This window comes from Lygodium microphyllum, chromosome 1 (genome assembly GCF_053477565.2).
Source record: "Lygodium microphyllum isolate KBCC chromosome 1, Lygodium_microphyllum_v1.1.10, whole genome shotgun sequence".
NCBI classification, from domain to species: Eukaryota; Viridiplantae; Streptophyta; class Polypodiopsida; order Schizaeales; family Lygodiaceae; genus Lygodium; species Lygodium microphyllum.
This window is the reverse complement of record NC_141135.1, coordinates 74,354,219-74,426,307: the sequence shown is the minus strand read 5'-3', so window position 1 is coordinate 74,426,307 and position 72,089 is coordinate 74,354,219. Positions and strand designations below refer to the sequence as shown.

General features: G+C 41.5%; 1 protein-coding gene across 4 annotated transcripts; it reads left to right on the top strand.

Moving 5' to 3' along the window:
• The first annotated feature begins 21,128 nt into the window (after positions 1 to 21,128).
• LOC148041267 (uncharacterized) lies at positions 21,129 to 48,177 on the top strand. 4 transcript variants are annotated; one of them, XR_015692376.1, is made up of 5 exons: positions 21,129 to 21,391; positions 21,489 to 21,866; positions 46,276 to 46,324; positions 46,418 to 46,521; positions 46,643 to 47,251. XR_015692376.1 is itself a non-coding variant. In XM_087687852.1 (5 exons), exons 2-5 carry the CDS (start codon positions 21,549 to 21,551, stop codon positions 47,793 to 47,795), a joined length of 570 nt encoding a protein of 189 aa, XP_087543978.1. In that variant the 5' UTR covers positions 21,129 to 21,391; positions 21,489 to 21,548; the 3' UTR covers positions 47,796 to 48,177. The 4 variants fall into 4 exon arrangements, 2 of the variants coding, with proteins under 2 accessions (XP_087543978.1, XP_087543970.1); XM_087687852.1 differs by lacking the exon at positions 46,276 to 46,324 and adding an exon at positions 47,748 to 48,177 and having other exon boundaries at positions 46,643 to 46,742; XR_015692377.1 differs by lacking the exon at positions 46,276 to 46,324 and having other exon boundaries at positions 46,470 to 46,521.
• The last annotated feature ends 23,912 nt before the right edge of the window (positions 48,178 to 72,089 follow it).

The window sequence follows — 72,089 nt, the reverse complement described above, 5'->3', positions numbered from 1 at the left end:
AATTCACTAAGTGTATGCACCTTTGGCATGGTGAGCAAAAGATCCTTAACATCATCTTTCAATCCCTAATATAATTGGCTACTAAAATAATCCTCGTGCCATGTTAAATCAACGCATGAGTTGCCAAAATTTTGATGCATAAACCGAGGTAGGTCCTGACCCTTGGCATAGATTTCTAATCTTTGTTTCAACTACTCTTGCCCTAGTTACTTCTCCAAATGTGAAAGAGAACTCTTGTGTATGAAGGCCTCAAAATTATATAGCAATGGAGATTCCTTTTCAAGCAAGGAAGTAAACCAAGAGAGAGCTATACCTGAGAGAAGAGTTCCTATGAGGCCGACCTAAGAGGCATCATTTGGACAATGATCTAGTTGCATACATAGAAACAATTGTACTTGTTGCAGGAAACCTCTAAATTTTGACCTTGTTCCATCAAAATTTCTCTAAAAGACTGACCTTTGGTTCTTTCCTATGTTGACCATGAAGGTTGCCAATAGCTACTTGACATTTGCCTTGATGTAGGCTTGTCTCTAAAATTTCTTGAAGTTGTTGTTGTAGCTCTTGCACAATTGAGCCCGAAGCTTTTGGTTGCTCTACTTGTAGCTTTGCATTGCTTTCTTAAAGCTCTCTGATTTGCTGTCAGATGCTTTGTAAAGAAGCAACAATACTTTCCATCATGGACTTCATCATGACTAGGCAAGATCATGGTAGTAGAGTCTTGCCAAACTGTTATGAGCATGGCAAGTGCTATTGGAGAGCAAGGATATTGCTCTTACAACTTATAAGAGAAGAACTTGAAAGAGAAATTGAACTAGAACTTGATTGCAAGATAACTCAATTAGAAGAGAACTTGATTACAAGAGAATTCTCACAAGAGTGTAGCTTGATTACAAGACTAGAACAAGACAAGAACTTAACCAAGACTTACCTCATAGGAGCCTTACAAAATGTTGTTGGCAAGAAAAAAGGACTTATAGCCCAAGATCCCTATTTATACTAGAATTGAGGAGGTTAAGAGGAAGCTTTTAGATGACGATATAATTGATGACATAAGCATCATTGACATATGTGCTGGCATAAGCAATGTTGATATAAGCATTGATGTAAGCATCTTCTAGAACTTTCCAAAGAATTATCTAGAATCTTCTTAGAATCATCTAGTACTTTTTTGAGTTTTCTAAAACGTTCCAGAATCTTTTAGAAACTTCATGAAACCAAGGGTTGTACTAACTTGCATATGGATCTTCATATGAAAAAAGGGATGTCTATGTCTTCTCACTTAAATGAGTTTCATTCTGTTTTTAGTCACCTTACTTTGCAGGGTCTTAAGTTTGAGAAGAATGTGAAGTCTCTTTTCTTGCTTGTTACACTACTTGAGTCTTGGGATATATTTTGCATTGCTATGGGTGTGCAAATACTCCTAAAGGTGGCTTGGTAGATCAAAGATGTTGAGAGTGCTTGCCTTACAAAAGAAATAAACGAGAAGAATGTTGATGCAACTTGTACTTCTCATGCACTTACAGTGCGCACAAATGGATTTGAACTTGTATCAAATGGACATGAAAACAACTTTTCTTCATGGGGACTTGCATGAGGATATCTATATGCAGTAGGCTAAGGGCTTTGCGAAAAAGGGTAGGAAACACTGAGTGCACAAGTTGAGAAATAGTCTTTATGGACTTAAGTAAGCCTAGGGAATGGTATAATAATTTTGATGCCTTTATGTATTCATAAGATTACTCTTGTAGTGATATGGATCTATGCCTTTACACGAAGAAGGCCCATGATAACAACCTTATCATTTTGATGCTATATGTTGATGACAGGCCAATTTGCTAGTAGTGCTCATGGTGAGCTAGATGCATTGAAGACACTGCTCAATAGAAGCTTTGAGATGAATGATGTAGAGTATGCCTCTCACATACTTGATATGCATATTATGCACAATTTCTCTAAAGGACTCATGTACCTGCCACAAAAGGAGTACATTCATAAAGTCCTTGGGTGGTTCCATATGTAGGGTGGTAAGCCTGTTGACTACCCATTACCTTCTCATGTGAAGGTCAATCAAGTAGATCGTTCCCAACCAAATGAGGAGAGGGCCGAGATGTCCAAGGTCCAGTGTGCATCTAATAGGTAGCTTCATGTATGCATGATAGCCAATAGACCTAGCATAGCATTTGCAATGGGAGTTGTCGCTCGTTATATGGTAACACCTAGCAAGTGACATTGGGATGCCATGAAGGGTATTATGAGATACCTTAAGGACATTGTAGATACGTATATTTTTTATGATGGCCCATATACCCAAGTCATGGGCTATATAGACTGTGATTATGCAACACATGTAGATAGTGGGAAGTCCATCTCTAGCTATGTCTTCACTTTTGCTAGAGATGTTATTTCTTTTATGTTAGTTTAATTGTGAATTGAAAAGAGGATGTCAAAATCCATTGAAAGACATTCAATAATTAAATTAGCTCCAAGATATTATGGACTATTCTATGTTATTCATAAAAAAATTAATGAGAATGCATTTAGATTGGGTATTCCTCCTCATTGGTAAATTCATAATTCTTTTCATATTAGCTTATTGAAACCTTTTAAGGGAATCCCAACCATAACTCTAGTTGACAATCCTCCATTATTAGAGGAAGATACTGAAATTTTAATACTTAAAGTAATTCTTGACCATGACATGTCCACAATTAGAACCAAAAATCAATATCATTAGTGAAATACAAAAATCATTCCATGGAAGAATCTCAGTTGATTAAAAGGTCAGCTAACTCTGAATTATGACCATCTAATAAATGCCTACCACTCACAATCATATTAAAATGTCCCACAAGCTCAAATTCAATACTGCTAGCATGTGGATCATCATTAGTGTGGTTTTGATTGTTTTATCAAATTGATGACAGTTTTTCTAAAACCCCCAAAAATATTATGGACTTATGGTATTTACAAAATTCAATATGAAAACATGATTACTTTTTACTTTATTTGTATTTGTGGATTTTGTATATTAGCTGCATGATCTGTTACTTGTTACACGATGTTGTGTGTGACACTAGTTACATTATGCCGAGTAGATAGATAGATCAAGAATACTAATGTGCTTATGTTATGGTGAGCAAATTATTAGATAGAGTTATGCAGAATAAATGTTTTGAGAGAGTATTTTTTAATTTTTAGGAACTAATTATGGTTGAGCAATTCAATATGAAATTACTATATTTTTGTGTGTCTCTTAATGTAAGGAAATTGTAAGCGCTCATGTACAATTTATTTATTTGGATAAAAATATTTTGTAAAGCCTAGAAGGCTTGGTTATTATTTCTGTAAACCTTAGTCTAGGAGCAAAAGCATGGTGTTCATGCAAGAAAATCAAAGGCCCAAAAAGGAAATGCTTTTCAATGTTATTTTTTTAGCAAAAAAGCTTAAATGAATCATAAATAAAAGCATGGGGGAGGTGCTCACCAATGCATAGCGGAGATTGTATCCAATCTTGTGTCATGCGTGCTTAGTGCGGTTCATTGGGGGGTCGCTAAGGGGGGGAAGGGGGGGAGGGATGGAGGAGATCGTAGCAATAATATAAGGGATGTGGATAGTAGGATAATCCATGAGAACCACCGCGCTCCAAAATAATCTTGGTAGAAGATGTTGGGGCAGCAAATTCCCTTTGAAGGTGGGCATAAACATGTTGGAATCCATGTATTGATATGGGTTGGCACATGGATATGACAATTGAGGAGATGGGATCAACCTTGAAGGTTGTGGAATATATATGTTTTCTAAAGTACGAGGCCATAAATGAGTAACTCTTGTGGGCCATTGGAGACATCATGAGTCAAAGGCCCCTTTTGGAGGCACTTGATTTGCAGGAAATCGAAAAGGGAATGACATGTTCGACACTATTAACTTGCATAGGTCAAGGACAATGGTTCCAAACATGTTAACCATGCTTTTCCATCAAACAATTTCTACCTTGTAATGCATGTGAATAGGCGTGCATATTACATCTAGAGTTGTAAATCATGTAATGGAACAGGAAATCAAACACTCAATGCAGAGAACACGATATTGATACTGAAAGTCTTCTATAGTTACTTTGTAGAATATGGCAACTGTGCAAACATGTGCATAAGATTGGCACAATAAAGATTAGAGAACACATAAAAATTAAAGTCAGTGCACATTGGGTGCATGAATTGAGGTATATTCAAGCTAAAATAGGTAGTTGTTTAAAGGAAACGTGATGGAACATTGAAAGAAACCGAAAAGATTAAATAACCCCCATTAGCAATTTAGAAAACCTAGTATCATTGAAATCTAGATGTGCAAAAATGAAGTGACAAGTGCACCAAAATAATGGCAATAACTTGAGAACGATTTTGCACTTTGATTGCAATCCATCACTAGTAGGATGTCTGAGGATTGTTGTCTATCTGATCCAAGGCCCAAAGAAAAAGGAAGTCAAAGACAAATGAAGAGTTTAGCTTGCACAAGAAACAATAGCAAATTAAGGCACATCATTGCAAGTATTACCATTAACAACATACAAAAATAGACATTGTACAACAAGCATATAGAAAAGTTTAGATGGAGCTTTGGTAGTAGTAGAAAGATCTATTGCTCTATGTGACCCATTCTATATGGACCAACAAGGACACATACAAAAAGCTCAAAATTAGGGAGAAAACTAATTTGACATCTTGGTTTTCATACTCCACATTGGAAAATAGGGTTATAGAAGCAAATGGCAATGACAAAAATATGATGTAAAGCATCACTCTTCAAAGTAAATGAACTCATGCATACATTGATGACCAGTGTGAGATGAAGCATAAAAGGATTTGCCAGCATGCACATGAGGACCATTATGATTGTCAATGTGGATGACTGAGGTAGAGCCATGTATGTAGGGAACCACTTGTCAAAAGGTATCATGTTTTGTTGGCAAAAAAACCCATTTTGAAGTTTGTTCTATAATCACAATAGAAAAGTGTAGCACATGAGCTGTCCATCATATTAACCATACATTTATCTTAACTTTAAATATTTCCTTTCATTCAAGCAGCTAGTCGAGCACAATCAAGATCGTATAGTACATGTCACCTCTCAAGTTGTCAAATCCAATCCGTTGTCTATATTTGAAAATTGTGGCAATTCTTTAGCCTCAAAAGCCAAAGTACAAAAATGAACTTTGACTAATCAAGCTACTGAAGTGAACAAGGAAAGGTGGAGCATGAGTGAGAGATAATAGTATCCCTAGAAATGAAGATCTTGTGGGCCTATCTCATCCATGTGCATTCCTTGAATAGGTAGAGGTAAATCATTTTGCAAATGGACATATCTAAAATCAATATTCATTGGGATATGGATATCAAGGTATGTGACATCAAGATACATAGAACTTTGTTTCCAATAAACAAATTGCTACCACACTAAAACATGCCATTAGTGTCATCTAACTTGTGACCTATTTGTGAGAGCAGTGCATTCAACCTACCCCCAACCACTTTCAAATATGTAACCTACCCATGCATGGAGGTCACTCCACTCTTAAATTGTGAGAAGGGCAAAGAACAACCTATGCAAAAATTAGTAGGACCTCACTCATAGTTCTCCCCCCAACAAAGAACCATCCACATATTATCAAAAATCATATCTGCAAAGCCATTTATCTCCATTATTATTAAAGCACCCAAAGATTGTTGCAATTTCAATAACAATCTAGTGCGAGAAACCTCCACATCCCAACATTGGTCCTTATTTTATACAGTCAAAGCATCTAGTTGCTTTCAAATAGCTTTTAACTCTTGGAGGCCTGAGAGGTTCCCCTTGCAATTATTATGTAACGGTTTAGTAAAATATGCAAAGCACAAATGCTTCTTTCTCCTAGAAATGGCTTTAATCCTATGCACATTGTTACATAGATGGGAAAAGGAAGCCAACACCTCAGCAACATCACTATGATAATTTGTGTTGGACACTTGTCATTTTGCCATTTTATCAACTTTCTACATAGCAATTTAACGGAGCAACACACAAATTAATCACTTTAAGTTTTTAAATAAACTATGTTTTCACTACATTGAAAATGTTGAAGAGAACATTAACATGTACTTTTAATTAAACAAAGGTCCACTTATTTCAAAGAGGCAAGTTGAATTAAATCCTACTCAAGGTGAATATTTCAAGTGTAAATTAGACACATATATTCTCAGCAAGGAAGTATGCAAGAATGCCCACACATTCTCCCTTGTAATAAGAAGTACTACTATAAGACTTTGAGTTAAGAACACAACATGCATCTTGCAAGTTCATGTGTAAGAATTTTCACATACTTGAATTCTCACTTGAATTTACAACAAAAAATGAGATAATGAAACAATCACTTCTTATGTGAGAGATTAAGGAAACATTTTGACTTCAACAAGAATGTGATCATGACTTCTTGACATAACTATTATTAACATGTTGACTTTAAGAGTGAAATGCTTATTGGCACATATATAAAGCATGGCTACCACTTTTTGAGTAATGGTTAATAAACCTTAGACTTATGCTATCCAGATCGTGACAAAATAACCACTTATAAAATCAATATTTGCATAATAGTCCAAAATAAATATGCATTGTGACATTTAGCATTTTTTACCACATTAAATAGAAAGCTTATGTGTGGTGCCAATAAGGGGCCTTTGTCACATGGCGGAGAATGTTTGCCATGCTGTGCCATGTGGTAGAAAGAAAGAGAGTTGAGAGAGGCATTTTGCCTCCTTCCCTTTAGGTTGTGTGTGTGTGTGTGTGTGTGTGTGTGTGTGTGTGTGTGTGTGTGTGTGTGTGTGTGTGTGTGTGTGTGTGTGTGTGTGTGTGTGTGTGTGTGTGTGTGTGTGTGTGTGTGTGTGTGTGTGTGTGTGTGTGTGTGTGTGTGTGTGTGTGTGTGTGTGTGTGTGTGTGTGTGTGTGTGTGTGTGTGTGTGTGTGTGTGTGTGTGTGTGTGTGTGTGTGTGTGTGTGTGTGTGTGTGTGTGTGTGTGTGTGTGTGTGTGTGTGATTAATTGTGTGTGGTGTAGCATGTCTCCTTGACTCTATTTCTCTGGTGCAAGATATTGGCTCAATTGCCCCTTTATGTGTGCATGGACTCATGAAGTAGGTTTGCATGACTTAGCACTCTATCTTCTCTCTCCCTCTCTCCTAGCAGATAGGAATGTCCACACTATCTCTTATGCAACAAAAACCTCTCTCTCTCTTCCTCAACCTCTACTAGGCATGTGACATGGCAAGGTGAGCAAGGCATCTACCATATTATCTTTGCTCTCCAGGAAATTCAAAGCAAGTTTTGTTGCCCTTCCTCTCTCTATCCTATGAAGCAGGTCTTTTATCACTCTCTTCATGGTGTCTCTCTATCGAATCAAGAGCAATATGGCGACGTGCTATTGATTTGTGACACAACAACATGTGGTGTCTCTTCATGAAACAGAGAATAGTATAGTAGAGTGCTACCGATTTGTTACATAGCAATGTGACAATGACATGGTGGGTGTTTCTGTAGATGCCAAGTCTCTCTTTGTTGAAGAGATAGCATTGTGGCTAAAGTGGTGAGCCTATCTCTTTATTTTTGGCATCTTGTTATGCATTGCCGTGACATGGTGGGTGTCTCTGTGGATGTCGAGTCTCTCTTTATTGAAGAGCTTTATTGAAAAGATAGTAGTGTGGCTAATGTGGTGGCTCTCTCTCTCTCTCTCTCTCTCTCTCTCTCTCTCTCTCTCTCTCTCTCTCTCTCTCTCTCTCTCTCTCTCTCTCTCTCTCTCTCTCTCTCTCTCTCTCTCTATGGTGTTTTTTCAATAGAGAGCAATATGTGAGTGGACCATCATACAGCAGTGTGGCCATGGTATGGTGCATGCTCTCTACATGTTGAGTTTAAGGTTTGGGGAAGATGGGGAGGAGAGGACGTTAAACATAACTGGCAATTGTGATGATTTCTTATTTAGAAGGTGAAGGGTAGGGGATATACATAGTGCCATAGGCAACGATTCAGATGGGCACTTCCCTTTTGATAGTCTCCCCTAGGCTAATACTAAAGGCATCATTGTACATAGCACATGTCTTCCTTTGTGTTAGAATTACAATGTGAGAAAGAGCTCTTTCCAAGTCCTCCACATTTGTGCTCAATTTTGCAATGAAGTGGTCCATACTTTCAACAAGAGTAGCTTGATCTCTACTAAACATATGCATGCTTTTTTTGAGTTAATGCAAGTGAATCATCATGAGGAAGTGGATCTTATTATGAGATTGAAAGCCTAAGCATGCAAGGCATGTATCATGGAGCATTTCGTATGAAACAACACTCAAAACTCTACAAACATCCATTTGGAATTTTGCGATGCAAAGGACAATATGGGATTACACACTCCGTTCCTTCGTAAAACATCTTTGATCAATAGCCATTTTTCAAGTAGCTTTGTATTGTAACATCGTTTTTAGTTAAACCATAATATAATATCATGTTGCATCAAAGTATAATAAAGTCATAGTAAAGAAATTGAGAACATTTATTTATATTGCAAATAAAATTTCATAAAAGGTAGGCATACATTGATAAGTTTTTAACAATTCAATGGTGTAACATGACTCCTTCATAATCACGATAAAACACATAACCAATCGAACTAAATAAAGATACATATAGAGAAAATAGAGAAAAAGAGAAATCGATATAATATCTGATCAAGTTTATAGAGTAGAAACAATGGAACATCACAACATGCACTCCAATATGGAGCTCGAACCTCCCGACCACCCCAAGCTTATATCATGTACATAATAAGGGATTTCAATCTCTGTCTCATTCACAATCACAATCATAATCTTGAATTGTTGGATAAAGATGAAGAATAATAATTACCTTAATCAGTTATCTTCTATATGAATCCATGAATTTCTTGAGAACCATAGAATCAATTGTACAAGTATTGTTTAACAATGTATTCCTCAAGAAAAGCCCATTTCAGCCTGTGTGATATACCAAGTTAGATATGTATGCATGTCTCTTAATCCTACTTTCAATCTCAATTTTCGTAATCAAACTCAACAACATAAGAAAAAATAATCATATCGAACTCAAAAAGAAAACAAGTAAGGAACAAGAACTCCCTATATCTATGTAATCTGAACTGTCCTAAAGTAGTCTGCAACTTGTTTTCATTGTAACTTTCCCTCGTAAACTCAAAATATAGACACACGGATACTCAAATCAATTGGAAGTCACTTGGTCCACAAGGTATCATGGGGAGAATTGCAACATTAGGCTTTTTATAAGAGAAAATGACAATTTTAGGTCAAGCATCATAAAAAACGTCTTTTTAATTTTTCACAACTCATGCATACTATTTAAGACTATCTTATATAGTTTATTTAAAAACTATATAATAATATCTATAAAATATCATTATAATCAATATGATTATATTTAATATCTATAGATTATAGAGTTTGAACAATACTACCTATTAACAAGTTCATTGATATGTATTTTAATTACATTACTATTTATTTATTATATTAAAATTGATTGGATAATATAATATACATAAATTTTCACATAAGAAAAACATAAAATTAATATGCTTGATAGTTTTATGAAGAATATAGTTACATTTAATCCCTTTTCAAAAACTTTGTCCTTAAAGCTTAGTTACCTAACATGTATTAGGAAAGACAAACGGTATTGATCCTTATTCAAAAGCTTTATTTCTAAATCTCAATTATTATTACCTTAAAATCTAGACTCGTCAAACTAAAATATTTAAAAAACTTAAAAAAACTTATATTTTGCATTGCCTCCATGTTTATTGTCGTATTTTGAATGTGATTACATCTTGAGCATCACTTGCATGGATATATATATATATACATATATATATATATATATATTATTTATAAGAGTAAAGTCTTCAAATCAAGAGATTTTGTTATAAAATATCTACAAAGAGTCCTTCTAATAGCTCGCATCATCTTCAGAAAGTCTTTATAATGAGTGTTCTAGGTAGTTAGACATAATCTTCATGTTCATTCACATTTAGTCTTCATAAAGTAATCATTAAAAAAATTAATGAATATTTTTAAAAAATATTATTCACCCTAACCATAATTGGTTTAAATTAATCCCTCTTACTTAGAGATTATATCTAAATATGTCTAGTTAGAAATAACCATGGCCATATTTTTTCTTATTCAGAATTCGCATTTCCATTCTCATTTAGAGTTGTGTCTTTTGCAAGACACTTATAAATGGAGAGAGAGAGAGAGAGAGAGATCATTTTGCCATTTTATTAGGGTTATATATAATAATTTAATGGAGCAACACACTAATTAATCACTTCGAGTTTTTTTAATAAACTATGTTTGTATAAAATCATTGATTTGAAAATGTTGAAGAAAACATTAACATGGATTTTTTAATTAAACAAGGGTCCACTTATTTCAAAGAGACAAGGCAAATAAAATCATACAATGTGAATGTTAAGAATGTTCCAAGTATAAATTAGACACATATATTCTTGGCCAGGCAATGTGCAAGCATACCCACACATTCTCCCTTGTAATAAGAAGTACTACTATAAATCTTTGAGTTAAGAACACAACATTCATCATGAAAGTTAATGTGTAAGCATTTTCACACACACTTGAATTCTCATTTGAATTTACACTATGAAATGAAGTAGTGAAACAATCATTTCTTGTGTGAGAGATTAAAGAGACATTTTGACTTCAAGAGTAATGTGATCATGATTTCGTGACATAGGTAGTATTGAGATTTTGACTTCAAGAGTAAAACATGGCTACCACATTTTAAGTAATGGTTAATAGACCATAGGGTTATGCTATCCAAGATTATTTGATCATTTTTGGTCAATCACAAAACTTATACATCCAAACCTTATTAGACCCCATGGCCTCATATGGAAAGTCTTTTGCAAGAGCTATCTTAAACACGTGAGCTTGATCTTTCACCACTCTCAACATGGCTAAGGAATCACTCCTCATCTACTTAAAAAATGTCAACAAACTAGGATCTTCTTCTCTTTCTTCATCAAAATGTTATTCTTATTGCCTCAAATGTGTTTTATTGCTAGGGCTCAGACTACATTCCACAACCTTAATGATTCCTCATCAAGTCTGACTTGATATCCAAACAAGGTAGTCCTCATTTGGACTAGCTCATTGAGTCCTACAGCCTCGAACCATTCCTTCAATCTTCTCCAAATATTTGATGTCGCCTTGCACATCTAGAAGATGTGCTTGACTGTCTCTTGCTAAGTTGGGCAAAAAACATAATTGGTGCACACCCTAGTGAAAGGTGAGAAGGATCGAAGCTTGCACGCGAGCTATGGCGGGAGAGCAAGAGCAAGAAAGAGAGAGACAAGAAATGGGAACTCCAACAGTCACAATGTGTGACCGGGCCTTCCTTTATTCAAACTGTCACTAAAAGAATAAAGAATAAAGTGACGTGACGGGCGCCCGCCACCTGCAGTGTGCAGTGGCGGGTACTGTCAGTGTAGTAATACACGGGGCGGCACGGCGGAGGCGCCTTTACCCCCAACAACCTCCCACTTAAAGGCGAATCTGCCCTAGTGAGAGAGAAAAGAAAAAGAAAAGACAGTACAAATGTACATAGGTGAGGAAAGGTGACATCTCATCCAACGCCCATCAACCTCCTGAGGAAGGCAAAGCGCTCAGTAGTGAGGCTCTTCGTGAGCAAATCTGCAGGATTCTCGTCAGTGGAGATCTTGACAAGGTCAACAGACCTGTCCTCCACGACACCACGTATGAAGTGATACCTCACCTCAATGTGTTTCGTCTTCGCATGGAAGACCGGATTCTTAGCCAACTGAATGGCACTCATAGAATCCGAATGCAGTGTAGGTGTAGCATCAATCCCAAGGTCAGCAACTAGACGGCCTAACCATATGGCCTCCTTGCAAGCCTCAGTGGCTGCAACATACTCGGCCTCAGTGGTAGACAAAGCCGTACACTTCTGAACCCTGGACATCCAAGAGATAGCCCCTCCAGCATAGATGAATACATAGCCAGAAGTGGACTTCCTACTATCTGCATGTCCTGCATAATCGGAGTCAGTGTACCCCACGACCCCTGTATCCTGGCTGCCATAGCAAATACACATATCTGCTGTGCCCTTCAGGTACCTCATGATACCCTTCACAGCATCCCAATGTCTGCTGCCAGGTGTAGCCATATAGCGTGCCACAACACCAACTGCATGTGCAATATCTAGACGAGTGGCTATCATGGCATACATCAAACTGCCCACGGCTGATGCATAAGGGATCTTGGCCATCTCGGCCCTCTGCTCATCTGTCTGCGGACAATCGGCCTGTGATACCTTCACATAAGAAGGTAATGGACAGCCAATAGGCTTTACGTCCTGCATGCGGAAGCGCTCAAGGACTTTATGAATGTACTCCCGCTGTGAGAGATACAAAAGTCCCTGATGCCTATCGCGCTTAATGCGCATCCCAAGTATATGTGAGGCCTGTCCCAAATCCTTCATCTCAAAGCTCTTCTTTAGCTGAGATTTAAGAGCATCTAGCTCATCATGAGCTTTCCCTACTATCAGCATATCATCAACATAGAGTACCAAGATAAGCAAACTGCCATCACGGGCTTTCTTCGTGTAAAGACACGGATCCATAGCACTCCTGCTGTAGCCCTGTGACTGCATAAAGGCATCAAACTTATGATACCATTCCCTAGGTGCCTGCTTCAAGCCATACAAGCTCTTCTTCAACTTGCACACTAGGTGCTCCCTGCCAGGTTCTGCAAAGCCCTTAGGCTGATCCATATAGATCTCATCATGCAAGTCCCCATGTAGAAAAGCCGTCTTGACATCCATCTGATATAGATCTAAGTCAAGCTGTGCAACCAAAGCCAAGACTAAGCGCAAGGTGGTCATCTTAACCACAGGAGAGAAGACCTCATCAAAGTCCACACCATGTTCCTGCTTAAAACCCTTTGCTACCAATCTAGCCTTGTATGCCGGCTTGGGGTGTCCAGGGGTACTTTTTAGCTTGTACACCCACTTGCATGGCAAAGCCTTCTTGCCCTTAGGCAAGGCAACCAAATCCCAAGTCTCATTCTTATGCAGGGAGTCTATCTCAGACTGCATAGCCCTCTCCCAGGAGTGACTGTCACCCCTGCGCATAGCCTCATCATAAGTGAAAGGCTCTCCTGCATCTGTAACCAAAACATAATGCATAGAGGGCTGAAATCTGTCAGGTGGACGTCTGTCTCTAGCAGACCGTCTCACTGCAGGCTTTGCTGCCTGTTTAACTGCCTGTCCAACATCCTGGCCCTGTGGAGGAACTGCTGCAGGCTGTACTACTGGCTGTGCTGGAGCTTTAGGCTCCTCCTGAAAGATCACTCTGCGGATCTCAACCACCTTCTCAGGCTGCCTGTACATCTTGTCTTCATGGAAGACGACATCATGGCTGCGTACTATTTTCCGCGCCTGCGGATCCCATAGGCGATAGCCCATCTCTCCTGACTCACCATAGCCAAGGAATATGCATTTAATGCTCTTTGGATCCAATTTACTCCTCTTGTCCTTGGGCACATGGCAGAATGCCTCACATCCAAAGACACGGAGATGCGCATAAGAGGGTGGCTTACCAGCCCAAACTTCCTCTGCAACCTGGAAATCCAATCCACTGGAAGGCGATCGGTTTATGACATGCACTGCCGTACTAACTGCCTCAGCCCAAAAACTCTGTGGTAGGCCTGCATGGCTAAGCATAGAGCGGACACGCTCCTGAATAGTTCTGTTCATGCGCTCAGCCAAACCATTCTGGGCGGGGGTGTAAGGGGTGGTCAACTGACGCTTAATACCCCTGTCATCACAAAACTGCTCAAAAGCACGTGAGACATATTCTCCCCCATTGTCAGTCCTAAGGCATTTCAGCCTATACCCAGTCTGGTTCTCAACAAGAGCAAGCCAACGCTGAAAGACTGCCAAGACATCGGACTTTTGCTTTATGGGATAAGCCCACACTTTCCTAGAAAAATCATCAATGAAGGTAACAAAGTACTTCGCGCCACCCATAGACATGCAAGGCATAGGCCCACAAACATCGGAATGCACCAATGCTAAGGGCTCACTCATGCGTGGCCTACCCGATTTCTTATGCGTAGACCTATTCTGCTTACCATAAAGACAATGATCACACGAGTCAAAACGTGCATAGTCCAAAGGCGGAAGATACTGCAAACCAGATAACATTTTCATTCCCTTCAAAGACATATGCCCCAAATGGGCATGCCAAAGTGATACATGTGGGATAGAACCCACTGCCAAAACATGGTCAACTGAGGACCCAGATACAACAAGAGGATAGAGGCTGCCAGACTTGGCGCCTCTAGCAAGCACAAGTCTGCCACGAGTAATTTTCCAGGCAGAATCCCCAAAACATACATGAAATCCTGCATCATCCAGCTGTCCTGCAGACATAAGACTGCGCATAAGCGCAGGTACATGACGTACATCCCTAAGCAAAAATGAACTGCCAGTGGAAAACTGCAACTGAATATCACCCATGCCCACAATGTCAAGAGACCTGTCGTCTCCAAGTCTGACTGAACCAGATATAGTGCGGTAAGAGTGGAACCACTCACGATAAGGCGTCACATGGAAGGATGCTCTGGAATCCAATAACCAGCACTGTGCATACATACTAGATGTCTCAGTCAAGTGTGAAGCATCAGAAGAACTAGCTGCAAGTATAAACTCATCACCACCATCGGACTCCTCAGTCTGCGTGACATTAATTTCCTCAATCTTGACGCTGGACTTCGCAGGTATTATGCTGCGATCAGAGGACTTCTCCTGCACTTTATCTTTCCCCTTATCCTTGCGCTTCTCATTGCGCAACTCATGACACTGTGGTCTAATATGGCCCTTTTTCCCACAATGATGACAAGTGACATTTGCATTGCGCCCACGCGACTTACTACGCGACTTGCCACGAGATTTAGACCGACCCTTCTGCGAGTCACGGCCTCGGCCATTACCACGGTCATACCTGTCATTCCTGCCTCTAACTGTCAAAGCATGACTACCACGAGAGGCATCCAAGTTTTTGCGATTCACCTCTTCCTGAAGAAGAGCACTCTCAACATCTGCCAATTTTAGAGTAGCACTAGAGGCACAAAGAGCAGTACGGAAAACATCCCATGACTCATTCAAAGTCCCAAGCAAGAAAAGAGGAGTTACTTCCTCTCCAAAGGTGATATCCTGTGAAGTCGGGTTCTTCAGTATAGCATGGAACTGGCTCAAGTGAGCAGACATAGTCGCATTATCCTTCATGCGCAGATCCATAAGCTGCTTCAACCAGTACATCTGGCTCGCCGGACTTTTCTTATCATAAAGATTCTTGATCTTATTCCATAGATCCCATGCACTCTGTGCTTCCTCAAATACATTATAATGTACCTGTTCAGTGAGAGACAATACAATCGTGGACTTGCATAGCTCATCAAGTTCAAGCCAGTCGTCAATGTCCATAGTTTCAGGCTGCTCCCCACTCAACCGAAGTGGCTTAATCTGAGATTTCTGCACCAAAACCTGCCATATTTGACTCTTCCAGTAAGAGTAGTTGGTACCATCCAACTTTGTAATGTTAAAGATGGCACTATCATGCGAAGATGACGCCATTATGCAGGCTGGAAATGCCCAAACAGTCCAAAACTGCTTGCTGTTTTACTGCAGAAACTGCCCAAAAATGACCAAAACGGGGTCCAAAGGGTGAGCAAAGTGTGCCAAAAGTTGCTGCCCACTTAGTACTAGGTGCGGTACACCAAATCAGGATATTTCAGCATGAAAAGTACACCTCAGTCCACCAATAACTGCTTGCTGTAATAAATTGCAGGTATGCAGTCTAGAGAGCAAACTGTCCCAAAATAGGATCCAATGTCAAGCAAACAATGCTAGGTCCAAAGCCGGCATGAAACGGACATAAGCAAGGCCAATGACAGTGAAAAGAACATGAGCTCAACACCAAGCATGTCAAAATAACATCTGCCAGTGAAAGGCACACCCCCAGACACTCTAGGCAAAGTGTTCCTGTAACTGCCAAAACCTGACACAAATAGGTATCTGCTCAAAGAGAAAGATCCAAATATGAGACTCAGCTCATAAGCATCCTGTGAACCAAGAGTACATCAATGCATATCCATAAACATCGGAGTATGATCCCAAAGTCTCAATGTGTATGTAGCTGCTCAAGACATAAACTGCTTCAAATACATGTAAGTGCTCTAATAGCATGCAACTGTCAAAGGTCAAGAAAGCATGTAAAATGCTCCCACTGGCACAAAAGGCGTACAAAGCGAGCTCAGAAGCTCAAACAACCCAAGAGAAAGCACCAGTGATAAGTGACCCTGTGAATGCATCAAGCGCATCCGAGAGAGCATGACATACATGAAGCACCGGTCGTATTAACCATGAAGCAATACATAAGCCCAAATAAGCTCTCGGTCAACTCAATGACATCCAAATAGCAACCAAGATCAGTGATCAAGTAAGCCGGGAATGCTCAAATACATCCAAATCCAAGCTCCAAATGTCGGTATGGCATACACGAACCAAATAGCATATGTCACGAACCAAAGCATGTAATGCAAAAGCCTAACTGTCAAGCAGAGACATGAGGCATAGGCGGTCCACGAGCATGCCGAGTCGGTCCAAATGCCAGTGAAGACGGAGCTAATGCGAAGCTCAAAAGCATCCCATAATCTCATACATATGCTCCAAGTCGTCCCCAAATGTCAGAGATATCATGCCAAAGCTCAAAGCATACATCCGGTATCGGTAGGTAAGTGCCAAAGCATGTAAAGTACCTTCAGCCCACTGTTATTCCAGCATGTATTTACTGTTCTAAACAGTAGATTTCAGCCCCAAATTCAAGCCAAAATCATGGTCAAACCAAATGCATACATCCCCAATACATCCGGGTAGGAAGTAGACCGCATACGGGCATCAAACAAGGTAACCGGAGTAGAGTATAAGCATTAAATGCCAATGCCAAGTGTGGCTGCCCTGTTTCCAGCACTGTATAACAGTAAATAACAGTCCCAAATCAGCCAATATTTCAAGCCAAAATCATGGCATAATCATGTGCATACATTCCCAAGGCACTAGGCATCATGTAGACCGCATACGGGCATCAAATAGCACAACCGGAATGGAGTATAAGCAACAAATGCTAATGCCAATGGTGCTGCCCTGTTTTCAGCCTGTTATGACAGTTTATAACAGTCCCAAATCTGAAGAAATCAGCCCCGAATGATCAAGACCAATGCCCAAAGCTTGAATGACATCAAACATGAAGTCTATAGCCCTCTTGATCAAGGTAGAGAGCAAGAAGCAATGGCCAAGTGTGGAGCTGAAGTAGATGAGTGCTCACAGACTGGAAAAAAATGATGCAATCTGCCCTGTTGGTGCTGAACTTGCTGCTGCTCCACATGGGCTGAAAAGGGGGTAATGGGGGGCTCAATGATGGCCCAAGGTAGGCACATACCAAGCCATGAAGGCCCAATGCAAAGGGGAGGGAAGATATGAGCTATGGAGCTCAAGAAGAGTGGCTGCCCTTTGTTCCTGCCCTGTTTCAATCTGAGAATACACTCAAATGCCTGCAAATGCTGAAGCAATACCTCAAGGGCAAGGGCCTGATGAAGCTCAAGAAGGCCAGGATGGAGCTCGGGAAGCCGGGGAGAGTCGGGAGCTCAAGAGGTCGGCTATGGCTGCCGGGATGGAGACCCAATGCGTGAAGCGAGTCGATGCGAAGGTCGGGAAGCACCGAGTCGAGCTCGAGCAAGAGAATGCCAAGCTCTGATACCAGTTGAAAGGTGAGAAGGATCGAAGCTTGCACGCGAGCTATGGCGGGAGAGCAAGAGCAAGAAAGAGAGAGACAAGAAATGGGAACTCCAACAGTCACAATGTGTGACCGGGCCTTCCTTTATTCAAACTGTCACTAAAAGAATAAAGAATAAAGTGACGTGACGGGCGCCCGCCACCTGCAGTGTGTAGTGGCGGGTACTGTCAGTGTAGTAATACACGGGGCGGCACGGCGGAGGCGCCTTTACCCCCAACACCTAGCTCACTCTACCAACCTATCTTTGGTGGGGAGCTTCCTTGCAACCACCTTCCAAAGTAATAAATTTAGCTACTTACTAGGAGAGCCTTTCCAAACTCATGTTAGCTTGCATTTTCATGTTTGGACAATCGAGTTTGAGTAGTCCCTCATCTTAGTTAGAATCTTAACAGGAAGACTAGGCTTGTAGTTCTAAAAGTTGCTTTGCTTCTTTGTCTTTATTACAAGTTTACCCTTGTGATTGACTAAGCTCCTTCAGACTTCAGTGGGTTCAATCCTATCTGTAGGTGGCCAATAGTTGTTCCTCTTGTCTAATATTTCTTCTAGCTAGGCCATCTCTTCCTCATGCAATCTATAATGCTCTACAAGCATATCTATGCTACACATTTCTCCTTTTGAGCTATCTTTCTTAGTAGCTTTGGATTCTCGTTGACTAGGGGGGAGTTAGATGCCATAGCATGTGGGAATGTCCAAATACATTGGAGCAAAGAGCCATCACCATAGCATGTGGGAATGTCCAAATACATTGGAGCAAAGAGCCATCACCCCCTCTTTGTCTTTCTTTCGACCACTCTAGTCCCTTTACTACTTCCTTCCACCTTCTCACAAAGCATGTGATGGACTCATACCCTTGACCCTAGTTTAGAGTGAGAGACCAATATCTCATCCACCCATGTGAGCCCCTCCCACTTACCACCCAAGAGGACTATGTTTTGGATTTCTACCTTAGTGATTATTATCCATGGCTCATTCGACTTCATCCTCATCAATAGCTTAAATGAGTATCTTTGGATCTTGTCTTGGATCTTCTCCAATCCTATTCCATTGTTCCAAGTGGCCTTAGTCACTGTACCCCATGGGATAGCATGCCATTTCTGCTTTGCACCAAAGATCCATAGGTAAGATTTGAACATCTTCTCTAATCTTTCACTTTGCTTGTTTGTGAATTGCATCATTATGGAGATAAACATTACTCCATGCATTACGATTTTGTCCAGTACAATTAGTCGGCTTGCAAATGACAAAGTCATTTTGAGTATTTGACCATCTTTTGCTTGATTTTGTCCATAAGCCGATCCATCTTTTGCTTCATTATGATGCTTCAAACTCTCTCTCTCTCTCTCTCTCTCTCTCTCTCATGTAATTGTATGTGTGGTGTAGAATGTCTGCTTGATTGTGTTTCTCAAGTGCAGGATGCTGGCTTAGTAGCCCCTTTTTGTGTGCATGGACTCATCAAGCATGTTAGAATGACTTAGCACTCCATCTTCTCTCTCTCTCTCTCTCTCTCTCTCATGTAATTGTATGTGTGGTGTAGAATGTCTGCTTGATTGTGTTTCTCAAGTGCAGGATGCTGGCTTAGTAGCCCCTTTTTGTGTGCATGGACTCATCAAGCATGTTAGAATGACTTAGCACTCCATCCCCTCTCTCTCTCTCTCTCTCTCTCTCTCTCTCTCCTAGATAGGAATGCCACTGCACTATCTATTGTAGAAACCTCTCTCTCTTCCTCAACCTCTTCTAGTCATGTGTCATGGCAAGGTGAGCAAGGCATCTACCACAATATCTTTGCTATCTAGGCAATCCAAAGTAAGTCCATTCTCCCCCACCCCCCTTCTGTGTCTTGTGAAGCAGGACTTCATCTCTCTCTTTGTGGTGTCTCTCTATCAAACAAAGAGGAGTATGGCAAAGTGCTACAGTTTTTCACACAAGAGCATGTGGCATCTCTTTGTCGAACATAGATTAGCATGGTAGAGTGCTGTTGGTTTGTTACATAGCAATGTGCCCATGACATGGCAAGTGTTTCTATGGACGTCTCTCGATGCATGGCCATGACATGGTGAGTGTCTTTGTGGATGTTGAGTCTCTCTTTGTTGAGACAATAGCATGGTTGACAAGCAGATCTCTCTCTCTCTCTCTCTCTCTCTCTCTCTCTCTATGGTGTTTATTGAAGAGACAGTAGTATGCTAGTGGACTGTCACATAATACTGTGGCCATGACATGGCATGCATCTCTTTGTATGTTGGGTTTAGGGTTTAGGGGAGAAGGGGAGGAGAGGAGGTTAGATGCAATTGGCAATTGCAAGGGTTTCATATTTAGAAGATGAAGGGTAGGGGATATGCATAATGCCCCAAACAATGGTTCAAATGGGTGCTTCACGTGGGACAAAATAGTGTATATGGGTATAAGACTATTGTGGAGGCTAGTATGGTTGAGGTAGGGAGATATGCCAAGCACACTCCACAAGCATACAGTCCACTAAGATGGCAAGGGTGGGGATTGCCACGGCAGAGGCTGTAGTAGATAGTGGCTTGGGTTGCATACACACAAAAATATGTGTGTGTGTGTGTGTGTGTAGAGAGAGAGAGAGAGAGAGAGAGAGAGAGAGAGAGAGAGAGAGAGAGAGAGAGAGAGAGAGAGAGAGAGAGAGAGAGAGAGAGAGAGAGAGAGAGAGAGAGAGAGAGAGAGAGTCCATCTTTTATAAATCAAGGTTTATGCAATATCAATATGTTTCGACACTTTAATGCTACCAACATGGAAGGAATTGATGTAATCCCACTTGTCCCACTCGTCAATCACAGTAGTAATACCCATTTTTCTTTTTTGAATGTTGGTCAAGTGGCCACACTATAGTCCACTCTTTATTTTGATGTAAAAGACTGGCAATCTTTTCTGAGATGTACAAGGCTTGTTGGTCCTCTTTTTTAGGTTGAAAACTGTTCCATGCTTTGATTTTGGGTACAATTTGGGACTTGAATAAATTGACTTGTAATTTTGGACTCCTTTTCTAAAAATTGCAATTTGAAAGGTGGATTTATGATTGATTTTTTCGTATGTTTATTGAGAGGGCACCATGTAGGCTTGGGTGGAATATGGTGCTAAGGTGGAGTACCTTAGGTGCATCAATGTTAAAAGATAGAAAAGATGTTTATTGACAGGGCACCATGTCGGCTTGCGTGGAATGTGGTGCTTCGCCGGAGTGCCTTGGGTGCGCTGTAGTTAAAAGATGTACGTAGGCCTGGGTGGAATGTGGTGCTTCGATGGAGTAGCTTCGGTGCATCGCTGTTTAAAGATGTATCGTTCTGAGGTAGATTGAGAGGCACCAGTGTTAAAAGATAGTAAGAGATGTTTATTGAGAGGGCGCTCTGTAGGCTTGGGTGGAATGTGGTGCTCCGGTGGAGTATCTTGGGTGCACTATGGTTAAATGATAGAAAAGATTCAGGTACATTACGATGCGTTGTACCACCTTGAGACGACTGGGTTGTCTGAGATTTCCTTGTTCGACAAGCCTCCGAATGACGAGCGTACTGTGTCTGCAGGAATGGAAGCAAATGAGCAGCAGCCAGTAAAGAAGCGAATCCCCATCATCATACCATCACATGAGCAGGTCCAGCAGCAATCTCGTCCCCAGCCCCCACCATCTCTCTTCACACCCTCTTCTTCTTCGTCATCTCAGCCTCCTCACACTCAACACCCTTCCCAAAACCGACCTCCTCCTCCAAATCAGTCCCATCAAGCCACAGCAGGAGGACCTGATTCGTTTATGCAGGCCTTTGCATTTGTTAAGCAAACAAATTTTATACCCCGCCCCCTGCTCCCGCTCCTCCTCCAGCACCCCAGGAACCTCCTGCTTCCTCTCTTTCTTCTCAAGGCGCAAACAGAAGCTTCGGGAGCACCGGTGGCGTAGCAAAACCAGAGTAACTTGCTTTCTTTATTCTTCTCTTGATCGTGTTTTTGTTGTTTTCTATTAAATTTTGTTTGGTTGTAGACTGGTTTTTCCTTCATTCTATTTGGAGTACTAGAGAATCAGGTCCATTGCCAACACATAGTGCCATGCACTTTCCTTTTAGTGCTTATAAAAATCTAAATGAGATTTTTGTATGTCTAGAAAATATACATGTGCAGCCAGGATTGCAAAGCATAGCTCAATCCATGATAGCCAAAGGCATCCCACCCCAAAGTAGCTAGGGCATCAGTCAAAAGGTGCACATTGGCTGCCCAGGGGCCTACCAAGGCTATAGAGATGATGGTTATCTTACCTTAGGATCCTAAAGGGTCATCCCAAAGAGGCCAAGGCATTGGGTGCTCACTAGTGGCCTACTAGGACTTGCAAAAGTGATGGTGTCGCTTTGAACCCCACACACAACCAACTTCTTTTTTGGTTTACTTTTGTCCTTTAAAGTATCTATGCCCTTGGGGGAGAACAAGGGATGGTTAGAACCAACATCTTTGTTCTTTTAACTATTTGTGTCCGAGGGGGAGAACAAGGGATGGTCAAAACCAACATCACAAAACAAAAAGCTATCCCAACCACCCGTGGATACCAATGATGAAGAAAATATGGGAGTATGTGGTGTATGTTGCCAAAGGGACAATATTTCCATATGAGTTGTCGTAAATATGGTGGATCCACCTCAACCACTCTTTGATGAAGGAAAATGAATAAATATACACAAATGCATGTTTACTAGAACATAATGCTAATGCATGGAGAGGACCTAAAGGGAAAGAATGAGCCTATGTTTGAAGATCCCCTTGAGTGTGGTGTGTGGTTGGATAGGTGGAATGGTGAATGTGGATGTGAAAAATGGTGTAAATGTAGGTATGGTTCAAGTGAAAGAGAAGGATGGGATGGGTCGGGTTGGAAATTGTGGTGATTTTGTTGAAATTGAGAAGTAGATGATGATGAAAATGATGATGCAAGTTCAGAATAAATATGAGAAATAAAACTTGGAGGGTTACCTGATTTTTTTCTTACATGCATCTTTTTTTGTGTTTACATATGGTATTGGTTCTCTTCAAGACTTAAGACTTGTGTAAACAGATTTAAATTCCCTTCATCTTGAATATTACCAACATCTTGCATGGAAGTAAGAACATAAGGAGTGGAAACATAAGTAAAAGCTTGTGTTCTTGACATTAGAGTGGAAAGAGAATAAGTGTATGAAGGTTTGTGCTCAATGTTTGTTTCTCAAATAGGATAGCTAGTCCCATATGGAGGTTTCATCCTTCCTACAAAAACATTAGACCTGTGCATTGAATCTAAGGGTAAATAATCAATCTAACCTTCCAGTTGTTGTTGAGCTTGATGCATAAGAATCAAATCATATTCGGTCCATGAAATCTTATATGGTTTGTAAGCACCATGTTAGTCAAATGTTTCTCCTCCTTCATCAGAATTTTGTGGAGCAAGCTAAGAGAATCAAATCATATTTGGCCCATGAAATCTTATATGGTTTGTAAGCACCATGTTAGTCAAATGTTTCTTCTCCTCCATCATAATCTTGTGGAGCAAGCTAAGAGAACCACTCCTACAATCTACTAGATTCTTAGCAAAGGTGGTTTAGGAAATTGAAGTGGTGAGGATGACTTTGAGGTCATCTTCCCTTTAAAGTTCTTCATTTCGGATATCTAGCTTTCAAATGAAGACTTAGTGTTGGATGTTAAGTCCCTTCGTCTCCGTATATAAAGTTATACGGGTGTGAACACACCCTTATTGTATCCTAATATATGAATACATTCTTTGTTCTTTGTGTACCATCACAATCTGGTACACCTCTCTCTCTGCATTCACTCTCTCTCACTCTAAACACTATTGCTCTCGCTTCTATCTCGCATATCCATTGGGCATTCTCCCCTTCAAATTGGTATCAGAGTTGCGGCTAAGGTGCGCGTGCTTCTCGAAGTCCGTTTGGGTCCAGCTTGTTTGTGTGAAGAAACATTAGGTTCACTTTATTCAGACACGTGTGTGTACCTGACAGACAGGGGACAGGTCCAAAACCCTAAATCTGTGCAGGCAACAGCTTGATAGACAGGTGACAGGTCCGAAACTCTAAATCCAAACAGGCGACGGTCTTTCCGGCAGGCAACAACTCATGTGTGTGCAGGCGATAGTGTTTTCAGCAGGTGACAGCTCAACAACAGCTCCTTGACCATGCGATAGCTGACGTGACCAGGCGGCAGTCCATTTTGACGAGCGGGAATAGCTCACGACAGCTCCTATAGGTCATGACAGATTGTTTCACAATTTTTTGTGACTAGGCACAGTAAAACAGGCCCCGGTTCACGCGTGGAAGCACAGTTAAGCTTTTTCAGCAATTTCATGGTAGAAATTTGGGGCTTTCCCAGATTTGATGTTGTTCATGCACAACAGTGACATTTGACCCAAAAATTGCAAACATTGTGACATTGGCTTTGGAAAAATTAGGGGTTTTTCATGTATTAGTAAAATTTTGCTCAATATTGACATTGGTGCACATTTGGACCTAAGAAAATCGGGGCTTTTGCAAAATTTTGTGGAATTTTGCTAAATTTTCTCTTTTTATGCTCTCGAGAACAGGTATTAATGCAATTGGGGCACATTGAATAGTGAAATTTTGGGGCTTTTGTTGAAATTTGTGAATTTTGGTAAAATTGATGTGTGGAATGCACTTTGCCGACATTGCTGAAGCAATCTTGGTGCTGAAAGCAGTGTAATTTGAGTTATATATCTCCCACTTGTGAGATTGTGGAGAAATTGCAGTGAATTTCTTGTTTATTTGTGTATCAGAAGTTGATTTGGGCACATATGTATGCGATATACATGTTAGGCAGCTCCTATTGAGTTGATGTATTGCTGAATATTCATGGTGTAGAAGTCTTAGAGATCATTTGCAGATCTGGATTGTTGCAGATGCATTTTTGGTGATATTGCTGAAGTGGGAGTCACCTTGCAGTGGTGTATGCATAGAATGTATGCTGAAATTTCAGATATACTGCTGTATATGTATTTGGGCATTGTTAGTAGTACAACGATACTAAATCTTGCTCTTGTTTCCTGAAATTTCGGGCTGAAACTAGCTAAATATCCAACTTCTTGTTTGCTGTCATATATTACAGCATTGGTTTTTTGGCACATTGCTGAAAAATGGCAACTAATTCTTCTAGCAACACTGGCACTAAATCTCTCCTTGAAATCAAGAGGTTTGATGGCACTGGCTTTGATATGTGGAAGGACAGGATGTAAGGCATTTTGTTTCTCAAGGATTGTGATAATTCTCTTTTGGAAACTAAACGATAGCCCCTTATAATCCTATATCAAATGGCATGGTTGAAAGATATAATCGCACACTTCGTGAGAGAGTTAGATGCATAGTGTCCATAGCTAATCTCTCGCAATAGTTCTGAGGAGATACTCTTAAAACTATAGCTCATGTATGCAATCACTCTCCAAATTTGCATTGGAAAATGACATTCCTGAAGAGGTTTGGTCTGGCAAACCTGCTTTATATGACCATTTGTGTGTCTTTGGTTGTGATACCTTTGTGCACGTATCTATAGATCAGAGGACCAAAGTAGACATGAAATCCATCAAGGGCATCTTCATGGGATATGGAGATGAGGGAGAGATGGGTTATAGAGTTTGGCTTTCTCAGGGCAGGAAGATAGTACGTAGCTGAGACGTAGTATTGAATGAGGCAAAGTTGTTGAAACATGCTACACAGGGTGACCTTGACAAAAAGAAGGTCAAATTTCGGCATGAATAGCCAACCATTCAGCAGCCATTAGCTGAAGATTTTGTTTCTTTTGATATGGAAAATGAGCAGCAACCCATTGTTCTATAGCCAAAAGATAATGGACAGCAAATAGATGCACATGATGGAATAGGACAGCAAGAAGAACATGCTGAAAACAGGTTATAGCAGCAAGGAAATGCTGAAAATTAGCCACCGAGTGATGGTGTGCTTATACTTGAGAATGTAGGCCCATTGCCTGACAATACAGCTCATTGGGTAAGAAGGTCTACACGTGTTAGAAGGTAGCCACAAAGGTTTCAGCCATCTTTGGATTGCATTTTGATGATTGATGAAGGTGAGCCTCTGACATTTAGAGAGGGATAGTCATGTGAAAACAAGAGAAAGTGGGAGCTTGCGATGTAGGAAGAGATGAAGTCTCTGTATGCAAATAACACATGTCAGAGTGAAGCAATGCAAAAGCGAATGACCGTGACAAAGAGTGAACAGAGAGAGGAGAGAGAGAGAAAGAGACAATGAAACACAGAAAATCTGTAGTGAAGAATGCTATATAAGGATGCAGAATTATACACGGGTGTAGAGAGAATATTTGCGTATGTCTCCACCTTGAAGATCTCGGTCTCCGTTACCCCCGAGAGCAATCTCCGCAGTCTGTAGCTTGAAATCTGTGTGACACAACTAACTAAGACTGCTAAATACACAGCCCATTTATAGGCTGAAAATAATGTGTGAAAATAATCAGGTCGGCTGCAATTAATGCAACCGATTGCTGCCACGTGGCAGTTGGCCGCTTGCCAGCCGCATGGCACTTGCCTCCGTGGCCCTGCATGCCGGTCCAAGTGATGACTCTAACACCCCCTTTCAGATCCTGGACAAGGTAGCAGACGGAGGGGTCGGCGAAGTAGAGCTTGGGGAAGGGCCTTCGTAAACAAATTTGCAAGATTGTCTTTGGTCTTACAGTATTTTACATCGATGGTCTCATCCAGAAGCTTCTCCATGATAAAGTGGTACTAGATCTCTATGTGCTTCGTCCGGGCATGGAATATGGGATTTTATGCCAAGGCAATGCAACTCCCATTGTCGCACAGCAGAATAGTAGGACGAGTCTAGGGGCATCTAAGCTCCTCCAACAATCGTCGAAGCCACACTGTCTCACATGGGGTAGAAGACGCGGCTTGATACTCCACCTCAGTCGAAGATAGGGTGACTGTGGGCTGCTTCTTGCTACTCCAAGAGATAGCATCAGTATCCAAGGTAAAACAATAACTTGTAGTAGATTGCCTTTGGTCCACATCGCCAGCCCAATCTGAATCATACCAACTTGCAAGAACAAGATCGGAAGCACCTGTACGTGTTGGATAGGAAATCCCTAGGCCGGAGATCCCCATCAGAAACCGTAGTATCCTCTGAGCAGGCTGCCAATGCACCTGTTGAGGTGCACTCATGAACCCAGCCAAGAGACCTACAACAAAACATAGATCAACTTGTGTGTTGAGGAGCCAAATCAATGATCCAATCAATTGACGGTAGTGGGTAGCATTTGCCAAAGGAGAATCTGAGTGTGAAGTGGCCTTCTAGTTCGGATCCATAGAAGTAGAAATGGACCGACAATCCTCCATCTCAAAAGTCACCAAGAGCTCCTGTACATATCTCTACTGAGAGATGAAAATCTCTCTTTGAGTCTGATAAATCTCGTGGTCCAAAAAGAAATGGAGAAGTGCTAAATCCGTCATCTCAAACTTCTGATGTAGGGCTGCCTTTCTCTTCGACCTTTTGGGAATGGTCACCTGTAACAATCAAGTCATCAACATACAAAAAAAACAACACACGACCACCCTTGGAAGTGTGCACATAAAGCTACAGATCAGCTCGAGAGTGTCTTGGAGAAATGAGTCAATCTTCTCGTTTCAAGCACGTGGAGCTTGCTTTGGGCCATACAAGGCCTTTTTCATCGTGAAATCCTTCCCATTTGAGGAACCAAAGCTAGGAGGTTGATCTACATAGATTTGCTCCTTCAAATCACTGTTCAAGAAGGCTGACTTCACATCCAACTGAAAGACGGGCCATCTCCTATGACCAGCCAAGGCAAGAACAACATGAATAGTTGCATACGAGTAGTAGGGGCAAAAGTATCATGGAAATCAACACCTGGGTGCTGTGCAAAACCTTTAGCAACAAGGCGAGCCCTGTGCTTGTCCAAAGAGCCATCACTATGGTACTTGGTCTTGAAGACCCATTTGACACCAATTACCTTCTTATGAGAGGGACGAGGCACAAGGTACCAAGTGCCATTCCGCTCAATAGCCTCCAACTCGGCTTTCGTCGCTTTCTGCCAATGATCAAACTGTAAAGCCTCCTTCACGGATGTAGGCTCTCTATCCTACATGACATGGGATATCAAACAATAGTTAGAGCAAACAAGCTTCATAATATGTGCCTGGGGCCTCCATGACCTCTGCGGTCCATCCTGCGGTTGCCACTCCTCAGGGACCCCCTTGATACTTGAATCTCGAAGCGTGTCATGGGTCCAACGAGGAGGAGGCCCGGATCTCGCCTCAGCGCTCTCCATCTGCTGAAGTTTCTAGAAGGTCCATCGTCAACGGAGGACCAATTAGTGTATTCCGTGGCTGGGAAGTAGGCTCCTCATCCGAAGAAGAGTCCTCAAGAGACACAGGCTCAAGAGGAATAGGTGTTGGGGCCCAGCTATCACTGGGATCTCTAGGTATCAGCTGGTCCTCACCTCCCTCTAGGGCTGGAACCTCCACGAACCGAACATCACGGCTTGTGTAGACATCCTGCTTTAAAGGATCATACAATCAGTAGCCGTGAGATTGTGAGCTATAACCCTGTCTTTTGGAAGTTGCTTCAAATTTGTCATGCTGTGTCTTCAGGATGTGAACACAAGCATCACATCCAAAAACCTTGAAATAAGAAACATCTGGCTTTGACCCAAAGAACGCCTCATAAGGAGTCATAGCAACAACAACGGAAGTAGAGGAATGATTAAGGATGTGGACTGCACTAGCCACAACGTTAGCCCATAGACACTGTGGTGTCTAACGATGCTCCATCATGGATAGGCCATCTCGATCACACTGTGATATGATATGAATCATTAGTTTTATTATTGTAAGGATTTTTTTTGGTTGATTTTCATAAAAGTTTTTGGTACAAAAAGTTTGATACCTTCATGTTCAGCCACGGGTTTAAACGCAATCATGCAAATCACTGCTTATACACTAAAAGACCGATGATGGAAGTCTTATTGTGCTGGTCTTATATGTGGATGACATGCTTATTGCAGGAAACCATGAGTACTTTGAATACTCTTAAAAGGCAGCTGAGTTCAGTCTTCTCAGTGAAATATTTAGGGGCAGCTAACCACATTTTTGGCATGCGCATTAAAAGAGATAGAGGGCATCATTTGTTGTTTCTCTCATAGGGCAAGTACATTAGCAAAGTACTTGACAAATTTGATATGGCTGATGCTAAGCCTCTTGGTGTGCCTTTATCTCCACATACAAAGCTTAGCAAAGTTGATTGCCCAAAGGATGATGCAGCTGCTAGTGCTATGAAGGGCATACCTTATGCATTAGCTTGTGGATCTTTGATTTATGCTATGGTTGCAACTCTCCCTAACATTACTCATGCAGTGGGAGTTGTTAGTAGATTTATGTCTAACTTGCAAGCCACATCGGGAAGCAGTGCAATGTATCTTCAGATACTTGAAAGGTATACAAGAGAAGTGTATATGCTATGGAAAAGGTACACTAGAGCTGTAGGGATTCTGTGATTCGGACATGGCAGGAGATCTTCACACTAGGAAATCTAGCAGTGGGTATGTCTTTACTTTGGGTGGTGGGGCTATCTCTTGGTATTCAAGGTTGCAAAAAATTGTGGCACTGAGTACTACAGAGGCTGAATATATTTCAGCCACCAAAGCTTCTAAGGAAGCTATTTGGCTTGACCGTCTGGTCAGGATTTTGGATTTTCTTCACGTACTTCAATGCTTGGTTGTGATAGCCAGAGTGCAGTATGTCTGGCTAAGAATGCCATGTTCCATGCATGTACCAAACATATAGATGTGCGGTATCACTTCATTTTCATGTCTTGGATGATGGTCTTGTCACACTGACTAAGTTCAAATTCCAAGTTAACCCTGTAGATGTTCTCACTAAGAGTCTTGCAAAGGTTCAACATGAGCATTGCATCCGATTGGTGGAAGTTGGTTAGCTTAAAGGTACCACTTTGGGCCTTTAAGTGGGAGGTTGTTGGGTGCAAAGTCCCTTCGTCTCCGTGTATAAAGTTATACGGGTGTGAACACACCCTTATTGTAACATAACATATAAATAGATTCTTTATTCTTTGTGTACCATCACAATCTGGTACACCTATCTCTTTGCGTTCACTCTTTCTCACTCTAAACATTGCTGCTCTTGCTTCTATCTCGCACTTCCATTGCACATTCTCTCCTTCACTTAAGTTTTTTTCAAAGAGTACCTAGCTTTGATACCATATAAAGAAATACTTGTTCACCAAAGATAGCACAAGTGTGCTCCAAAACACAATGATAACGGAAGAACATAGGGGTGAAGAGTAACTTAGAGCCAATGAACATTGAAGATTAAATAAGGGAGGAATATGATGCTCAATGCCGTAAACGCACTATGTAGAAATGAATAAAAAACCTTGAACTCCCATGTCTTTGAAAGGACCGGGGCAGAGATATGAATTGGAGTGTGTCATACCTTTTAACATATCTTGAAATGCAACATGCAGTCTCTGTATGTGATCAGCAGCTGCAAGTGCAGATATGAGAGTCTAGATCATGTTGATGGAGTCAAGAAGAGTAGCATGGTCTACACAGGAACAAAACACCACAGCAAATCTTGAAAACACAGAGTTAATAGCAGTGGACTGCTCTTGGTCTGGCTAGGATTGCCACACAGTAGTAGGCTACAGAAAACACAGCTGTCTACTGTGATCTAGTGGTTGTTTGATGACAACTGCACAGTGCAGCAGTTGGCTGTAGAAAATGCAGGGCTAAACATATCCTAAACATAGTATGGATGATGGGGAAAGCTGCTAGGAAGGGCGGGTTAGGCTGATGGATGTCTGGCTGCAGTACGAACTGAAGTATCTGTCAAAGGAGGGGTGTAGACAGCAGTGGAATCTGGGGGCCACAGTCTACAAGAACAAGGATGGGTTGAGCGGAAGGGCAGCCTTCTATTTATAGATGCATGGATCCTCCCAAATTAGGGTTTGGCTAATGGGACACAAAAACTCTCTTGGAAAGTTTGGTAACAATATGTTTTGGAGCTGTTTTAAAGAGCTAATTGAATGGTTTAAGTTTCTAATGGATTTCTTAGCTCAAATGATCCTATAGTCATAATGGATGGAATGGTATTCTTCTGGGTCTTGGTTATTGCTTCTGCTGTCCTTGCAGTCCCGACCCACATGATCTTGTGAATTGTACTGGTCATCCATTGGTTTCTTTAGAAAACCTGCAAAGCGAACAGAAAAGAGGTTGCTGCTAATGTTTACCTGCTGTAATGATGAGATCAGCCTGCAAGAACTGTCGCCTGGCTGCTGTACAGCCCTGTGTTGATGATATCAGCAGTAAACACAGGTAGTGGGAGTTTCTGGCTGATCAAATGCATCAGTGGAAAAGAGGGCTTCAAATGCAGGTATAAAACAGTTGCTGTTTGTGAAGATGCCCCCTAGGTGACCCGCCTGATGAAAATGCAGCATTGCAGCCATGGGATATTGTCGCCCAGCAGAATACATCAGTAAAAGAGGCTCCACTTTGGTTACGCCTGGTTCTCACCTTGGCACTGCTACCATGTGAGTGCAGGTAGTGGAAAATACCACAAACATGGAGTGAAAACAGAGGATGGAGATGAGATAAATATAGTAGAATCAATGGAACAAAACCGACTGAACACAAATGTACAAGGCTGCAATCTGTCAGCCCCCCTACACATAGCTCGTAGTGTCAGTGAGGGTGCTAGACAAAGGCATGACATTATGACAATAATGATGAGGAGGGCTGGTCTTAATGATGCAATGCAATAGTGGAGAGGGAAAAGTTATAATAGGCCGGGCCCGGCTGACCTATATTTATTAAATTCATACTTTCTTGTATGTGGCTGCCCAGTTCTACCCATCCATGTTGAGGGTGTGCCATGTGGCTGAAGTGCTTGCCTAGGATGAGGGAAAATAGGATGCCTAGAGTTGGTGCCAATCTTGGGCATGTAGATGGGTTCAGAGAGTGCCATAGGCAGGAAGGACCTCCACCTAAAATGTCTAGGAGACATGAACTTTCGGATAAAGATTGTGCGAGATCTCTTAATGTCCTTGTCCAACTTAGACTGAGCCTCGCAAGTAGGAGATGACCATGTAGATAGAAGGCATAGGCAAATATGTTTGCTAAGTTCTAACATATTCAATATAAATAGGCAAGAGGTTATGGTTGGGTTGCTTAATGTGTGAATTAACCAAAGAAGTTTTCCTACAACAGAACGATAGGTATGTTCATTGAAGGGCTGTCCTAGGGTATCCTTCGACAAGTGGACAGTAGGATCAAGAGGCGTGGCCATTGGCGGTATCTGATCCGGAGTGTACCGTTCCACGAGTTGAAGTGCATACTTCTGCTGTGACACAAAAATACAGCCCCTAGAATGAATAACCTCCATCCCCAAGAAATAGGACAACAAACCAAGGTCTGTCATCTCAAATGTAGCTTTAAGCTTAGCCTTGATTTTTGCTATGGCAGCAGAATCTGAGCTTGTGATGAGTAAGTTATCAACCTATAGCAGGATATAGCTAACCCCCCCTCTGCAGTAGATCGAACATATAAGTTCGGGTCATAAGGGGTAGAATGGTATTCCTGAGTCTGCAAGAACTCATCCATCCTATGGAACCAAGACCGTGGTGCTTGCTTCAGCCCATAAAGGTCCCTAGGGTTCTCTAAAGGAAAGCCCAGTGGCTGCTCCACATAGACTTCCTCCTCCAAGAAACCGTTTAGGAAGGCACTCTTGATATCCATCTGATGTATCGGCCAACCATGGTGAGCAGCTAGCGCGAGTAGCAATCGAAAGGAAGTCAACCGCGCAGTAGGGGGGAAGGCCTCGTCATAATCAATGCCATGCTTCTGTCAAAACCCTTGTACTACAAGGCGAGCCTTGTACTTGTTTAAAGTCCCATTAGCTTTTAGCTTGGTCCTAAAAAATCCACTTTGTCCCAATGACTTTCTTGTGGCTTGGACGATCCACCAATGTCCAAGTCTCATTTCTGTCAATACTCTCTAGCTCCTTCTCCATGGCCTCTCGCCTTTGAGGGTGTTGAAGAGCCTCCTGCCATATATCCGGCTCAAAATGCGCTATATAGCCAGCTGTAAACAACGACACAAATGATGCATGAGGAGCAAGTGGGGTAGATCTTCTAGGTTCCTTTGAAGTGGAATCTGGTGGTAGGATCCTCGAATCCCGCATGGTCTATTGGTACCAGCGAGGTAATAGGTCTTGCAGGGGGGGACTTGGAAGCGAAAGAATCTGCGGAAATGTCAGGAGCGGGAAGTAGATTAAGCTCAATAGGCATGATCTCTAATGATGTGGAAGAAGAAATCGAATCGGAATCCAGTGCAGAGGATTGCATGATATCCCTCTCGTCAAAGATGATATCCTGCCTAACGATCACCGTGTTTGTCCGAGGATCAAACAAACGATAGGCCTTCGCTTCAAAGGAATAATCCACAAAAATAAGGAGATCAGCTCAGGGAGTGAGCTTTCCTATTGTCATCAGGCGTGTGTGTGTATGCACGACACACGAAGACTTTGAAGTGGGAAATAACAGGCCGAGAGCCAAAAAATACCTCATACGGGGTCTTCTGAGGAAGAGCCGCAGTCGGGCACGGGTTGAGGATGTACACCAAAGTGGTAACAGCCTCGATCCAAAGGCGCTTAGGGAGCTCTACTGCGAACAGCATAGAGCGTGCCATTTCCATGACTATCTGGTTTCTACGCTCTACGACTCCATTCTGAGAAGGGGAGTTGGTAGAGGTGAGCTGGCGTGAGATGCCATGCTTTTGTAGAAACTCGGAAAACTCGTGGGAGATGAACTCACCACCGCTATCACTCCTCATGCAACCGACACGACGACCAGTCTGGTTATGAACTAGCAGTACTCAAGCAGAAAAATATGTGAAAGCATCTGACTTATGCTTGAGAAAGTACACCCACATGTATCTGGAATGATCATCCACTATCAAAAAGAAATACAGCGCGCCGTTCAAGGCGGCAGTGGATATCGGCCCACAAAGATAAACATGAATCAATCTAAGAGGCGGCTCAGCATGATGTGAGGTTTGCTGAGGGAATGGGGTACGGTGCTGCTGAAGGAATCGATTAGGCACGGAGATAGAGGTAGACAGACCTTACGCACAGTGAGAGAGACAGAGAGAGTGCGAGTAAGCAAAGTAGAGAGTGAACACGTTTTTCGGTACAATGACGAGTGTACCACTTTAGGTTTTAGATAGATATATGTATGAAAGTACAATGTGCTGAGGGTATGTTCACACCCGTGCACATATAAAAGGCACGATGGCTCTTTTTTCCCAACAACCTCGCACCTAAAGGCAATGTGCCTTAAGAGGAGAAAAGAATCAGCTAAGTCTATGTATGTACAAATTTGAAATAAATATATCTATCCAACTCCCATCATCTGTCAGCAATGAGCAAACCGTTCTGCTGGAAGACCCTTCGTGAGAAGGTTTGCAGGATTATCATCTGTATGCACTTTGACAAGCTCAATGCTCTTGCTGTCAAGTACATCTCTAATGAAGTGATATTTCACTTGTATGTGCTTTGTCTTTGCATGAAAGATAGGATTCCGTGCTAGCATGATAGCACTCTGACTATCACAATGGAGAACAGGTAACTTTGTGATGCCAAGCTCTCCCACCAGACGTGAAAGCCATAAAGCCTCCTTGTATGCCTCAGTGGCAGCTACATACTCTGCCTCTGTAGTAGGCAATGCAACACACTTTTGTAGCCTGGAGATCCAAGAGACCGCTCCTCCTGTGAAAGTAAACACATACCTAGAAGTGGACTTCCTGCAATCCGCATGACCAGCATAGTCTGCATCCGTAAAACCAACAACAGATGCTTTCTGCTTTCCAAAGCAGATGCACAACTCCTTTGTGCCTTTGAGGTATCTCATAATACCTTTCGCTGTATCCCAATGCTTCTTGCCAGGGGTTGCCATGTATCTGCTAACCACTCCCACTGCAAAAGCAATGTCAGGACATGTAGCGACCATAGCATACATCAAACTGCCAACAGCTGAAGCATATGGTATCTTGGCCATTTCAGCCTTCTCATCATCAGATGTAGGGCTGTCCTCTGCACTGAGTTTCACATATGGAGGCAATGGAACCCCAATTGTTTTCCCCCCTCCATATTGAAACGCTGCAAAACTTTGGAGATATACTCCTGTTGAGACAGATAGAGTAAATCTTTAGATCTATCTCCGAGTATTCGCATGGCAAGAATGTGATTTGTATCACCCAGATCCTTCATGTCAAAGCTGCCATGAAGACTTTGCTTCAATGAATCCAAGGCATGAGTATCCCTGCCAACAATCAGCATGTTATCAACATACAAAACCAAGATAATCAGGCTGCCATCTGCTGCCTTTTTGGTGTACAAGCAGTGATCCACTTGACTTCTATGAAAGCCTTGTGACTGCATGAATGTATCAAACTTATGATACCATTCTCTTGGTGCTTATTTCAGCCCATACAAACTCCTTTTGAGTTTACATACCATTTGTTCTTTCCCTTCAACAAACCCTTCAGGCTGCTGCATATATCTTCATGTAGATCACTGTGTAAAAATGCAGTCTTTACATCCATCTGTATGAGCTCCATATCCTCAATTGCAACCAAGCCCAAAATGGTTCTCAATGTAGTCATCTTGACTGCAGGAGAGAAAATCTCATCAAAGTCAATCCCATGCTCCTGCTTGTACCCCTTTGCAACCAATCTTACTTTCTACTTTGGTGAGGAACCAGAAGTGACCTTCATTTTGTAAACCCATTTGCATAGAAGGGTTTTCTGCCCTTTAGGCGATTGCACCAAGTCCCAAGTGCCATTTTTGTCAAGAGATTCCATTTCTGACAGCATGGCTTTATACCATTTCTTGCTGTCCTGTCTGTCCATTGCTTCCTTGAGGCAAGACGGTTCACCACAGTCTGTCAACATGACATACTCAGCCACATTAATTGCACCAGGAACAAATCTGTCAGGTTGTCTAGTAGCCCTAGACGACCTCCTAACCCAATGGTCATTGTTTGCTGGCTGTTCTTGCAAATTTCCATTTTCAGCATGCTGTCCTGGCATTTCAGCCTGCAAATCAGCATTAACAGCTTGCTGTCTTGGCTGTTCGTGCACATGTAATGGCTCATTTTCATGGGCAATAGCTGGCTGATCATTTCCAACATCATTTCCTGCATTTATAGGTTCATTTACAGTAAGTATTTGCTGCTGTACAGTGGGCACATTTTGCTGTCCAAAAGGTATTTCTTCCCGGAATACAACCCTACGGACCTCCTTTGTCTTTTCGGGTTGTTTGTGCATGCGATCTTCTTGGAAGATAACGCCATTGCTGCGTACTATTTTCCTTTTCTCGGGATCCCACAATTTATACCCCATTTCACCCGCGTCACCATATCCTAGGAAAATGCATTTACAGGACTTTGGCTCAAGTTTGCTGCGTTTTTCTTTACGAATGTGCACAAAAGCCTCGCAGCCAAACACTTTTAGATGAGCATATGAAGGTGGCTTGCCCGACCACGCTTCTTGGGGAACTCCCCTCTCCCCTCCCCCCCAAAAGACTTGTTTGGTGACCGATTAATCAAGTGAACGGCTGTCATAACAGCCTCTGCCCAAAAACCATGGGGTAATGCAGCACGAGACAACATCGTACGGACCTTATCGTGTATGATCCGATTCATACACTCTGCAACTCCATTTTGGGGTGGATTATGAGGGGTAGTGAGCTCCCTCTTTATCCCTTTGCTGTCACAAAATGCTTGAAAGGATTTGGACGCATATTCGCCACTATTGTCAGAGCGAAGACACTTAAGTGTCTTATCTGTCTGATTTTCAGCCAATGCCAATAATTTTTTAAACTTGTCAAGCACTTCATCCTTGCTACGAATAGGGTAAATCCATACTTTCCGTGTAGCATCATCGACAAAGGTGACAAAATATTTCTTTCCCCCTAAAGATAATCCTGGCATTTGACATACATCTGAATGTACTAACTCTAGAGGAGAAGATTTCAAAGAAAGAGACTTTTTGTGAGAAGTCTGTGCATGTTTGCCATAAATACAATGATCACAGTGCTCAAAATCAGCATAATGAAGATAAGGGAAGTAACCCAAGCGAGAAAGCACTTTCATTCCTGTTTGATTCATGTGTCCCAACCGGCCATGCCACAAAGAAACACTTGGCTGCTCGGTCACGGCAACAACATGGTCACGCACACTAGATACATGAAGTGGATACAACGTATCACTCTTGCAACCTTTGGCAATAACCCTAGATCCCTTACAGATCTTTCATTTTCCATCACCAAAGATGGTATGAAAACCATCATCATCTAGCTGCCCTGTGCTGATCAAGCTCTTCTTGAGCTGAGGTACATGCCGTACATGCTGAAGTGTAAAGACAGAGCCATACTGAAACTGTAACAGCACACTGTCAATACTTGCAATGTCACATGCATAGTTGTCCCCAAGATGGACAACACCATGTCAACCCTCTGTATATGCGGAAAACCACTCACGATGAGGGGTGACATGAAAGGAAGCACATGAATCAAGAATCCAGGTATGCATGTCATCATTTGTATCTGCAAGTAGAGCATGAGCACCAAAATGTGAAGAGACAAAGAGTACATCACTCCCACTGTCACTGTCATGAGTGACTACATTAACCTCTTCAATTTTTACACTGCTTTTCTTAGGCTGACTATCCTTCTTCTCTTCCTTGCAATCATCTGTCTTCTTGTCTTTTCCTTTCTCTTTTTTCCATTTGTAGCAGTCACGTTTAAAGTGACCCTTCTTGCCACAATGATGGCATTCAACATCTTTGCCATGCGATTTACTGCGTCCCTTGCTATCATATTTGCCCTTTTGCTGTGATCTGCCCCTAGTATGCAAAGCACTGGAAGACTTGCTGGATGCATTGTTCTGCCGATCTACATCAGCATACAAAAGGATCACATTAGAATTGCTCATAGCAGTCCTGAATGTATCCCAACTCTCTGGTAGAGTGCAAAGCAAGAAAGTAGCCTTAAATTCCTCATCAATCATGAACTTCAAGGCAACCAGCTGGCTGAAAATGGAGTTAAACTCACTCAACTGAGTAGACATTGCTGTACCTTCTTTCATACGCAAATCCATAAGCTTTTTCAGCCAATACACTTTACTTGCAGCACTCTTCTGTGCATACAGTTCTTCCAGTCTAGTCCATATAGCATATGCAGAATCCAAACCTTCAATGTTGAAGAGCAAGGCATCAGAAATCGATAGCTCTATGGTTGAGTGTGCAAGCTCATTCAACTCATCCCAATCGTCTTGATCCATGTCCGTAGGCTTTGCCCCTTTAGTTTTGATCGGCTTTGGCTGCTTCTTTTGTAATAGGATATTGTAGCACTGTTTTTGCCACACTGCAAAATTATGTGCGCCTTCAAGCTTCTTTATATGCATCAAATTACTGTTGTCATTGCTGCCAGCCATGGTTTTCAGCTCAAAAGTGACCAAAAAACCAGTAAATGCAGGCCCAAATTGTCACCCAAGTGACCAAGGTACAAACAAGTACCAATCAGCAATAAATGACCACACAGAAGTACAGATTTCAGATCTGTAATTCAGTTTTCAGAAGTACCAAACCAAGTGCTACAGCACCATCCAACTGATTATAGCTGTTCCAAAGGGCATGTGCATCACATTACATGAGAAATCCCAAAATTTCAGCTGCAATTTCTGTTGTACGTGTACCCACGGGCATAAAATTTGACACGAACGGTCAAAAGGCCCAAAATTTTGTGCTCAAAAGCGTCAAACACACATCCGCATTTCCTCTGTCATGCATAGGACTGTCCAATTTTGCCAAAATAAAGCAATTTCAGCAAAACCCCCAAATTTCGCCAAGTGTTGATGTCCAAATTGCGCGGAATTCAACCTACATGTACATAAAATGACCAAATGCTGCACAAATTTTGACCAAATTGCAAAAACCCCAAATTGCACGTGGTCCAATGTCCTCAATGTCGAGAAATTGGGTTAATTTCAGCCCAATTTGTGCATGTACATGAAAAGCCCCAAATGTCGGGGACAAAATGTCACAAATTCCTGCAATTTCTGAGACAAATTTGCTTGTTTTGCATCAAATTTTCCAAATTTGGGAAAAGCCCCAAATTTCTGGGGTAAATGTTGAGAAATTTCACTTAGATGAGTAAAATTTCAACAATTTTGGCGAAATCCCCAATTCAAATGCGCACAATGTCTGTAGTTCCGACGCAGATGCCTCAATTTTTCATGAACAGTGCTCAGTCTGGCAAAGCCCCAACTTTCTGGGCCAAAATTGCACAAATTTGATGTTTTGTGCTTGCACGCACAAACCCCGGTTAGAGGAAGGAGTTTGAGAAAAAGATTTTTTTTTTGAAAAAAAATGTTTCGGATGACGGGTCCGTTGATCCGTCAGGCCTCCCCGTACCTGTCACGTCACGCTGCGATACTGCAGACTTGCTCAATCGGTTGTCACCCGCCGCTCCACGCTAGGGCCACACAGCTATAGTTCTCGCCGCTCCACGTTGGGGGCCAAGTGCACACTCTCCACGGCCTGTCCACTTTCTGCAGCTCACGACTGTCTCAGCCTGACTGACGATCGTGCTTAGCACGCTCAGCACCTTACGCTCTGATACCAGTTTGAAGGAATCGATTAGGCACGGAGATAGAGGTAGACAGACCTTACGCACAATGAGAGAGACAGAGTGTGAGTAATCAGAGTAGAGAGTGAACACGTTTTTCGGTACAATGACGAGTGTACCACTTTAGGTTTTAGATAGATATATGTATGAAAGTACAATGTGCTAAGGGTGTGTTCATACCCGTGCATATATAAAAGGCACGATGGCCCTTTATTCCCAATAGCTGCTTCCTGAGCTGACATGCTTTACAGACATCTCGAGCTAACTTTAGGCGTGGAAGGCCCTCAACCAACTCACGGCGTGACAACTCATAAAGAGAGTCATAACCAAGATGCCCTAAGCGAAAATGCTAAAGGCGCTCATTGTTCGTAGGCTCCCGAGATGTGGCTAAGGCCTGGAAGCTATGGAACATGGAGCCGGCTCGGTTAGAAAATGTGTCATGTGGTATAGGCCACTAGGCTGTGCCTCATCGCAAGCAATCACTAAACCAGTCTGAGAGTCAAGGACCTCGGCTGTGGTCGCTGTAAAAAAGACTGCTCGCCCCAACTAGCAAAGCTGTTGAACAGATAACAACTTCGCCCCAAGCTGAGGGACATGATATACATTGTCCAATGAAGCCAGATCCGGACTCTTGTCAGTGGCAAAACTGATGCAACCTTGAGCGTGAATCTTGATTGAGAAGTTTCTTACGTGGACCTGCCCCGACTGCAGGGGCTCGGGAATAGAAAATGTCCACTATAGGAGTTGTATGATATATAGCTCCACTGTCCACAATCCAAACAGGAGCTGAAGTGCTCAACTGTGACGAGTGGGCCTCTGCGGCAACTCGTCAGGAGGCAATTCACCGATGTGGACGAGACTCGCATCTGATGTCTCTATGGAGATGATGTGGGCCTCTGCAGACCAGTCAGACAAGCCCTCTGGAGTTGAGAACGTTGTCGACTGAGATGGCTGAGTGGTGGCAGTATGAGTCTGACCTTTAAAACTGCCCCTTGCCATCACCTTGTCTTCCCTCCCTTGCTGGGGGTTGCTCGATTGAGGGGCGGGGGTTTGTGCCTTATGTTTTAGTGCTGTGCCTCTTGCCTTTGATCGACACTCGTTATCAAAATGGCCAGCCTTTTGACAGTGTTGACAATACCTATTCTTTTTAGGTACATTCTGCCACCCAGGTTTGAGAGATTGGGATGTTCCTTGTGATTTTGCTTTTGATTTTGATTTTGAGGGGAGGTTTGGTTTTGTTTTCCCTTTCCTTGTTGCCCTTTTAGAGAATGAGCAACAAGAGTTCCCTCTGAAGAGGAATTCGTATGAAATTGATCGAACAACCGTGCGTAATGCAACAACTAACACTCAAATTCATAGAATGTAGGCATGGTAGCCTTTGAAACTATACCTTCCACAAAATTGAAGTATTTCTTCGGGAGTTTATTTAGGAACAATATGACCTGATCGTCAGAGGACTTGGGAGTCCCCGTAGTGAAGAATTCAGCGAGAAGACATCGATACTCAGTCAACTTGACTTTCAAGTCATCCCGGTTAGTGATTTTGAAAAGCTGGAGCTCATGGTCAAGATTGATACGACGGGTCCTATCCCGAGCCACATAGCGGTCAGTCAAATGTGCCCATCGCTCAGATGCTATGTCAAAATGCTAAAGCTGAGAATGAAACTCAGGTAATAAGCCCTGCATCAGCTCGACAATAGCGGAGGCATTCCTAGCCTTCCATGAGCGGACAATCTCGTATGGGACAAGTGCGGGATCGGGTTGGGGTTCCAATCCTTGCACAAGATCCCATAGGTACTTGGAGTCAAGGACATGTCTCATCAAGTTCGACCAAGTGGTAAAGTTTGACCCGTTAAAACGAGTCTTGTCATTAAATGCATGCTTGGCAAAAGATGAGCTAGAACCATGAGGTGTCAGGTAGGTGGGGTAAGATGGATGTGGGGAATAAGATGGTGGGGGGTAAGACGGTGGAGATGGACATGTTTGATAGGTAGGAGGGGGTAGAGGTGGGTAGACAGAAGTAGGCTATGAGTATCCAATGAGTGCCGATTGAGGCGGAGGCATTGGAACATGAATGTTTCTATAAGGTGCCACTGTAGGTGGAGGTATTGGGACATGGAAGCCCTGTCCAAAGTGAGGTTGGGGCATAGTAGTATGACTAGAAGGTCCACTAGGTAAACTCGTGGAGGCAAACTATGGAGTCAACTGATCCACACTCGGGAGAGATTGGGGGGGATACCCAGGCTACAATGATCCCGAAAATGTGTGTGAAGTAGGTGGAATGCTACTCGGCTGAGGGAAGGATGAGGTCCTAAAGGATGTGCCTATTTTCCATAACTCCCCGGTATGATGTGCGGTGAGACATGAGGTGTTTGAAATGGAAATGTAAATCGTGTGAATGAAAGTGAAGAAGCAGCGGAAGAATGTGGTGGGATGGGTGGATTTTGAAAATGTGGTGTGTGAGGTGCAGATGCATTTTGTTCATTTTTATCATTTAATGATTGGAAATGAAAATGTGAAGATGATGATGCACCATGCAATGAAGAAAGAGAAACACCAAATTCATTCTGATTTTGTGAAGTAGATTGAAAAGAAGAAAGGGTAGAAGAAGAGGTACCTAGCTTTTTCTTATAATCCCCACGGCATGTGTTAACATACAAGAATTGGTCCTCAAGAGGACCTTTTCCATAGTCAACAGACTGGACTCTTTCTTCCATACGATCTCTACTAGAATATTGCAAAGCAGAAGAGGTAAAAGAAGAAGGAACAAAAGACGAATCTAAAGTACCTTGCACCGGAGTGGACGAAAGAGGATGAAAGAAAGGAATATACTCCGGGTCTTGTTCTCCAAGAGAGGGCCCCATCTGGAGGTCTCGACGGCCTTGCAATATCATCAGATTTACGCGCAACATCTGAAGGCAAAAATTCATGCATACCTTTATTTAGAAGCTTTTCTTGAAGGGCAATCCTTCGATCGAGCTTCTCAATCTTCTTTCGACTATAAGCTATGATCAGCTTGTATTGTTCAGAGGTTAGCTTGCCTAGCTTTTCTTCCATGTAATTAGAAGTGTCTTTCACCATGTTGGAACTTTGTGGAGCAAGTTGATCGGCCCACTCTCGCTCGGTTCTCGACATAGTTGGTGCTGGAGACTGAATCGATGTTGTTATGTTCGAAGTCATTTGAACCTACTATTGTTCTTGCTTCTTGTGTAGAGCTTTCAGATCAAAGGCCTAGGTTTCTCAGAGAGTATCGGGCTCTAATACCATGTAAAGAAATACTCTAACATAGAAACATAAACAAAAACCATACAACAAAGCACAGACTAATAAAAGAACATAGTTAGGGTTAGGGTAACTCAGAGACAATGAACATAGAAAATAACTGAAGTGATATAACTGCTGAATATACAATGCTCATGTAGCATACACGCTATGCAGTGAATGAATATTGAACCTCGAACTCCTGTATCTCAAGGATTAGCGCAGGGGTAATGAGCTGGAGAGTGTGTCGTATTCTAAACAGATCCCGAATTGTAGCAAGGCAGCCTCCGGATGTCGAACACCAGCAAACGCAGCAGTGAGAAGCTGGATCTGATGTAGGAAGCAGTGAGGAGAGAGAGAGAGACTAAAAACGCAGGTAGCAGGTGAGAGAAAGACTAAAAACGCAGTGCAAGAGAGAGAGACTAAAAACTTAGGCAGGACAGCCTACAAGAGAGAGAAAGACTAAAAACGCAGGTAGGACAGCTTTTAGGAGCTGGCGATTGCTAGAGGAGAGAGAAAACTACCAGTCGACACTTGCAGGAGTTGCTCAACAGCTTGTAGGAAGCAAATGCAGGGCTGTGATGATGTGGCAGGCTGTACAGCAGCAAGTCTGCACTGGAACAGCAGTCGCTTGGCTGGAATCAGCTCCAAACTGCATGAAGAGGGCTGGAAATCAGGCACTAACTGATAGAGACAGCAGTGGACAGCTTCGGCTGAGATGTCCTCCGCGAACGGGGTGTGGGCAGCAAGCTGAAACACCTAAAATCTGCAAAAACGAGATTGAGGGCTGAATGGAGGGCAGTATACGTATTTATAGAAAGTTTGGGCCCTCCCAAGTGGGTTTGTGCTTATGGGATACAGAAACTCTCTAGGATTGCGTTTCTTTTAAATAAACAAGGTATTTTGGGGCTGTTTAAGTAAAGCTAATGCGATCATCTTCCACATCTTCGACAGTGTTAGAGGATTGCAGTTCACTCCCTCGACAGCTATCCTTCACCTTCTAGTGATTACTTCGATAGCCCACTGCTCGGAGGATTGCGTTTTGCTCCCTTCACTATGTAGATTTCCCATGGGAGCTACTGTGTGATTCTGATAGGAGAGTGTAGTTATCTTTTGAGCTTCGGCTCCGTTGTATCAGCTTTTCTTCTCATAGCATGATTCAGTGCATCATCACTGTGTCCTCTTTGTGTTTTTGAGTTTCTCCTCTCTTAGTGTTTGCTGTACACACTTTGTGTTACTCCTAGCAAACCCTATTGTCTCTTTGCACGTCGCTTATTTTAACATGGTATCAAAGCATACTTGTTATTTTTGACAAGCTATTGGTCTATACAAGTATATGTCCATCTAGGGATGTGAGACCATATGTCATAGCCACATGGAAAGGGAAACGGGAAGTGATAATGGGAACAAGGTATGCGATTGGAACAGGAAGGCCCCATTTTGGGAACAGGGGAAATGGGAACTCAAAAAATAGGTGAATTAGGATTTTTAAAATAATTTTACATTGAATAACTTCACAAGTATTCAAAGACACTCTAAAAGCATACTTTGAACATCACGTTGCATGGATGGTGCTAGATTTATCAAGACCAGTTGATGCTGCAAATAAGACTTGAGTACATAGTGGACACAACAAAAAAAAAGTTGAAGCTCTAATGATTAAATCTTAAATTTTAAAGACTAAAAGAGCCATTATTTATAAATGTTTGAAGGCTGGGTAACATATAAAAGAATAATGAAAGAGTGAAGGTCCAAGTGACAAGGCCAATAGTACTTACAAAAGTAAAGTTGAGAGTCAAGACTCAAGTCTTATGAGTCGTAACTTAGACCAAATAGTGAATACAGAGTCCGGACTAATGTATTGAGTAGTGAGTACTCAATAAACTATAAAAAAGATACCCCAAAAAGAAAAGAAAAAACTTGGAAGGGCCATTCGCAACATGGTGCGGGAGGCCTAGAATGTCGTAGAATGGCTAATATGGAATATTTGGAATGGCCATTCCCAATGAAATGGGAGGCTTGGAACGTTCCAAGCATGGAACATTGTGGAATGGTCGACATGGAATGTTCTAGCCTAGTGGAATGCGATTCTCGTCCCTGAGCATTAGGGAATAGTGTTCCGGTGTGCACCAAGGCTCTGTTTCACTTGTTCCATGTTGCTATGCTATATGTGCGTGAGGTACAACAATGCCCTATAAATCTAACTCCATCTAGTGAGGATGGGGGGATGTAAGATGTGATAGCTGGGGGGGGGGGGGGGGGGCGCTCCTAGAACAAGCTTCTATCTGGGTGATCTCTCTATGGTGTGCTGTGTCAGGCTAAAGGCGCTGGGTCATTGTGCAACTCTGATATCTGAGGGATACCCCTCTTGGTCTCTTGGTCCATATGTCTGTATGTCCTTGAGCTAGTGTTGCCTCTTGATAAAACTTTGTCAGGGCTGTCTTATCATACTCTGTTCTGTGTATCTGCCACTAGTAGGGATGCTCTGACAAACCTTCCTGCATCCTTGAGATTGAGTAATTCCTGCACCCTTGAGATTGAGTAATCTTCCTTGAGATTGAGTAATTCCTGCATCCTTGAGATTGAGTAATCTTCCTTGCTGCCATCTTGGAATTGAAGTGCCCTCTTGTGACTCCACTGTGAGCTTCTTGAAGGACATCGTGCATCTTGTCTCGCAAACACATATTGTCAAAAGGCCATCCCATCTGACCCTTTATAGCTATCCAACTATTTGGTAATAATTGCCTCTTATCAGGTCTTCTCAATTGGTCTTTTTGAGAAGCCCTCTGTCAACATGGGACAAATGTACCGATACATCCAAAATTCAGGAAAACTAAAAGTCACTAATAGAAAATGGAAAACATGAACTGGGAAAGAAAATGACTACATCTTTGATGCACGTATGTATGTATGCATGATGTATGTATTGGGGGGGGGGAGTGCTAAGAGAGAGAGAGTCTTTGCTAGAGGCAAACTCAACCCATAAAATACAATTCTCAGTATAATTGATCCATGGTTTGGATAGAGCTAAAGGAAAACAAACTCAGGAGGGTAGAGCTTTAGAAGCTATCTCTAAACCTAGAAATGTCAGAATCTTCACAAGACCGCCTGTGACATAATAGTTTGTGTTCCTCCAATGTTCATTTGAAAATTCAAGTTTCACAAGAGCATTGCTTTATGTGATGTCTGAGGTAATTGAAGTCTACCATGTGGTTTACTAACAAAAGCATTTCTCGTGTTGGGCATTGAAGACAGTTTTGAATGCTCTGAGATAGTCGAATGCTTGTTTATGATTTACTAACAATTAGTGTTTATTTCGTGGGGCATGCATAACAGTTTTGCAGCAGGACAAGCCAGGAATTCTATTCTTGTTAGTAGGAGACAGATATGAAAGCAAAGAATGGAAAACTTAGCTAGACCAACTAGTTATGTGGTTGCATTAAATAGTTAACATTGATTCTCTTTTCTCAATTTTTAGCAAGGCAATCCTGTTCTCAAGCACATAAAGAATGTACAATGGATCTTTGCAGACATTGTGCCAGATTACTTACTAGGTCAAAACACTTGTGCATTGTATCTCAGGTATTGGCATATTTGTACAAGCTTTTGAGGTTGCTGTATTAACTTTTTTAGAGGATGTTGTCAAGTAAGACTTTTAAGGGGAAGGTACTGTTACTGATACTCTTGTGACTGTATTATGCAGTTTGCGTTACCACCTCCTACATCCTGATTACATCTATTTTAGAATTCGTGAGCTGCAGAAAAGCTTTCGGCTGAGGGTTGTCCTATGTTACATGGATGTGGTGAGGGGCACAACCAATGACTTGCTGTTGCTATAACATACCAGCTATGATTTGTGTTAACTTTCTGTTGCTGGGAAATTTTGTAGTTGTCTTGCTTTACCAGAGATAACCATCAACAATAAAGGAACATAGTGATAATTTTTGTGACTGTAATCTCTGCTGATGTATATATTGCTCATTAGAGTCCGTTGCTTGCATCATTTTATGCACATAAGTCTAGGTAGCTGTTAGCTTATAAGCCTGATCATGCCTATCAGAGTGTGAAGCATGATTGGTGGTAACATCTACTTTCGAAGTCAGCTTTTGAAAACATTTGATATATCAATTTTCTTAGGAGTAGCCTACTTAAGCTAGTGAATACATGCATAATCCCAACGGGTGTAGAGTAAATGTGCCTCTATGCAAGTGGCAAGTGATGGACAACTGACATTTACTTTCAGTTTTGGTTTCATTAAGAGTCTGCTATATCCTTTGCTGTTGGAAAAAATATATCCTACAGTTTTTAAAACCCCAAAGACTGTTTAATGTGTTGTTTGTATGTTCAAATCGTTAGCTATCAGACAGAGCTTGCTTGTAAAGAGCATACAGAAGAGGCGTAGGCACCAGTTACTGCAGCTCCAATGAACTCATGAATCTGGTCTTCTGGTATTGTACAAGCAGCCCAGTTCTAATTCAGGTGAAAAGTTTTGTTTAATAAGATAATCTGGAGTAAAACTTTAAAATACTAGAGCGGATTTACAAATCTCTGCCAAGGGATTCTAGCATGCAACAACATGGAAAATCCATCTAGGAAAGCATGGATGATAGCTGTCATAAGATGGATGTGTTTATTAATACTTTTGTGAATTAGTAACAGTAATTGTACATCCAAAAATCCATGGTGTCATTAAACAGAATAAAAAATATACTAAGATAAAACACAAATATGAAGTTAGGTGCAATGGAAAAAACGCAAACATGAAGCTAGTGATGTGGGCCGAAAAAATGAGATTCCTTAATAAACAGGTGCTGATAATGGTGAAACAAAGGACAGCAATGGTACAATGCCAATAGCCACGAGTCAACCTCTCAGTTCCCCATCTGGTTTCCCACCACATGCATCTTTGTGGCTCTGTCAATGGTTGCTAAAGGTGGTGCTCTGCTTGACTCACAAAATAAAAACAAACAAATTGTGCTGGCGGACATTAGCTGCTATCATGGGAGCACCAATGGAGGATCTAGCATGTTGCCCGGGCATCAGGGAAAGGAAGGTATGTTCAAATTTGATTTGACTTTTACCTTAATTGGTTGGTACACTGTCTTCTGCCTTCTCTGATTGGGTTACATTATAAGAAAATCATGTATAAATCACACCAAATAAACAAAGAAAGCCTTTGTTCTTATCCACTTGTTATACTCTTTCATATAACCCATTTGTAAAGATCATCGTGCATGCTAAAGTAAAGTGGGTTATGAATGACTTGATGAACACCCCATTTGTGGCTTCAAGCACTCGTTTTGATGTGAATGCAGTCTAGATGCAGTGTCTTTGTCAGTCTTTTCATTTGCAATCATATTGTTTTTTATGGTTGGTCTTGCCTATGTCATTTGCACCTCCCCATTTCAATGTTGCTCTCACACACACACACACACACACACGCACGTATACCTCAAGATTACTTTCCTCGGATGCAAGGTCACCACAAAGACAGCTGAGACTAAACTCATGTGAGGTTTTTTGGAGAGAATGTGCATAAGTGCAGTTTCAAGAACCATGAATGAAGCCGTTTAATAGTTTGTACAAGCCATGACATAATGTACCAGTGATGACAATCATATCATCATCACGTGTGTCCTTAACCACAATGCATGTAAAACATCCTTTAAGGTGACAACATCCCCATTCACTGTAGTGATAAGGATTTTCCAAATATCTTTGATTTTATAAGTAGCATTGTTAGACTAGTCTATTCATGCCGTGTATTTGCTCAACACCTGTCACGTCGCAAGCTCCCCCCCGCTCCTTCTGTTCGCGCCAGCCCCCCGCTCTGTTTGATTGTTCCTTCCCGCTCCGTTTGATCACGCCCGCCCCCCGCTCTGTTTGATCGTTTCTTCCCGCTCCGTCTGATCGCGGCCGATCCAGATTGTTCGTGCCATCATCAACGGCTATTCCGTCAGCTCGCCCCCCCTACACTGAGTCCCCCGTGCCCCGCCGGTTTGCGACTGTCCGCCTCGCTTGGCCGTTTCCCCCCGGCCCTGATTGTTCGCCCTGTCCCGTCCCAATGGTTTCGGCCACCCTGGCTGCCGCCGCCTAATCCATCCCCCCCCCTCCTCAGGTAGCACTGCGACGTGATTGGTAGTTCTTTTAGAAGGGACGCACAATGGAAACCTCTGGTAAGACGTCGGCGTACTCAACGAGTGCCCCCTAGTCAAACACCTTGCGCGTCGTCCTCTCTGAGGAGCAGCTCTTAGCCGTCCGAGCTAAGGAGTTGGAGCTAAAGGAAACAACGATTTATGGTCAGGTAGTAGGACATTTCCCGGCTAGGGCCAAGCTTCGGGACTGGCTCCACTCCACGTTGCGCATCGGCACAACGTAGATGTGGAGGTGGTCCTAATGGGCGAAGGGATCTTCATGGTCCGGCTCAGTTCGGCAGACGCAGCTCGCAAGTTACTTGCCAGTTCACCATATGCATCCAAGAAGGGGGTCATATACATGGTCCCTTGGTATAGTGGCTTTACTGTGGAGGCATTTGCACTCCACAACAGGTTTCTTCGGCACCGGTCACCCTTCTCTTCCCCGGCCTAGCGATAGAGTATCGCCAAGTGGTGGAAGACTTTGGACGGCTCTTCGGCACTGTCCTTCTCGCGTCTTTCCCGGATGCAATGACAACAGCAAGAGTCCCAAAGGTACAGGTGGCAGTGAAAGAGGTCAAGAATATCCCACAGTTCCTAGAGATTGGGGTGGGCGGGCACTCCTTTAGGCAGCAGGTCATTGTGACCAGGCAGCTAGGGCAGTGTCTGCGCTGCCATGACTTTGGGCACCAGGTAGCAGAGTGTACGCGCTTCGGTGCAAGGGTGGCCCTGCCTACAAGCCCACAGGTGGATGCAGAGGGTTTTACACGAGTACAGAGACGACAGAGAGGGAGATGGTAGGGGGGACCGTAGGGAACTCCTCAGACAGCCATAACAGGGTAATGCAGAGCGAGCGTCCCCCCTCGGCAGAGCACCACACGCCCCCCCCTCGCCTCGCCCGACAGGTCCACAGATCTCCACATCTACCCCCCACAGAGGCGTTTCAAGCCGCATTACTTGAGGGCCCACAAGCCTCATCTCCCCCTCCCCGGCCCCTCCCCCGACCCTAGCATATACACCCCCTCCCTCTCCCCCTCCCCCCAGAGACACGGGCCTCTCCCCCCGCGCCCGCCAGCGTCTCTGGCCCCCCTACCGCCTCCCCCCCCCCAAAGGTAGCACCGCGACGTGATTGGTAGTTCTTTTAGAAGGGACGTGCAATGGAAACCTCTGGTCAGACGCTAGCGCACTCAACGAGTGTCCCCCAATCAAACACCTTGCGCGTTGTCCTCTCTGAGGAGTAGCTCTTAGCCGTCCGAGCTAAGGAGTTGGAGCTAAAGGAAACAACGATTTATGGTCAGGTAGTAGGACATTCCCCGGCTAGGGCCCAGCTTCGGGACTGGCTCCACTCCACGCTGCGCATCTGCACAGCGTAGATGTGGAGGCGGTTCTAATGGGCCAAGGGATCTTCATGGTTCGGCTCAGTTCGGCAAATGCAGCTCGCGAGTTACTTGCCGAAGGGTTTTATACGAGTATAGAGACGATAGAGGGGGAGACGACAGGGGGGACCGCAGGGAACTCCTCAGACATAGCCATAGCAGGGTGATGCAGAGCGAGCGTCCCCCCTGGTAGAGCACCACACGCCCCCCCTTGCTTCGCCTGACAGGTCCACAGATCTCCACATCCACCCCCCATAGAGGCGTTTCAAGCCGCATCACCTGAGGGCCCACAGTCCCCATCCCCCCCTCCCCCCTCGGCCCCTCCCTCGACCCTAGCATACAACCCCCCCCCCCCCCCCTCCCCTCTCAGCTAGCACCACGATGTGATTGGTTGTTTTTTTAGAAGGGACTCACAATGGAAACCTCTGGTCAGACGCTGGCGCACTCAACAAGTGCCCCCTAGTCAAACACTCTGTGTGTCGTTCTCTCTGAGGAGCAGTTCTTAGCCGTCCGAGCTAAGGAGTTGGAGCTAAAGGAAACAACGATTTATGGTCAGGTAGTAGGACATTCCCCAGCTAGGGCCCAGCTTCGGGACTGGTTCCACTTCACGTTGCGCATCGGCACAACGCAGATGTGGAGGCGGTCCTAATGGGCGAAGGGATCTTCATGGTCCGGCTCAGTTCGGCAGACACAGCTCGCGAGTTACTTGCCAGTTCACAAGAAGGGGGCCATATACATGGTCCCTTGGTATAGTGGCTTTACTGTGGAGGCATTTGCACTCCACAACAGGTTTTCTCGGCACTGGTCACCCTTCTCTTCCCCGGCCTAGCTATAGAGTATCGCCAACTGGTGGAAGACTTTGGACGGCTCTTCATCACTGTCCTTCTCGCTTCTTTCGCGAATGCAGTGAGAGCAGCAGGAGTCCCAAAGGTACGGGTGGTAGTTAGAGGTTAAGAATATCCCACAGTTCCTAGAGATTGAGGTGGGCGGGCACTCCTTTAGACAGCAGGTCATTGTGACGGGGCAGCTAGGGCAGTGTCTGCGCTGCCATGACTTTGGGCACTAGGTAGCAGTGTACGCGCTTCGGTGTGAGGGCAGGTGGATGCAGAGGGTTTTACACGAGTATAGAGACGACAGAGAGGGAGACGGCAGGGGGGACCGGAGGGAACTCCTCAGACACAGCCATAGCAGGGTGATGCAGAGCGAGCGTTCCCCCTTGGCAGAGCACCACACGCCCCCCCCTCGCCTCGCCCGACAGTTCCACAGATCTCCACATCCACCCTCCACAGAGGCGTTTCAAGCCGTAGACACGGGCCTCTCCCCCTGCACCACCCCCCCCGCTTAGTTCGGCAGACGCAGCTCGCGAGTTACTTGCCAGTTCACCATATACGTCCAAGAAGAGGGCCATATACATGGTCCCTTGGTATAGTGGCTTTACTGTGGAGGCATTTGCACTCCACAACAGGTTTTCTCGGCACTGGTCACCCTTCTCTTCCCTGGCCTAGCGATAGAGTATCGCCAGCTGGTGGAAGACTTTGGACGGCTCTTCAGCACTGTCCTTCTCGCGTCTTTCGCGGATGCAGTGAGAGCAGCAGGAGTCCCAAAGGTACGGGTGGTAGTGAGAGGTTAAGAATATCCCACAATTCCTAGAGATTGAGGCGGGCGGGCACTCCTTTAGACAGCAGGTCATTGTGATGGGGCAGCTAGGGCAGTGTCTGCGCTGCCATGACTTTGGGCACTAGGTAGCAGAGTGTACGCGCTTCGGTGCGAGGGCAGGTGGATGCAGAGGGTTTTACACGAGTATAGAGACAACAGAGAGGGAGACGGCAGGGGGGACCGAAGGGAACTCCTCAGACACAGCCATAGCAAGGTGATGTAGAGCGAGCGTTCCCCCCTGGCAGAGCACCCCACGCCCCCCTCTCGCCTCGCCCGACAGTTCCACAGATCTCCACATCCACCCTCCACAGAGGCGTTTCAAGCCGTAGACACAGGCCTCTCCCCCCGCGCCCGCCAGCGTCTCTGCCCCCCTTACCGCCTCTCGACTCTCACCACCACCCCCCCCCCCCCCCCCCCCCCCCCCTTCTCAGGTAGCACCGTGATGTGATTGGTAGTTCTTTTAGAAGGGACGCGCAATGGAAACCTTTGGTTAGACGCCGGCGTACTCAACGAGTGGCTCCCAGTCAAACACCTTGCGCATCGTCCTCTCTGAGGAGCAGCTCTTAGCCGTCCGAGCTAAGGAGTTGGAGCTAAAGGAAACAATGATTTATGGTCAGGTAGTAGGACATTCCCCAGCCAAGGCCCAACTTCGGGGCTGGCTCCACTCCACGCTGCGTATCAGCACAACGCAGATTGTGGAGGCCATCCTAATGGGCCAAGGGATCTTCATGGTGCGGCTCAGTTCAGCAGACACAGCTCCGGAGTTACTTGCCAATTCACCATATGTGTCCACGAAGGGGGTCATAGACATGGTCCCTTGGTATAGTGGCTTTATTGTGGAGGCATTTGCACTCCACAACAGGTTTTTTCGGCATTGGTCACCCTTCTCCTCCCCAGCCTAGCGATAGAGTATCGCTAGTTGGTGGAAGACTTTGGACGGCTCTTCGGCATTGTCCTTTCCGCGTCTTTCGCGGATGCAGTGACAACAGCAGGAGTCCCAAAGATACGGGTGGCAGTGAAAAAGGTCAAGAATATCCCGCAGTTTCTAGAGATTGAGGCGGGCGGGCACTCCTTTGGGCAGCATGTCATTGTGATGGTGCAGCTAGGGCAGTGTCTACACCGCCATGACTTTGGGCACCAGGCAGTAGAGTGTACGCGCTTCGGTGCGAGGGCGGCCCGCCTACAGGTCCACAGGTGTATGCGGACGCTGGAATGTTGATGAAGTAAGATCGGGGGATGTGCCTTCGTAAACAAATCTGCAAGATTGTCTTTAATCTTATAGTATTCCACATCAATGGTGGCATCTAGAAGCTTTTCTCTGATGAAGTGATACTGGATCTCTATGTGCTTCGTTCGAGCATGGAATATGGGATTTCATGCCAAGGCAATGGAATCTCATTGTCGCACCGCAAAATAGTAGGACGAGTTTGGGGCCAGCCAAGCTCCTCCAACAACTGCCAAAGCCACACAGTCTCACATGTGGTAGAAGACGCAGCTTGATACTTTGCCTGGTGCCTCCGTGACCTCCACGGTCCATCCTACGGTTCCCACTCCTTAGGGACCCCCTCGAGCCCTGAATCTTGGAGTGTCACGGGCCCAACGAGGAGGCCGGATCTCTCCTCGGCGCTCCCCATCTACTGAAGACTCGGGTACATCCATCGGCGAGATCTCCACTGCGGTAGCCGGTGGAAGAGAAGACTTGGAATCTGAAGAAGAATCTCCATTAAGAGGTTCTGGCTCCAAAGGAATTGTCTTGGGAGCCCAACTCTCTCCTGGATCTCCAAGTACGGGGTGCTCCTCACTCCCTCTGTGGCCGGAACTTCCACGAACCGCACATCTCGGCTCGTGTAGACATTCCGCTTTACGGGATCATACAAATGATAACCTTGAGACTGGGAGCTATAGCTTGTCAAGAAACACGGATCTAGAGTTAGCTGGATATGGTGGACGCAAATCATAGAACCGATACATGATAGAGAGATGAGATTGTAACTCAAGTGAATTAGGTTCCAAGATAGATTAGATTGGACTCATAAACACAATCTTGAGTGACTGAAACTGAAAGTACCATTACCCTTGAAATGAGTGTCAACAAGTACATGCCTTTATAGCTTTTGGATAGTACTACTATACCTCACAGTGCTTATGGGATTTTGGACCTCTCTTCCTACAGCTTCTAGAGCATACATCTTTGTCATACCTCTCATACAAAGCCACTTATGGGCAAGCCTCTTCAAGGCATACATCTGGTCATACATCATTTACTTTTCTCAACACCCCCCCTCAAATGACGAGTCTCTTCCCTTGCTGGCTTTTGCCTTCCCTACATGATGACATGGCTCGGGAGACTAGCTCTTTGGCAGCCTAGTCAAGTTAAAGCTTGAAACTTTACATCTTTGGTAAGGGCTTTTACATCCACTATGGGAAACAAGATTCACTTATGGGAAATTTTTATTTATTTATTTATTGTTGTCAATCAACAGAATGTATCTTTTTCATCTTCTTTGTGCATCCTTTGATTTCTTGATCTTCTTGGTCTCCATGCTCTTTTCCTTTTTTTTGGTGCATGGTACTTGCCTTTTGCTCTAGACTTCTTGGCACAGTCTTTTTGCTTCATTGATGGGTTCATAGCCTTGTCTTGATAAGCTCTCTTTTGAAAACACGGGAAGGTCTTACCAATTGACAATCTCGCTCAATGGTAGTACATCATTTACTTTTCTCAACACCCCCCCTCAAATGATGAGTCTCTTCCCTTGCTGGCTTTTGCCTTTCCTACATGATGACATGGCTCGGGAGACTAGCTCTTTGGCAGCCTAGTCAAGTTAAAGCTTGAAACTTTACATCTTTGGTAAGGGCTTTTACATCCACTATGGGAAACAAGATTCACTTATGGGAAATTTTTATTTATTTATTTATTGTTGTCAATCAGCAGAATGTATCTTTTTCATCTTCTTTGTGCATCCTTTGATTTCTTGATCTTCTTGGTCTCCATGCTCTTTTCCTTTTTGTTGGTGCATGGTACTTGCCTTTTGCTCTAGACTTCTTGACACAGTCTTTTTGCTTCATTGATGGGTTCATAGCCTTGTCTTGACAAGCTCTCTTTTGAAAACACGGGAAGGTCTTACCAATTGACAATCTCGCTCAATGGTAGTACATCATTTACTTTTCTCAACACCCCCCCTCAAATGATGAGTCTCTTCCCTTGCTGGCTTTTGCCTTTCCTACATGATGACATGGCTCGGGAGACTAGCTCTTTGGCAGCCTAGTCAAGTTAAAGCTTGAAACTTTACATCTTTGGTAAGGGCTTTTACATCCACTATGGGAAACAAGATTCACTTATGGGAAATTTTTATTTATTTATTTATTGTTGTCAATCAGCAGAATGTATCTTTTTCATCTTCTTTGTGCATCCTTTGATTTCTTGATCTTCTTGGTCTCAATGCTCTTTTCCTTTTTGTTGGTGCATGGTACTTGCCTTTTGCTCTAGACTTCTTGACACAGTCTTTTTGCTTCATTGATGGGTTCATAGCCTTGTCTTGACAAGCTCTCTTTTGAAAACACAGGAAGGTCTTACCAATTGACAATCTTGCTCAATGGTAGTGTCTAATCCTAGTTACAACAAGATTTGTGGGAGTTACAAGGATTTTAATCAAGGGAATGCTTATGAGGATATGCACAATGAACCTAGCTTTGGAAATTAAACTGGTTTGAGTAAAATAGGTCTGAAAGGGTTTATTTCAGCAGAGGCTTATTAAAACCTTAGTAATAAGGCTTATTATTATTATTATTGGATGGAAACATCATATCTTAGTTCATGGAGAATGCTTACTCGTTACATGCTCATCCTATCAAAGTACTTGGCCTCAATTTCAAGTAGACAATTGTGCAAATCCTTAGGTGTAGAAAAGAAGGGGTTGTGGTCAGCATCAATGGTGAAGACATCGCTGATGCCGTGCTCTTTTGCAAGGCTTGCTTGCCGAGAGAAGGATATAGTATCATCAAATTGGCATCTAATAAACGACTTCCACACACTCTCAAACCCCTCCTCAGTGTGCTTCCACTTGGGAGCAAGTTGAGAATGGACCAGATTGGGCCGCATTAGCAAAGAAGTCAGAACGACATCCTCTGATGGGGATCTGCCATAAAGCTTGTCTTTGCAAGAAGCTCCAGTGAAAATGAAGGATGTCGACTCTTTGTCTTCTCTGTTGCTGTAGAACTCCAAAGCAAAACCAGAAAAGATCTTAGAGAAATGATCTTTAAAAGAGAGACCATAGGGTAATATTCCAGCGATAACATACACAAGGGCAGCTAATTTTCCTGGGAATTGATCGACGGAAAGGCTGATGGAGATGCCGCCCAAGCTATGACTGATGAGGATCACAATGGGAGGATCCTTTTTCTCCTTTGAGAGGAGAGAATGGAGGAAATCGAGGAGCGACTGGCTGTATTTGTCGAAGGAGACCGTGTTGGGATTCACAGGGTAAACACCAGAGGCCGTGAGGTCAATGAGGGTGGCATGGTGGCCGCTTGCACGCAAGGGGTTGACCACCTTGTACCAGCACCAGGCGCCATGGACAAACACAAAATGAGCTTTCCAAGGGCTATCCCGGTTCAAACTTTTCTTAGTTTCTTGTTGCGTCTCTTCTTCTTGTCTGGCATACATGGGTTGGGACTGGGCCTAGTATATGGATATGGTAGAGGGCCTTAAGGTAGGTTCAACTCCTACTATCCATTTACATTAGAATACAGCTAACTAATGACGCTAGAACTAGCTTGCCATGGCTTTGATACCATGTCAAGAAACACAGATCTAGAGTTAGTTAGCTATGGTGGACGTAAATCATAGAACCGATACATGATAGAGAGAAGAGATTGTAACTCAAGTGAATTAGGTTCCAAGATAGATTAGCTTGGACTCATAAACACAATCTTCAGTGACTCTAACTGAAAGTACCATTACCCTTGAAAGGAGTGTCAACAAGTACATGCCTTTATAGCTTTTGAATAGTATCACTATACCTCATTGTGCTTATGGGATTTTGGAATTCTCTTCCTACAGCTTCTAGAGCATACATCTTTGTCATATCTCTCATACAAAGCCACTTATGGGCAAGCCTCTTCAAGGCATACATTTGGTCATACACCATTTGCTTTTCTCAACATAGCCAACAAAGGCCTGTCGGCGGGAAGCCTCCTCAAATTTGTCACGTTGTGTCTTCGAGATGTGCACATAGGCGTCACACCCAAAGATTCTGAAATAAGAGACATCAGGTTTAGTCCCAAAGTAAGCCTCAAAAGGTGTCATCCTATCAACGGTCGAAGTGGGGGATCGATTTAGGATGTGGATTGCAGTAGCCACTACCTCAGCTCACAGAAATTGAGGTGATTGTCGGTGTTTCATCATGGTGTGTGCCATCTCGATCACACTTTGGTTCTTCTGCTTCGAAATGCCATTCTCTTGAAGAGTGTTGATATTAGCAAGCTTTTGTTAAATTCTCTATAGAGAACCTTTCTCAATCCACGATCAAGAACTTGAACATCACTATCAATCTCCACCAAGACACCAAGAGAACAAATCTTATGTACTGAAAGCAAATGATACCCTAAAGTTGGCACATGCAACACCTCGGAAGTGTGGGTACCACCACGTCCATCTGGAATCAGCCGCATCTCACCTCGTGCAACAATAGACACAGAAGAGCTGTCTCCTATGAGAATTTGTCCACGCAAGGGTCGCAAATGGGCAACACTAACTATTGAAGGAGTCATGTGTCGTGAGGCACCACTGTCCACGATCCACTCTCGAGCTTGGGGAGGGGTTATCGCATCATCAGAAGTCTTCGGTGAAGAGTCCTCAATGACTGCTAAGTGTAGAAAAGCAACTGATGAGGGTGTAGACACCGCTCCAGAATCCTTCGTGTCCTTGTGGTCCTCGGGGCAGTCCTTCTTTCAATGGCACCACAAATATGGCATGCCGATTCTTTCTCTTTGTCCTTATTGGATTTATTGTTCTCCTTTTTCTTTTGGTCCTTCCCCTTCTTCTGAGAGGCTTGACCAATCAATGCCTCCGATTTGGAAGCATTTTGTCCCTTCAACTGTTCCTCTTGGTCCAAGACCATAGGAACTAACTCTTCCCAACGAAGAGTCGACTCTTGCCCTGAAGCAATAAGAGCAAAGAAGAGAGGAGAAGATGGAGAGCCTCTCCACCACGGTCCCTGACCCTCACACACTCACTCCCTTGCACTCTCATACTCCCTCTCTTAAGCACAAGCTCCAACAAGCAAGAAGAAGAAGAAGAGGAGAGCTATTTTTGGCCACATACAAGAATGAGCTTCTCATTCACTTTTCAACTTTATATACAAAACCCTAAATCCCTTTTGGGTGGTCATTCCCTTATCCCCTTTTTTGCATGGCCACGGTCGTGGCCTAGGCCCTTTTTCCCATTGTTCTCCTATCTTCCTAGCTTCTTTCCTACCACCCATGTACTTTTACAATTTGCACGGGTGAGAGCCCGATGCTCTTAAAATAAATCATGATGCGCCTTGCGCTCTTTTACAAAAGTATTGACTTGCGCTATTTCTTGTGCGCATTTCTCCTTGATTTAGGACTTTTCTACACTTTTTGTGTTTCCATATTTTTCTTGGCGCGCTTTTGTCTTCCTTTTTACTTTTGCCTTGGCCTTGTCTTCTGCTTTAGATTTTCTGGATTTTCCACCTTGTTCGTTTGAGGGTTAACATTGGGGCCTGGGCAACGACTGCTCTCTTGGGCGTTGCGGTTGGGCAATTGTGTAAAGAGAGAGAGAGAGAGAGAGAGAGAGAGAGAGAGAGAGAGAGAGAGAGAGAGAGCGTGTGTGTGTGTGCGTGTGCGTGTTCGAACTTCGACTCAGCTTAAAGTTTGAACTGTGTTTAGACGAGAGAGAGAGAGAGAGAGAGAGAGAGAGAGAGAGAGAGAGAGAGAGAGAGAGAGAGTCTATTTTGCATCTCTTAGAGGAGTCGGCTCTCAGGATCTTAAGCTTAAGGAACTTACAGGCTACGTTGATATGATGCTACAACACAAGGCTCGAGCACAGGGATAATAAGAAGATTAATCTTCTAGGTTTACAAGCTTCTCTCTTTCTCTCTCTCTCTCTCTCTCATCTCTAAATGGGAAATTGTTAATGAAAGCTTAAAGACAAAATATTAGTACTTTTTTTTTTTGCTATGTGGTTGTTAATAGGTTAAAGGCTTGTGAGACATTGTAGTTTGAGTATAGAGGTTGGATGTTGGAGGAGCTTGGATTTTCAAAGGAAATGAACACAACAAAATATAGTAAATTTTAATGATTATAAAATACATGCTAAGGTCACAATCACTCTTTTTATTGTTAAGAAATGACACCTCATTGAAAGATAAGAGACAAGGAAACCTTTTTGTATGGGTTGGGATTGAAAACTTAACCAAGTATCTTTTTAAAAAGGTAAAAGAAAATATGGATAATGGCAAGTGCTCAACTTCAGTTAATATGCTATCTTCAAATGAATCATTTGATAACACGTCACTTGAAGAAAGGATTGAATTTGAAAGGAAAAAAGGATGCTTATTTTTTTAGGAGGATTTGCTAGATAAATTTAAATGGTTTGTTTATGATAGAGATGAAGTAAAAATGTATTGCAAATTTTGTTTGAAATATCCTCATCCACATAGTGCATATTCAGAAAGGGGTTTATAAATTTTAAAATTAGCAACTTAAAATCTCAGTTTGCATATCATGTCATAAGTTTGCTATGCAAGCTATTCTGCTTGAAGGAAAAGACTTAATTGAAAAGAGTGTTAAAAAAAACAAGAGAAGTAAAAGATGAGTAATTTCTTTCATTATTTAGAACTGCATATTTGATTGTTTTTTGAAACGATAAGCTTATTGTAAGATTGCCATGCATCATACACTAGTCTTTATAATGATGATAAGATGTATTGAAATGATTTTTTACATGTTATCGTCTCTTATGAAAAGTACAATAGAAAATGTTTCAGTCCATGGTTTTGTATTTTAATTGATGAGTCATGATATCTCCTCATATGGACATATGGTTATTTATTTATTATATCTTGAGGTTGATTGTATTCCTAAAACAAGCTTTTATGGTATCATACGTATGCATAATGACATTATAAGATCTTTGTTTGAAGTTATTATTAGTAAGCTAAAGAAGTGTAAGCTAGATTTATCTGGATTCGTTGCTTTTGGGTCTGATGGATGTTCCACAATGGTAGGAAAGGAGAATGATATATAGGTCTTATTTAAAAAACGTGTTAATCCATTTTTAACATCAATTCATTGTGTTGCCCGTCATAGTACCATTGCAATATCTAGTGTAGCAAAAGAGATGTCTTATTGCAAAAAGCTAAAAAAAACTTATTAATGCTACAACTTCGCATTTTAATGTTAGCATGAAGAGATTAGAAGGATTGCAAGCTATGAAACAAGATTTGACATGTTTCATTCTTCGACTTGAGTATATTTTTGATGTGAGATGGTTAAGTAGATATAGAGCTATCAGTAGAGTATGCAAGTCTTTAGATGTAATACTTGAGATCACAAAAAGAGGGGTATTGCATATTTATGAAGAATTGGTTGAGTTCGAGTTCGTTTATTGCTTACATTTCTTAGCCGACATTTTGAGAGGTTTAACAACACTAAGTCAACTGTTTCAAAAAGACTTTGTAGATGTCATAACTATAGATGTCATGTGAAGAATGAAATTGTATCCATAACACAATATTACATTGATTGCTTTCCTTCTGATGTGAATGCAATAACAGTTGGAGTATATGGATATGATATGCTTTCAGACTATGGGCTTGAAAAATGATATTTATATACATTAAAAGGTGCTTTGTATGAAAATAAATTTTATAAGCATGATTTAAAACATAAAATTAATGGAGAAGACTCTAATAGGGCCTTAGAATTTCAAGTTACTTTCACCAATTTAGTGGTAAGTAACTTGAATTATTGATTTCAAGATAATTTCATACTTAACTGTTTAAAAATACGCGTGTTTGTTTATCATTCAATACATGAGAAGGCCTTAAAGAACTATGGAATCCAAGGGACAGATAAATTAACTTCATATTATGGTTTTCCTAAAGAGCTAAATATAAAACCATTTTCTACAATGGTAGAAGTTGATAAGTTTAAGAAAGAATTTAGAAATTTTAAGCATCAAGCTTCTAGAGATTAGATATGATTCACATTGCCAAAGATAGCTTCAACACTTACTTGCACTGAGTATGTGGAGAGATGCTTATTCAAATATTCTTAATCTTTATCAAGTAGTTCTTGTCCAGTGTTCGAGCATTGTTATTTATGAGAGAGGTTTTAGTGCTCGAATTGTGATAAAGAGTAAGCTGCGTAATCATTTGGAGATTAACAATTTAGATGGATTAATGAAAATCTTTATTAAAGGGCCTTCTAAGTTCAATGATATGGAGTTTATTGAGAATATGGTCTTATGGGCTGAAAAAACACATCGACATTTATACACAACACAAGGAATCTGCTAATTGATTTCTATGTTAAACTTATTTTTCTCTTGGTTTCTTCCATCTTTGAATTAAAATCTTTCATATTTGTTTTTAGATTATGCTTGCATTTAATAAAATATGCTTGACTTTTAAAAAAACTTTGTTGTTTATAATTTTGGTTGCCTTTCATTATGTTATCTTTCATGTTAATTTTGTTTTTTCTTTTTGTATCATGGTTGCTTTTAATAAAATGTTTTTGATTTTTTAAAAACTTTATTATTTTTTGTTTTGCTTATATTTCATTTCTATGCTAGTTTTGTTTTTTCTTTTTGTTTTTTCTATGCTTTTAGCTTCTCTTCTTTTAGATTTTTATTTTATACATTCTCTTTACTTTTGCACTTATGATGTATATACTTCTTTGAGGCCATAGACTCACTAAGAGACATAGAAACCACTTGTATACATTTGTTTTTATCTATTAAAATTTTAGATAAGTAATGTAGATCAAGTTGCTTAATGATAATAAGGGTTTTCATTTCTAAGGTGTAAGAGATGAGCAATTGAACAAATTCTAAGGAAAACTTTGAAAATTAGATCCTGTTAAATAATGAAAAAAAAGACGATGATACTTTTATTAAAGATTTAAAAGGGAATTTGACCAATTCAATTTGTAAGATCAAGAGAGTTGGGCTGGTTCAATTTAGAATGTAAAGGTTTTGGATGGTTCAAATTTACGAAACTACCTCAGACTAAGATAAAAAGGATCTATGTTAGGTTCACAATCTTTTTTCTCGAACACACAAAGAGAGAGAGAGAGAGAGAGAGAGAGAGAGAGATGCAATATCATCACTAATAACCATTGAAGTACACAATATCTCAGAGAGTACCACTACCCAAAGGGCAATCATAGACAACAGGGGAAAAACCTCCAAGCTCATGTATAAGAGGCTATTTATACCCGAACGATGAAGATGAATGTGAGGAGTGTTAACAAGCCCCCCTCACGTAAATGATGTGAATATATGTAGGTATGACAAATCGGTCCCCCAAGGTAGTAAGCCTAAAGGCTTGTGAAAGGCTTTTTTCCCAGAAGTTTTCGTAAACAAATCTGCCATGTCTTGTGAAGGGATATAAACCAAGTTGATCTTTGCATTGTGGAGCCTTTTTCTTAACATAATGACAATGCACCTCAATGTGCTTTGTGTGAGAATGGAACAAGTGACTCACAACTAGTGTGGTGTTCTACCAATTGTAGATGGGAGTGGATGATTGCTGTTTGACATGTAGATTGGCCAATAGGTGTCTAAGCCATTGACTTTTCGATGTAGTTGTAAAAGTTGTCATGTATTCTGCTTCATAGTTGAAGGTGGTTTACCATTGTCTGTCCCTTGCGCGATGAGTTGGGGTACCTCCAAGTTGATTGCCCCAAACTTGCTTGAGGAGATGTGAACAAGCAAGTAAATGAAGCCTCATGAATAAAGCATGTGGTATAATTCAAGACTCAGACAATGAAGACCTAAAACTTGACAAACTCAATATCTATAGAGCCCTAGATAGATCTTGATACTATCATGTAATCATATCTTATATCTGAAATAGTCATTGAGCTAGTATATTGCAATAACCTTACTTTTTGATTACTTGAATTGTTTTGGATTTGACTACTTTAAGCGAGTAAGACTAGCATGTAACTAGAGTGATATAACAAAAGTGAGGTGGGTCCATAACCCGCATCTCTTAATGATCAAGTTCCTTAAGTAATATTGAGATGAGGACATCTCGATTTCTTTTAGGGGGAGAGGATGTAACATTTCTATTTTGTCACAACAAAAGTTATTAACATTTCATATTTTCAAACCTTAATTAAATAGAGTTTTAAAAGAATTTAGGGGAGTGCCAATTATCTGAGAAATAGAACGATTAGATCTACCTCGTATGGATCATCTATCTCTCTTTTCCAAGTCAACTTTAGGTCCAAAATTCAAGATCTAGACTCCTAAAAAAACATGGGTAGAAAAATCACATTAGCATTAACACCAAGTTAACCTTAGGACTAGTGTTCGGGATTTATTTTTTTTGTGACCATGACATAAATACTTCTTGTCTAGCCTATGGCGGTTCGCTAAAATTTGAATAAACCAAAACCTTTTCATTTTGGATTGAACCGGCAACATTTTCTTTTTATTCTAAACTTAACTTATTTATTCTAAACTTAACTTATTTGATTCCCTTTAAAATCTTTAATGAAAGGATAAATTCCTTTTTTACCCTTATTTGAAAGGGTCTATAATCTAAGGTTTTTCTCATAACTTGTTCAATAACTTATCTCTTTTCTTGAAATTTATCCAATTGCATCTCTCTTACATGTTAGAAATAAAAAAACTACATTATCATTCTATAACTTAATATAAAATACTTATCTAAAGTTTTAATAGTAAAATACAAATGTATACAAGTTGTTTCTATTTACCTTAATGTGTTTATGGCCTCACAGAAGTGTACACATCATAAGCACAAAGATTAAAATAAATTATAAAATAAAAATAAAAAGTTAAAAAAAGAAGAAAATCAAAAGCTAAAAGATTTGAAAAACAAATCAAGCACATTTTACATCCTACATAACAATGAAACTTGAGAAATAAATGTTAAACTTTTCACTCAAAATATAAAAGCAAACAATAGAAGCATAAGTCTTACACAAAAGAGAAGAGTTTAAGCATAGAAAATAAAAAAATGAGAAATTAAAACTAACATGAAAGAGAACATCATGAAACATAACCAAAACTGAAAAGAAAAAAGTAATCAAGAGAAAAATAAGTCTCACACAAAAAAGGAGATAAAACATAGAGAACAAAAACATAAATCTTATATGAACAAAAATAAAAGAAAACACATATAACAATATATATGAGAAGAAAATGAAGTTATGCCAATGAGAAAAAGTTAGAAGAGTTAAGATAACAAAAGTACGAATGATGCATAGTGACTTCAAAATCATCATAGGTCATATTTAATTCAGTACTCACATGAATATATAGATTTATTGCAAAATTAATGAGAAAATTCTTTGTGTTGTGTATAGATGTCAATGTATTTTTTGAGCCCATAAGTTTATGCTCTCAATAAAATCCATAAAAGCACCTCTTAGTGTAGACCAATTTTCTTTTTTAGGCCCATACTTTGGAAGAATGTCATGTCCATATACTCCAATAGTTAATGCATGCACATTTGGAGGAGGACAATCAATGTAATATTATTTTATAGATACAATTTTATTATTCACAAGATTATCTATAGTCGTGACATTTACAAAGTCTTTTTGAAACATTTGGCTTAGTGTTAAACCTCTCAAGATGTCAACTAAGAAATGTAAGTAATAACCACATTAAAATCAACCAATTCTTGATAAATATGCAAGGCCTCTCTTTTTGCGATCTCAAGTATGACATCTAAAGACTTGCATACTCTACTAAGGACATTACAATAGACAACACAATGAATGGATGTTCAAAATGGATTTATATGCTTTTTCAATAAGGCTTGAACACCACTCCTTTCTTACCATTGTAGAATATTCATTTGAGCCAAAAGCAGCAAATCTAGCTTGCATTTTTAAAGCTCACTAATAATAGTCTCAAATAAAGATGTTGCAGTACTATCATGCATACGTATAAATAATAAAACTTGTTTTAGGAACACAATTTGCCTCAAGATATGAGAAATAAATAACCGTATGCCCATGTGAGAAAATATCATTAGACTCATCAATTAAAACACCAAACCATGTGCTAGAAAAAGCTTGTTCTATTGTGGTTTTCATTAAATATGATGCCATGCAAAAAATGATTTTAGCACATGCCTTATCATCATTATAGAGACTGGTTGTATATGGTGCATGATAATCTTGCAAGAGATTTATCATCTAAGGAAAAACTAAGAATGTCAAGTTCTCATTAGTAATTAAATATGTAGTTTTAAATAATAAGAGTAAGGCTTCATATTTTATTTCCTTTATTTTTTTAATGCTCTTTTCAATGCAACCTTTTTCTTTCATAAAGACAACTTCCATAGCAAACTTATGACAAGCTATGCAAACATGTGGTTTTAGATTACTAATTTTAAAATTTTTGGATCCTCCTTTTGAATATACTATGTGGATGAGAATATTTCAAGCAAATTTGCAATACATTTTTAACTCATTTCTATCATAAATAGGCAATTTAAATTGATTTAACTATTCTTCTTGAAAAAGTAATCGTTCTTCTCTTTTTCTTTCAAGTTTAGTCTTTTTTTCAAGTGAGAAATTATCAGTTGTAGCACTTAGAGAAAATTCATTTATTGAACATGAGCTTATAACATTAACCATGGTCTCTTTTGCTTTTTTAGAAGGATGTTTTGATACATGCTCAATCCTAACCCATGAAAGAAGGGTTCCTTGTCTTTTTTCTCTCATTGTGATTAATGAAATGGTGGTTTTGAACTTATTTGTTTGCTTGTAACCCTTGAAATATGCTACCTTGTTATATACCTGATGTCTCGCAATCTGCAGCAAGCTCTTCTAGCCTCTCTTCAAACCTCAATGTTTAAAGGCATGTTAACCATACATGCCAAATATTTGTGTTAATAAATAGATCTCTTAAAAATCTATTAATAAACACTTTTGTTTGAAGCAAATTTATTATGTTTCGCTTATTAAACTATTAATTCTAATTGAAAAGAGCTCGTACTCTTGCATGCTATCAGTGATCATATTTTGCTCTGATATTTGAATATTAATGTTTGCAAATGTTGCTTACATGTTTAAAAAAAAAAAGTTGATAATCTCAAATTAAGAGCCTTTTCCTTCACTAGAGATTGATAATTGAATGCGCCTTCATAGTTTATGCTAACATAGATTGATCTCACATTAAACATAGAGTGAGCAACAAGCAAGAATCCAAGTCAAGTATGCAATATGCACCTTCAAGAAATACCTATGAAGTTTGAACTTTAAATCTCAATGTAAAATCCAGATAGTAGACTGATCAGAAATTGCCAGTGTCTTGATGTGAAGCTCGATGGAAATTCCAAGCTAATTTGATCGTGTGCCTCTAGATCTGGATTGACCCTGCATACCAGTGACCAATCTATTTGCAAATAAATGAAGTAAAGAAGCTAGATTGATCCATTATCTTGAGAATCACAATTAAACTACATCCCTCTTACCTTGAATTTTGTAGTAAGGCTAAATGTGATTCCATTGGATTAACCCCAGAATCCCATCCAGTACAACTCTCATCACAACTAATTAGAACCTTCCTTTTGCACTTCGAAATCATGAATAAGAAACGGATCTAATCAACCTCTCTCCCCTAAAAATTAGAGGACCCTCTTAACATTAAAAGGGTAGGGTAGCTAAGTGTTGCCAATTTTTTAGATTCATGAGTTATCACACTAATGTACAAGAGGTAAGGTAGAGAAGAAAATGAGCTATCACACTCATACATAAGAGGTAAGATAAGGTAGAGAAGGCAAGAGGGAGCACACGAGGGTTGAGATGCTGCTAAGACTGGAGTGGCTATGGCTCCGCACATGTGCATTGAACTAGCAAGCTACTACATTGCAACTGCAGATGGGACTTCTTTGAATCCTCAAGTTACCAAGGAATGCCATGTGCTCCATCTTGTCTCTCTTTGAACCTCTAAATAATTTAAATATTCTCTCTCTCTCTCTCTCTCTCTCTCTCTCTCTCTCTCTCTCTCTCTCTCTCTCTCTCTCTCTCTCTCTCTCTCTCTCTCTCTCTCTCTCTCTCTCTCTCTCTCTCTCTCTCTCTCTCTCTCTCTCTCTCTCTCTCTCTCTCTCTCTAGTCCTCATCAAGGGTAAGGGGGTCGCTAGCTCTCATGACTTGATGCCTGCAACAACCATATACTCTTTGCACCTCCCAATATGCTCTCAAGCCTCTTGAGATATTTCCTCCTGATGATTGCCAAGCCCATGATGGGTCATGTATGTTGGTTGCAAGGATGATCTCAATGTATAAGATTAATCGAAGAAATGAATCAAGTTCTCCATGTGCATCAATTAGCCAAGTTTAATTAGACAGAGTTTCGTGCATGAATGGAACAAGATGTGGATTGCATCTAATGGTAGACCCCATGACAGATCAAATGTTGCATAATGTCATGGTTTATCAAAATGTATTCCTTCTTGTTTTCATGCAAGGTTTAAAGGGTTGCATCTTAGTTAATCTTGTGGAATAACAACACCTACATGATTTCATGGAAAGAGTATTCTGACAAGTCAATTTTTGCGAGTTAGATAAGCCCATTATACTCTTTTAAAGCTATGGTTTAACTAAGTTATTATGTGGATAAGTAATAATTAATTTTGAGTAGCTAACTAGAGAATTGAGTTATCTAGGCAAGTACCTGTTAAACTTAGTTGATTGAGAGTTCTCAACATTGATGGATCTAAAGCCTACTCGCAAAAAGCCAACCTCTTTTTAGTATAATTAAGTTTGTATTGTAAAGCTATGATGTCATAAGATGGGATAGAAGACATTGATAGGAATTGGTGCAAGACTTCTCCTCGAACCCAAGAAAATAAACTCAAATAAGATAGGGTTGTTATCTACTCTAAAAGTAGGCTAAGAGACCTTGAAGAGACCCAAAGAATCCACATATAAAAAGAAAGATATTAAAGCTCCAAACAACTTATAGTAGTATATGATAGAGAATCTTGGGAATGATAAATAGAGCTTAACACTAAAAAGTTGAGATGTGTGTTTCATAAACAAAACTTGATACTAAAAAAGCTAGGTAGATTCTTCCCAAGTTTGATGATTCTCATGCATAGACATGTAAAACATAGACTAGGGACTTGCAAGGAAGTTCTAGTGCATAACACTAATTGTTGAGTCCCTTTGAATTGTTGTACTCTTAAGGAGGCAATTATGATGTGAAATCCTCTTTGTGGGATGTGGAATGGATTAATTATTATGTATGGTTAATCAATACCTTGAAGATTTTTTAAAGACCTTGCTTGAAACATTAGATGGTGCTATTTGGGATGGGTGTCTAGATGACTACCAAATATAACCTATCTCCGTGTAGAGGATCAGAGGATGGCCAGTTGGCAATCTCAATGGTGGTAGATTGTTGATCAATTTCTTGATATTTTGTATGACCACGGTGTTGATTTCTTGCCATTCAAAATTATCATTTCTTAATAAAGGATACAAATATTTGGAATATAAAGCAATATTGGGTGTGGATGAATTAACCCAATTTAAACATCCTAAAAATTGTTTGAGTTGTTTGACTGTGGTTAGGTTGTCCAGCATATCAAGGATCTTTTCGGTACATGATCTTGGAGCTTGATTTGACCTTGATTTATTTCAATTTCCAAAAATTCAATTGAGGTTTGGAACATAATGGATTTGGTGGGTGACAACACCATGCCTGCATTTTCCACTGCTTTAGCAAATTCTGAAAGATGATCAAGATGATCTTGCACAGTATTTGAAAAGACTAAATATCATCTATATAGAATAAGCAAAAAGAGAAATGGCCAAATACAGAATCTGTCCATTCTTGGAACTTGGTTGGGGCTACCTTGATTCTGAAAGAAAGAACTATCCATTGGTAGTGTCCATGTGGGACATAAAAAACAATTTTGTACATGTCTTCTTCTTTTACGGGCAGTTGCTAGAAACCAGATTTAAGATCAAACTTGCTAAACACATTTACTTCTTTGATCTTCTTTAACAACAAATCCTTCAATGGAATTGGATGTCCATGTCCAATTAAGTACTTGTTGAGGGGTTTATAATTGATTACCATTCTTTTCCTTCCTCTTTTTTGCTCGGAGTGCTTGTTGACGTAGAACACCTGACAAGCCCAAGGGGAATTGGTTGGCTCAATCAAACCTTTGGCCAAAAGAGTTTCTATTTTGAAGAGTACTAAATCTTCTTCTTTCATACGAGGTGTATTGCCTTGGTAGGAGTAGCATTTGGCTGCATAGGTAGGGAAATAGCAAACTTCTCTTCTCTCTATACATCAAAGGGTCTTCATGCATGAACTATTGAAGATGTTCCTTCATGCTTTGTATCTGTTCATCATATTTCTTCATTTCCTGGTTTATGCAATGTTCCCGGGCACTAGTTTTGGCGGGGCCGGTAGCTTTAGTTATGAAATAAACTGTTCTACCAACTTTGGGGAGTAAAGGAAATTCTGCCTTCTTACCTTTGTAAGACATGCCAAAACGATTGGACCAAAAAGTATAAGGGACAAGATGCTGAAGTATATTAGTATCGATCAAGAGATCTTACCGCATTTGTCTCATTAATTGAATTTCAATAGGCACTTTGACCTTGCCAAAATGTAGATAGGCTTGAGTCACATGGATGAGCGTGATCTTCTTGTTGTTTGATAATTCAACAATGATTGCAGTGGTTGCCTTGATGCACTTATTTGGGGATAGCTCAAATGGAGCTATAGTGAGACTTGAGCCTGTGTCAAGTAGAGCATCTACATACAAAGAAAATTGGGGCATGTTTTTGAGTTGGATGCATACCATAGGAATGGGTCTGCCTGTGTCCAATGCATTGACTTTGAAAGTCTGCGATGAGCTGGATAGCCTGATCTGGTTGATAGGAGCTTTTGGTGGTGAAGTAGCTTGAGCTTGAGAGGTGGATGATATATCTTGAAGATCTCTAAGTATGGATGTTGTACCTCTGGCTAATTCTTTCTGACTAGAAAGAATTCTTCTGTACACTTTGCATAGTGAATGATTTCTTGCTGCATTTGAGTGAAAGCATTGATCGTTTCTTCACCTGTTTGTTGAGTAGCACTTGTCGTGGATAACAGGGATTGAAGTAGTTGTGATGCTTTCTTGGGTTTGTGAATGTTCTCCAATTTATGTGGAAAGAACATGTTGGCTTGAATTTTAGTCTTTGGTCCTAGAGTTCTTGGTTTGGGTAAATCATGTGGATTAGTGAAGAAGCCCTGCCTCATTTTGTTATTCTTCTTCTTGTGCTTGGATGAAGAGGTATCTGATGTGTTAGATTCACTTGATGACTCAGTTGAAGCAAGTTTGACTTGTTTTCCTTTTGAATTTTTGGAAAGTCATTCCTGGGATAAGAAGTAAAAGCTGAAGACATAAATTTACCTTTCTGTTCACCTAGGAAATATGTTTTGTGATCATTAAGAGGGTGAAAGTTTGCAGGGCTATTTGATCCTTCATCTGTATTTTTAGTAACATCTAATAATGTGTCTTCTTCTAAAGTATCTCTTTGCGAAGATTCTTGTGCTATATGCCAAGACTATTGTGGTTCTGATTCTATGTCTGAATAAGTGGATGATTCACTTGATCATAGGAATAATCACTTTCAATGTTTGTGGAGTATTCTGTAGAGTAGTCTGATGAGCCAGACTCAAAGTGATGCATATTGATCTTAGCTGAACTATTCTGCTCTTTTCCTTTCTTAGGACATTTGTTTGCCAAGTGAGTAGAACTTCCGCATATGAAACAGTTGAGATCCTTTTTTTTGGACTCTTTTGGGTTCTCTTTGTACTTGTCAAACTTGTGTTGAGACTTGCCTTTTCTATGTTTGTAGGATTTTCTTGAATGCATGGAATACTTATGACCATTGTCATAATCCTTGTTGTAAGATTTAGAGTGGAAGTAGTTTCTATGATTCTTGGAAGAATGCCAATGGCGATGCCGATGGCTGTACTTGTAGCTGTTGTTAGTTACATTTATCACATCCAAAATCTATATCAAATCTATGAGATTGCTTGCAGATAGATTGTGGAAACTTTTGATTTAGTTGGGTCATCTTCTAAAGATGACAGACTTTTTTAATTGACTGCTCGATGGTCTGAATTATCTGACCAACACTGTCATTAAAATCCCTATTTTCATTTTTCATTTTCTGTTTACAATAAAAGGAGATAGGTTCTGGAAAAGAATAAAACTAGATGTTCTTTCATTGTGTTATCATGGGCATCTAGACCTTCGTACAAAGGTCTCTCATATAAACGAGGTATTCCTTATACATGCGTGGATCGCATAATTTGGATTTAAAAAATTCTTCTCTGGCCTCGAATACATAATCTAATTTGTGTCCTATTAATTCTCCTAGTAGCGATTCAAATAAGATTCGGACAGGATCTGGGTTTTGTACAAGAGCTAATTTTACTTATGGATGTATTGATGTCCACCAATTTTTGAGGCCTCCCACAAAACCATGGCTAACTGCATTAAGAATGTCGATTTTGCTTCTTTCTAGTTTTTCAACTATTCTTTGGCCGACCTAGGCATACATCATGTAAATCAACAATTTGATTTCTTTTGATGTTTTCCCATCAATTGAGCAAATAGGAAATGATCCGACCTTTTCACGTACTCCGATCTTCTTATAGAAATTATTATAAGAAGTCTTTGAGGTAGAAGCTGTGCTTGTGGCATTTATTGGTAGAGTTGTAGTAGCCAAAGTAGAT

What these genes read in the sequence shown, in the direction of transcription:
- LOC148041267 (XM_087687852.1), top strand. Translation starts at nt 21,549, where the DNA reads ATGAGCAGGTCCAGCAGCAATCTCGTCCCCAGCCCCCACCATCTCTCT. An exon ending in GGTGGCGTAGCAAAACCAGA is followed by an intron (nt 21,867 to 46,417) that starts GTAACTTGCTTT and finishes CTCAATTTTTAG; the next exon opens with CAAGGCAATCCTGTTCTCAA. An exon ending in TCCTATGTTACATGGATGTG is followed by an intron (nt 46,743 to 47,747) that starts GTGAGGGGCACA and finishes CTTAATAAACAG; the next exon opens with GTGCTGATAATGGTGAAACA.